This window comes from Daucus carota, chromosome 9, assembly GCF_001625215.2.
Source record: "Daucus carota subsp. sativus chromosome 9, DH1 v3.0, whole genome shotgun sequence".
NCBI lineage: Eukaryota > Viridiplantae > Streptophyta > Magnoliopsida > Apiales > Apiaceae > Daucus > Daucus carota.
In genome coordinates this window covers 9,681,263-9,745,629 of record NC_030389.2, presented here as the reverse complement: position 1 = coordinate 9,745,629, position 64,367 = coordinate 9,681,263, and the positions used below count along the sequence as shown (strand labels likewise).

General features: G+C 30.8%; 3 protein-coding genes and 1 long non-coding RNA gene across 4 annotated transcripts; 2 read left to right on the top strand and 2 right to left on the bottom strand.

The window, feature by feature from the left end:
• Nucleotides 1-18,841: 18,841 nt before the first annotated feature.
• On the top strand, nucleotides 18,842-22,499 carry LOC108201226 (2-oxoglutarate-dependent dioxygenase 19). Its single transcript, XM_064085121.1, has 5 exons — nucleotides 18,842-19,096; nucleotides 19,474-19,606; nucleotides 20,263-20,314; nucleotides 21,270-21,597; nucleotides 22,257-22,499. Exons 1-5 carry the CDS (start codon nucleotides 18,842-18,844, stop codon nucleotides 22,497-22,499), a joined length of 1,011 nt encoding a protein of 336 aa, XP_063941191.1.
• Nucleotides 22,500-26,409: 3,910 nt separating this feature from the next.
• LOC108202282 (uncharacterized) lies at nucleotides 26,410-26,853 on the bottom strand. Its single transcript, XM_017370670.2, has one exon. It carries the CDS (start codon nucleotides 26,851-26,853, stop codon nucleotides 26,410-26,412), a length of 444 nt encoding a protein of 147 aa, XP_017226159.1.
• Nucleotides 26,854-35,317: 8,464 nt separating this feature from the next.
• On the top strand, nucleotides 35,318-39,584 carry LOC108203186 (uncharacterized). The gene is made up of 4 exons (XM_017371967.2): nucleotides 35,318-36,015; nucleotides 36,803-37,456; nucleotides 37,544-37,635; nucleotides 38,594-39,584. Exons 1-4 carry the CDS (start codon nucleotides 35,470-35,472, stop codon nucleotides 39,360-39,362), a joined length of 2,061 nt encoding a protein of 686 aa, XP_017227456.1. The 5' UTR covers nucleotides 35,318-35,469; the 3' UTR covers nucleotides 39,363-39,584.
• A 10,004-nt stretch (nucleotides 39,585-49,588) lies between these two features.
• On the bottom strand, nucleotides 49,589-50,526 carry LOC108202181 (uncharacterized). The gene is made up of 3 exons (XR_001803017.2): nucleotides 50,342-50,526; nucleotides 49,966-50,026; nucleotides 49,589-49,829 (listed from the first exon to the last, which is right to left on the bottom strand). It is a non-coding gene; the product is annotated as an uncharacterized LOC108202181 (long non-coding RNA).
• Nucleotides 50,527-64,367: the final 13,841 nt, after the last annotated feature.

The window sequence follows — 64,367 nt, the reverse complement described above, 5'->3', positions numbered from 1 at the left end:
ATGTTGTTTCATTTTGTTGAATTTTTTCAGGATACGCGAGTGGAAGGAAGAATAATAGCGGAACCTGTTATGGGTGTTTTCTTATTGAACATTAAAGCTTTATTGTCTAAGTGTCTCTAGTCATCTTTGCATGTCCGAGAGTTAGATGGTAAAATTTCTTGAACGAAAGGAACTCCTGGCAGCGGCTTTTGTATTCTTATACAATTCGTTATACGAGAAAGTATCTTGTGACAAAAAAAAAGGTCTCATATTAAAACTCTCAGTCTTCCAAACTTACGCCTTCTTCATGGTAAACACATCATGTGGGTGTATGTATCAAATTCTATATTACTTTTATTATTTGAATCAATACCCATAGCTATTAACTTCATACTCAGCATTAAAAAAATTATTGCCGGTCCATATTTTTTGATATTTGCACAACTTACATAAAATTTAATTTCACTTAGAATCCTCTCCAATAGGACATCTTTATTTAATTGATTCCGTCAAAAGTCAAATGGTCAAACCAGCTCAAAAAAAATTTCCAAAATTATATTTATATTATATAAATATAAATAATAATCCTTTTTTTGCAAAAAGATTTTCAATATTTTTCCAAGGAGTATTCAAAGTTTTTACACCGCAATTTATCAGACGAGAAATATCGATTAATGGTATCTTCTTGTTTTACAATTGCAAAAGCAAAAAGCAAAAGAAGCTTGAACAAGAAATATACATCCATTATATTCTTTAGAACACTCTTTTGACATTTATTTGAAAAGACAAAATTTTACTATTCAAGTCTTTTATTTATAAAGTAATTTATTCCCAATTATTCAATTTATTATTTTACGGAATAAATTATTTTAAACTCTCAAAATATTTCCTTCAAAATTCAAAATATTTTATATTCAAGGAAATATATTTCAAAGTGTTTACTCAAGTCAAAATATTAGCCAAAGTTCTGTTCAAACTCGCAAATGGCTAATCGTATTTTATTCAAACTCAGAGACTGACTTCTAACGTTTTAAATCCAAACAAAATACTTCTACTTGCTAGAATGACTTGAAACTTGAGATGGATCATTTGAATAATGTTTTTGGTGCATATTAAAATTTTCGTAATTTTCTGAGAAGTTTGGTCCGGACGCTATTTTTAGGGGCTGACTGGGATCTTTGACTGAACGTTTGACCAAGTCAACATTGACCAAAATTGACCAAAATTTCAAAATCACCATTTTCCAATATTCTATGATTTATCATATTTTTGGTGTAATTTATTAGAGGTTTCGAAAAATCATTGCATTTAATAACGATACAAAGTTACGTTATTAATCAAATTCTCGGGAAGCGTGTTTGTTTTTTAGTGACACAACTCAGCTGAAATTTCTCCCATAAAGTTGTTTGTCTTCTTGTGCAAGTGGCCAACAAACACAACAAAACCACAATTCACACATTTTCAATCTTCACCCTTTATTTTTCTTTCATCTCAACCATTCACTCCACCCACTTCTCTCTATAAATACCCACCTCTCACACACCAAATACTCCCAAGCTAAGAGCCAAGAAAGTGCTGAGATTTTTAGAAGTGTTCAAGATTTTCAAGTTTATACTCTCTCTCTCTTTAATACTTCATCTCCAAAACCTTCTCTTTCTTAAATATATATTCATATATACAAGGTTTTGATTCTCAAGCTCTAACCCACCAAGTTAGCTCACCCACAACCACTTCCAAGCCTCCGTAAGGGCTGTCCAAGTTCGTTCAAGTGCCCAAAATCCGGCCGAACCTCCAGCGAATTTTTCCGGCCAACTTTTCCTGTCATCTCCCGTAAGTGGTTATTTCTTAGCTTTTTATTTGTGTCTTAACCGACCAATTTCTTTCAGGACTTTGTACTTAAACTCTCTTCATCTTACAAGTTCTTCAGCAAGATTCTCTAAAAGAGACCAAAAGATCCGGATTTGTTCAAGATATAAAAGATATATATATCTCTCTCTTTTTAAAGAGAACGAAGAAAGAACATATGAGGAAGTACTCGATCTCTTCAAAGAGACAAAAGATTTGAACATAGTTTCAAAAGTACTTAATCTCTACAAGAGATTTGTGATAAAAGCACCGTCGTCCTTCCATCTATCACCTTAGTGTTGTGTGGAAGAAAGATTTACGACAAAAGAGCTTTTAATCACTATAGCTTCAAAAGCAAAGTTTAGCAACTTATTTGTTGTTATTATCTTGGCTAAACTTTGAGAAGCTAAAGAAAGCATATTCGATCCCGCACTAACTTAACTTTATTATCTCGGGAAAATATCGAATATTCCTAACTATTGTTCGAGGAAGCTTTCTACATCCTAAACTTCAAAGAGCACAACTCAAAGAGGCTAGCCACCCACATATTATTTATCTTGGCTTTATCAAGTTGTGCAAGAAGTTAAAGAAAGGATATTTTACAATCTCCGAGATCTCTCATTATATCTCAAACGGAGTTTTGTAAACCAAGTATTCTTTGATCAACATTTTGGATCAAAAGAAAAGAATACTTGTATAGCCTTAAGCATATTTTGCTTAACTAAAAAGGCTTGATTAATTACTCCCAACTTGACTATACTTGGAGTAATTAAACGTATACTTGATCTTACATTATAGATCCAAAGAAAGTATACTATATTTGACAATAATATTTATAGCTTGAATATTATTGTCATCTCCGAACTAGTACAGTAACATACTAGTTCAAAACTCATCTTTTATAACTTGTTTGTTTCGTAGATATTGTGTTCAAACTTTTGCAGTGAGGTGAAGTGAAGTGAGGTGATTCTTGTTTTAAGACCCAAATCCTAGACGCACTAACGGGGAGTTAGTCGTCTTCGCACCGTGAAGAAAAGAAAAGGCCTAAGATCCAAGACCCGCAAAAGCTTAGGAATACAAAGACTACACCAAGGTTCTACACCGACTTTGAAGTAGTAACGGGGAGTTACGTTCTAAGATAAGTCACGTAGAGGTTTTACATTTATTGTGAGGTTGTAACGGGTAGTTACGAACCAAGATAAATATTTGTAAGTTTAGATTGTAAAGGCTTCTCCGCCGGCTATAAGGAGTACATCTTTCTTATAGTGAAAAATCTCGAGTCCGGAGAGGAGCTCGGGGACTGGACTAGGGGTGAGAGAATCTATTAGAGGTTGCTCCATCGCGAACCAGGATAAAATCGACCTTGTGATATTTGCTTTTTACTTCCGCACATATAATTGCTAAACAACACGGTAAAAATATTTAAAATTGGGAAAATATGTTTAAAAGGCAATTATAATTTTTAAATTGGACATTAAGCTATTCAACCCCCCTTCTAGCTTAATTTACGCCTTATTCAGGACCTAACAGTCTCACTTTAGATGGTGTAAGAGCATCTCCAACCATCGAAAACCCTTGGTTAAAAGGTGAGTTGACATACTTAAAATAAAAAAAAATTAGCCAACAACTCGAGAAACTCAACTCCAACCATACTCAGTTGTTGTCTATAAATTTAGCCAACCTCCTATGGATGGCTAAATTTGTCGAACCTCTATAGATCTGTAAGAAATTTGTAGGAAGATTGCAAATCATTTATTACCATATTGAACTGATATATTCTATTTTAATAATTAAAAATATTAATAACATACTATTTTTAAATTATAACCAATCAATATAGTCAATATCATTGAAGGAAAATGTCTCACAGGTTCATCAAATTTTACATAATATTTTACAGCTCACATTTAGCCAACGATTATAATTAACACCGTTGGAGATGCTCTAAGTGTGTAACATATTGCTACCCTAACAAAGAAATGTCACACCAGATTACACAAGTTTCCTAACAAGTGCAATTAAAATTTCGATAATCATAAGGTCACAACTATTCCAATGTTGCACATTGACTACTGGCACGGAGATGTTGGTTTTAAAATTTTCTCTGATAATTATTAATAAAATATAAGAAGATCGACACACATAGCAACATGTTCGCAAAAAACCATTTACAGTCAAATAATCACGTTTAGGTTCATTTTTCACCAAACCCATCAATAATTAATATCCTTTTCTTTTTTACACTTCTCACATAATAAGCGTGAGAAGTATGTTATTATCAATATTTATCACAGACCGTAAAAAATATATACCGTCTAATCTGTCCACAGCCATCGATGACTGTGGATGGCGACCCATTGTATAATGAGGGAAAGGTGAGGTGTAATAAACAGGATAAGGTTTAACAACCTGTGTCCTGTAAATATAGGGCCTGTTTGGGAGGAAGAAGCAGAAGCTGCTTTTGGCTTCTGCTTTTCTTGACCCGTTTGTGTAAAAAAGTAGAAGCACTTTTAAGAAGCTGAGAATGCTAACTTCTCTTTCACAGATTCTGCTTCTTTTCCAAATACTTTATTAACTTATTTACTTCTCACTTCTACTCCACTTCTTTAATATAAGCAAGAAGTCACTACTTTTAAGTTAACCCAAACGGCCCCATAGTTCAGAACTAAACTTCCTGATCTTCTGTAACAACATGGTCTTTTGTAAATCCATTTAGTTTGTACTCCCTCCGTCCCTCCCATTTCTTTACACTTTCCTTTTTGGGATGTCCCATCCAATTCTTTACATTTCAAAACTTACCCAAAATAGTTAATGGGTCCCACCACTTCTTCACTTTTCTTTCCTTTTCACACTACTTTTACTCCACTATCTTCTTTTTATACATTAAAAATCAATGGGTCCCACCACTTCACCCACTTTTCTTTCTCTTTTCCACTACTTTATACATATTTCTTAACCTCCGTGCCCAACCCAAACGATAAGAATTGGGAGGGACGGAGGGAGTAATAGTTATCTTGACTTCATGTACATTTCTATACAACGCCATCTCCAATAGTGAAATCAGTTTTTGGCCTAAATCTTGGTCCAAATTTAGATCGAACTATCTTTCCATTCCAACAGTTTGGCCTAAATATTGGTCCAAATTCGTATATCAATATTTTATTCTTCTAACAATTTTTATATTATTATTCTAATCTTTTTAACAATAATATAAAATTTCATATTAATATTAATTAACTAGAATAGAATTTACAAAACTTCAATACTACTCCGAATTAATATATTGTTCCCACAAATGCTCAATTAATGCACCTCGAAGTGCAATATGAGCTTTTTTATTTTTTTATTTTTCAATGTCGTCCAAAAAATTGTTGAAATCAAGCATTTTAATGTGTTGCTAATTTGAATTATTTTAAGAGTATTTAATTTTATTATATTTCATAAATAATATATATGATTATTTAAGTAAAATATATTAAATATAATTTATAAATATTCAATAATTATATTAACATAAAATCATTTAATTAACTAAATATACAAAAGATAAAATTTTTTTATTATATTATTAAAAAGATTTAGGCCGGTGAATAGTGCCGGCCTAAATTTAGGCCAATACTGTTTATTGGCCTAAATTTAGACCAAAATTTAGGCTACTGTTGGGAGGATTTGGACCGACACCGGTTCAAATTTGGATCTTTATACCACGGTTGGATTTGCCATAAAAGATTGTAATCTTGACTTCATGTACTCTCTGTACAAGAACTCGAGATTTCTTTTAAGGAGAACCGGGGCAGGTGATCACATTTCTATTTGAGCAAGGTAGAATTATTGGCTTCATTTGAATTGTAATTAAAATCTCTCGTACTAGTTTAGTTGAGGAACTGAGTGGCCGAATTCTCTGTGCTAGACCATCTGCAAGTAATTAAATTTGCCGGTTGTTGAATAAAGTAATGGGGCTGGGGATACATAATGATCCTGTTTGGAAATTAGAAATTTGGGAGAAAATTAGAGGTTTGAGGTGTTTTAGAGATTTGACCACTAAAATAAGCTGATATTAGTGTTTGGTAGTTAGTGGATTGAAATAGAGGTTTGGATTCAAAAAGTTAATTTTGAAAAAGCTACTTTGAGGAGATTTTTGGATTAGCGGTTTTAGTTTGTGTCAGAAAAAACTAATCAATCAGCTATTTACCAAACAGTTTTATGAGAAACAGCTAATTCAATCCGTTAGTCAAAACATCTAATTCAATTAGTTAGTCAAAACAGCTAATTCGATCCGTTAATAGCTAACCGCTAACCGCTAATTTTCAAACAAGACCAATATCTACTTGTCTGGACTATATAGGTAAGGCAAAAAAAATGTGCTATAATCTTTTTCAGGACTTTCTGGAATCTAAACAAGAGGGCCCAGTACAACTGAGACCTTAGAACTCATGTTTTTAGTTTTTAACTGAACTATGTGTACATACAGGTTAAAATGTACATGCACCATATCCGATGTACTTTTGTTATTATATCACCAGATTTCTTGGACGGCTCCTTCACTTTTCTAATTATCCGAACAAACTTTTTACAAATCTAATTACCTCAATTTTCAAGACCACCCTAAATCAAGACCCCTTGGACGGACACAGCTACGAAACAAAAACTTCCAAACACCCCATGCAAGGGCGGACACATGCTGGTTGTAACTTTGTGAACGCCACACACTTGGGCGGACACACTACTTGTTAAGTAATGTGTCCGCCCCTGGCAGGGGCGGTTCGGGGGTGGGCCCTTTTCTTTTATTTTCGACGTTACACAGCATTCCAATGTGAGGTGCCAACCAAAGTTGCTAAACATGCTTATTCATCAAAAATATCAATATTTTATTTTCTCTTTCTTTTAAGTTGCTTTTGGCACCCCTCTTATCAATATTCACTCCAATGGTTGGCAACTAAAGTTGTCAAAAATACTATAATTTTGTTTATCTAAAACTAGATAGGATATTATAGGCTTTTATGACAATAAATGAATTTTTCCCATTTTGGGAGGGTGCCAAAGGGTGCCAAAAATTGGCAACTTTGCTTGGCACCCCTATCACTCCAATGGGTAGCCAAAAAGATTGTTATGCCATGTCATGCCACATGGCATTTTGGCACCTCTCTTGGCACCCCCATTGGAGATGCTCTTACAGCAGGCAGCACCCAGCAGCAGTACAGCAGAAGGAACCTATTTCTCCATTGGACCACTCGAGTATATCTACTTGCAGAGATACACCGGCTCCCTTACATTTCTAACCAGTTTGAACGTAAAATTTTCAAAACTAACCAGTTTACGTTCAACTTTTCTAAACTAACCAGTCTAATTCAATTCAACTGGGGCGACCCAAACTAAAGTTTGGCCAAAGCATGGGTCGTCCTAGCCATGGACGACCCCTGTGTGTATTTTTTTCAGCATGGGTCGCCCGTGTATAGGGCAACCTCAGTGCTGGTTTTACAAAGGGGCACAGGCAATGTACAGGTTCAAGCTGTTACTTTTTTTGATTATTTTTTTTGTAATATTTGAATGAATTTAAGAATACTCACATATTTATAAAATAATACTAATAATATTATAGCAATATTATTTATAAATATTATAACCATAATATTTGTAAATTCCGATATAACAATATCATTTTACGAATATTTTTTTAAAAAATATTTTCTTTTTTTTATTTCATTTATTATATTAACCGTATTTGTAAATATAATTCGAATAGTTAACATTTTTTAAATATTAAATAATAATATTTGTAAAAAAAGAATTCGAATATCTGTAAATTCCGATTATTACAATAATATTTGAAAATTCTGATCATAACAATAATATTTGTAAATTCTGATTATAACAATATTATTTTACAAAAAATTTCTTTTTTTACAAATGTTTTCCTCTTTTTTTCGATTTCGTTTGTAAATATAATTCGAATATTTAATATTTGTAAATATTAAACAATAATATTTGTAAAAATATTGAATTCAAATATTTGTAAATTCCGATTATAACAATAATATTTGCAAATTTTGATTATAACAATATTATTTTACAAATATTTTCTTTTTTTACAAATGTTTTATTCTTTTTTTTTCGATTTCGTTTATTATGTTTACGCTATTTGTAAATATAATTCGAATAGTTAATATTTGTAAATATTAAACAATAATATTAGTAAAAATATTATTGTTATATTTGTAAATTCCGATTATAACAATAATATTTGAAAATACAGATTATAACAATAATATTTGTAAATTCTGATTATAACAATATTATTTTACAAATATTTTCTTTTTTGAAAATATTTTCCTCTTTTTTTCGATTTTGTTTATTATGTTTACCCTATTTGTAAATATAATTCAAATATTTAATATTTGTAAATATTAAAGAAATAAATTTTGTAAAAAAATTCAAATATTTGTAAATTCCGATTATAACAATAAAATTTGAAAATTCAGATTATAACAATAATATTTATAAATTCTGATTATAACAATATTATTTTATAAATATTATTCTAAAAATATTATTCGAATTCTTTTTTTACAAATATTATTATTTAATATTTAAAAATATTAACTATTCGGATTATATTTACAAATATGGTTAACATAATAAACAAAATCGGAAATAAAAAGAAAATATTTTTATAAAAAAAATATTCGTTAGATGATATTATTATAATTGGAATTTACAAATAATATTATTATTATATTTATAAATAATATTATTATAATATTATTGTTATTATTTTACAAATATGTGGTTATTCTCAGGTCCATTCAAAGATTACATAAAAAAAAATCAAAAACATAACATGCATGCCTGCTTTACCATTCCATGTGCCTCCCTTTTGTAAAACCAGAACCAGCACTGACATCGCCCTATACACGGGCGACCTATACTGAAAAAAAAGACATACACGGGTTGCCCATGGCTGGGGCGACCATGCTTTGGCCAAAATTTAGTTTGGGTCGTCCCAGTTGAATTGAATTAGACTGGTTAGTTTTGAAAAGTTGAACGTAGGCTGCTTAGTTTTGAAAATTTTACGTTCAAGCTGGTTAGAAATGTAAAGAGCCGAGATACACCAGTATCTACTGGAGTTGTTTGGACTTTTTGCGTTTTGAAAAAAACGTATTTTCATAAGTTTTCAAATTTTGGTTCTGAACAAAAATATGTGCATTTATTTATATTCATAAATATATTTAGAAAAAAATGTGAGAGCATCGTTTTCTTACATCTCAAATTACATACAAAAATCAAAATAAAAATTATTTATAGAATATATATTATATTAATTATTGTGAACACGATAATTCAAAAAGATAATATTAATTCAAACAATTGATGTACTATAACACGTAACTTTCCAAAATATATAAATTAATATAAATATTAGATATTATGCAAAATAGTGATATATTTAAAATATTAAACAATTTCTTCTTATATTAGAGAAAAGTTAGAAATATCACATGCCAATCACATTTATGTTGATGATGCTAGCTACTTAATTGATCTTAGAGCATATGCACCCATTAACTCCATCAATTTACCAATTCATGGATTGAGTTGATGGAATTAATTACTATTCATCAAGAATCAAATTTTTTTGTTATTTTTTATGCACCCATTCAACTCCATCAATTCATCGGAAACTATTCATCAAATAAATAATTACAATTTTATCATAAAGTTAAATTCTCCTCTATTATTTAATGGATCCACAAATAATATATTATAAAGAAATTATATTATTAAATTCAAAATATTAGAAGTTCTGATCGGTTATCAATGTAGGGTTTTTTAATACTAGATATCATAATTATTTAATAATTTAAATTAACATATATTATAAATATAGTTATTAGAACATGGTTCGTGATCCCTAACATATGTATGCCGTCACTTTTTATATAAAATACAGTTACGTGGTCGTTAATTGAATATGTAACAAATTTATCCGGTCAATTCATCTAAAAATCAGGATTATAACATTTTTTAACACGTTCAAAACTTTTTAACTGCTTGACGAGTAAAATGATTATTTGTCAGTTAAGCGATTTTTTTTGGCTAGACGGCTTTCTATCCGTCCAGCAGTTAAAAAGCGTTGCATGTAAAAAAAATATTTATAATAATGACTATCGGATATTCATCTAATGATAAGAAAACTGTATGTTATAGAAAAGGTTCCAAACATACAAGTTTAACTATTAAAAATATAATTAATATGTCTAATAAAAATATTTATATAATATACCGAATAAAAATATATTAATCTAACCGTGTTTGTTATTATATCTAAAATTTTAGTCTAATATAAATATATTATCAAAATAAAATTAAATATCAAAACACATGTATAACTCATGCATCGCACGAGTTTATGAGATGGCACTTATTTAGACATTGAGATTGTGTTATATATAAAGTCATAGTTGTTTGAAGTTTGATCGCTTAAACTTCTCTCTATTCACTTTTATAAATATAGGTATATGTGTGTATTTTATTTTAATCATATTTATCTCATTCTTATTTTAATTAATAATTTGTTTAATTCCTGATCAGTTTTCTAAAAGTCGGAGATTAATCAGGATTAATCGCCGATTAATCGTTGGTCGGACGAAAAACCTCTCGATTAATAGTTAATCGGACAAAAAATTGTTTTTAAAAAAATCGCTGAAATCGGTCAAAAGTCGGCAAAATCTGTCAAAAATCGGCCAAGCACAAAAAAAATTAAATTATTTATTTTTATTAAAATTTATCAATTTTAATTATACAAAAAATTAAAAAAATAATTAAAATTAAAAATATCAATACTATTCAATTAAAATTTTATCAATTATGAGACATCATATATACTTTAAAATAAAATTATGTATGATATATAATTTTTTATTATACTGTGTCATGTAATTATGCAAAATATTTAAAATTATATTTTTTTTGGTATGTGCTAATCTATATACATGTGTGTGGTTTTTTATTTGTGATATATAAATATTTTCTAAATTTGATTATATAAATTTATAAATTTGTAATATATATCTATAATAATATTATATTGATTTCGATTAATGATCCGGTTAATCTCTGATTATTCGATTAATCCTGGATAGTGCTTCCACGACTATGTCCGATTGCTGCTTTTAATAACACTGCTCCTGACACGAAACTAATGCTTTTCGACTTCTTAAGAAGTACTCCCTCCATTCCAAAATAATAGTCGCTTTGACTTTTTGCACGTATTTTGAGGTGCATAAAAAACATATTTCTAAATATTATTTTTCAAATTTTCTTTTTTTGAATAAAAATAGGGATGTTAAACTTTTATTCAGAAAAAGAAAAATTCAAAAATAATGTATAGAAGCATGTTTTTTTTACACCTTAAACTACGTGCACAAAGTCAAAACGACTATTATTTTGGAATGGAGGGAGTAACTTGTTAGGATAAGAATTTTTAATTTGGTATTGATGTTTTGCTTAAAATCATGTTAAAATTGTTAGATAAATTGAAAAATAAATTTTCTGACTCGGAATCTTTTTTTAGGAAGATCTCTTTTGGTGCAGCAGATGTACATCAAGAATAAGTGGGTAATACTCCCTCCGTCCCAATAGATTATATACATTTGATGTAGAAGTGAAAACCAAATAAAAAATGAAAAAAATAAGTAAAATTAGATGAAAAAGTGGATAAAGTGGCCGGACCTATTTGTATTTAATTATACTCTTTCTGTCCCATTCATTTGTATCCAGTTTCTTTTTTGTACATTTCACTAATTGTATACATTTAAAAATAGTAAATTTTAGTAATATAAAACACTAGTACATTTACACCAACTACTCTCTTTCAATATCTCATTTCAATAATAATATAAACACTATTAAACCCACTACATTCCTCCGCTATCTCAAATATATTATTAAATATAAATGAGTTCCACCACTATACCTATTTTCATCTAATTTTACTCATTTTTTACACATTTTCTTGGTCTCCGTGTCCCAACCATTTGTATACAAATGGCTGGGACTGAGGGAGTATATTTGTGATAGTGGAGGAAAGTAGTGGGTGTAATATTGTTTATATTATTATAAAATGAAGATAGAGGAAGAAAGTAGTCGATGGGATAGTGTTTTATATCTTTAAAAGTTACTATTTTAGGAATGTATAGAATTGATGAGACATTCAAAAAAGAAATTGTATAGAAATGACGGGGACGGGAGAGGAAATATATTAGATTAACGATATAGAAATGACGGGGACGGGAGAGGAAATATATTAGATTAACGATTTAAAATTACTAGCCTTTAACCCGTGCGAAGCACGGGCGGGTATATAGTTCGTAATTTATTATTTATAATTTAAATTTTAACATCATTTTATTAGTATTTTAGTATTAATGGATTGAATTTTAATTAAATTATATTATTCAACTAACTATATTTTCTCCCGATTACTCATTTAATCCGAATTTAGTACACGTAGAATTAAAAAAAAAATCAGAAAATTCTAATCTTTTCCAAACATAGCCGATCGTGTAATACCTTTGAAAGATTCAGTAATTTTATGATAATGTGATTTTAATATTAGATTTAGAAAGGATTATGTAATGGTTATATTGAAATAGAACACGTTAAAGTTAAAAAGAGTTATACGAAAGTTCTTGTTAAAAAAAGATATTCAAAATTGTATACTTATAATTTTATTTATAACATCATTATAATTTTTTAAAAGAAATATTATATGATATTGTATTGTTATGAATGTTTTTAGTATTTGAAACTGTTTATAATACTAATAGACTCCACATTTGTAGACATGTAGTACCAAAAGAAGAGTACCAAACCAAAAAATATAACTAAAAACTTGGACTACAAATTATACCCATGTTGGCTTATTATAGTACAGTATAGATGATACGGAGGCACATGGACGCCACAGTATGTTAATGCAGATGTAACTTAATGCGTACGTACAAAAATAGTGTTTGCATTCAATAATGTAGGGTTATTACTTATTAGATCTGATCTCCCTTTTTTTCTTTTTCTTTTTTTATTTATTTATTATTAATAAGCAAAAATGCAAAATGCATTAGATAATAGAAAGATAGTACAAGGATCATCCAACAGCGAAGGCCTACTAACAACTGAAAATTATGTCATGCATATATTAGATCTGATCTCATCATCTCAAATTAGATTGTGACTGACATGTACTATTATAATATATATATAAGAATCATATAAAATTATTTAATATTAATATTAACTATAATTTTAGTCAGTCTTCTAAGAATATCTCCAACGGTACAAGTGTTAACTAAAAATCAACATGATATCTCAAAGATAAAATTATAAATAATATCAATATATTTCATCATTATACTATAATACCAAATTCAATCTATATTTTAGCCAACCCTGATGTTGATTATGGGATGTTTGGTAGTGCCGTTAAAAATTGATCTGCAATTAGAAAAAATGCTATTGTAGAAATCAGTAATTAACTGTTCGATAATTTTTTTTGATATTTATATATTTTGAGTTGTAATATAAGAAACTAGAATACAAGCCCGTGCGAGGCAGGGGCCTCTAGTTTGTTGTGTTTTAAATAAATTATTCATGTGTCATCATATATTATTTCGAGCATAATTATTACGTTTTATTCTTTGCAAAAAATATGTAAATATGAAAATGTAATATTTGCAACCTGATAGCATTAATAGTAATAATAAGTATTATATACTTAAATAATTTATGGATCAAAAACTACATTTTAACCGATTTTTCTATATTCAAATTCATTAGGATATAGAGGCAACTACCATATTATCTACATGCTCTAAATTATATTCAAAATTAATATTGAAATTTTTATATTTTTAATATATTATTCCTCATTAAAGTATCTATAATTTATTACTGAAAATTATTAAATTATTTCATCTAATATAATATGATTTTGATGAAATCTTGTTCTTGATATGTGAATTACGATATCCTAAATCATGAATAGATGAAGATGTGTGGCCCACGTTGTTTTACATTTATTTCTTTTTTTTGAGTATAGGTTTGCGTAATAGTTAAGTGAAACATGATGGGGCAGATCATTAACGCATTTTTTAGATATTTTGATACTCGTATTTCCTAGAGGTGAGCAATGTAACATATCATGTTCAATTATTAGAGATCAAATCAAATATTCGATGTTCTAGTCCCGTTTAGTCAGATATTTATTTTCACCATATCACGTCGGATTATCCAGTTCAGAATTAATTATATTTTATTAGTTTAATTTGTAAATCATTATTTAATTTAATTATAGTTTGAATCATTTTATTTAACTGGTATGTTATATATTGATTGATGGCATATTAAAATTATAGTTTTAAGACTTTAATATATATATAACTTATTTCTCTGTGTTATTTTATTTAACTAAGTAAAATTTATAACTCAATTCTTTTTAACTTTAGGAGGTCTCATAAATGTTTTCTTATTTTTGAGTTGACTTTAGATTAACAATTAAAAAAATTCCCTAAATTCACCTTTATATCACACAAGTCGTAATATTTGAAATTTATCTATCATCAAAATTACATCATTTAGATATATTTTCTGACACCAAATTTGATGTCTCTGTCACTATTATTATATTTATAATTTTCTTAAAAAAATAATAACATAGTCCATGTTGAAAGCCCATCAATTTTTCCTTTCAAAAGATGCTCACTTAAATCTCATTTTTATTCGAATAAAAATTATATCTATTTTTAGAAATCCGAATCATGGTTCGAGCCCGATTATTCAGAATCATTTTCAATTTTAAATTTATTTACGTAAATAATTAATTTATAGATATTAATCTATCATGTAAGCAAAATATGCGACTTAATTAGCTGAAGTAATAACTTATTTCAAATAAATGAGACATTGAAAAAATATATACAACATTTTTAATGTATGTGGTTAATGCTTTTGAATATCTAATTAATTGTTTGTGTAGCTCAAGTTGTTTGAGTGGTGCATTTGTATTGGAGAGGTGGGTTTAAGTCCTAAGAATGACATTTTACATGTGGCTGTTGGAAATTTATGATAAGTTTGTGCAAAAGCTAAAAATGAACTTTTTTGCAAAGACATGGGAAGATCTGCTTTTACTAAAAGCAACTTTTAGACTAAAGATTGTTGTTCAAAAAAATTACCTTTAAGTTTATTAAACAATTTTTCACCTGCTTTTCAGCAAAAAAACTGTTGTTGTTGTCTGCAACACCAATACCGTATCTGATCAACCTCCAAAACATGCAAAAGACATTTAGTAAGATTCCATATTATCTACTATCATATTGAATAATATATTTTATATGTAACAATTTAGAATAATAATGATATATCATTTTTATATTATAACCAATCAATATAACATTGGTTTATCTAAAAAAAAATCAATATAACATTACCATCAAAGCAAAATGTGTCACAAGTTGAGCAAATTTTACACAATATTTTCCGGTGTTCAATTTAATTAGCCAACCATTACCGTTAGAAATACTCTAATGTTTGTTACATTTGGTCAACAAATAATAATAACATACCATATTCAAAATATAATCGATCAATATAGTCAATACTTTCGAAACAAAATATCTTAGAGCATCTCCCACCCTACAAAGTCCTTAACTAGTCTATATGACATCCCAAAAAAAAGTTAATAGATAAATTTAAATTTCGCTACTCCAATACAAAGCTCTTATTTATAATCATAGTCAACATTAGGCCTGGCAATTTGACACGTAACACGCTAACACGAAACGAAACAACACGAAAAAGATGGATATGAGTTTTGATTTTTGATACACGAAACACGAAAGTACACGAACATGAAATTACACGAAAGATTTCGTGTCGGATATGGATTTTCATTTTGGGTACACGAAATACACGAAAATACACGAAATATTTGTACATTATTTTTATTATATATATGTTATAATATATTATATATATATTTGTGTAATATATATATATATATATATATATATATATATATATATATATATATTTATGTACATGTAAATATATATTAGAGATACATTAACAAATTTGTAGAGAATTGTATGCAAGTATATATATATCATTCATATTCAGTAAAATTATTCTGGAAAATATATATTAAAACTATTTTTTGATTAAAATTATATTAATATTTTTATATATAATATACACGAAAAGTACACGAAAAATACACGAAACGATTCGGATCGGATACGGGTTTTAAATTAGGTACACTAAATCAATAACGGGCGGATACGGGTTTCACCTTCGAATATACGAAACACGAAAATACACGAAACGAAAGTATACGAAACGAAACGATCGCCACCTCTAGTCAACATCCTACTATTGATTACTCCCTTTGTCCCATTTAATTCTATACGTTTCTTTTTAACTGTTCGACACGCATTTCAATGCTCTTATAAAATATAGTTCCGTAACTTATTTTTGAGATTTTCTTTTTCTGTATAAAAATATAACATCTAAACTTTAATTCAGAAAAGAAAAATTTTAAAAATAAATTGCACAACTACAATTTGCAGCAGCATTAAAGTCCGTGCCGCGTCCCCGTCCCCCAATATATACAACTCAGGGGGACGGAGGGAGTATATTTTATGCAAATGTAGTAAGATTCTATATTATCTATTATTATGTTAAGCTAATGTATTTTGTTTATAATAACCTAAAATAATAATAACATACTAGCTATTTTTAAAATATAATCAAATATTATAACTCGTGCATTGGAACAAAATAAATGTGTTAAACGTCCAACAAATTTCACACGATATCTTATAAGACTAATTTAGCCAACAATATTAACCAATATATCATTTGTAAATGCTTTCACAAATTTAGCAAATTTTTATATTACCAAATTTTAAATGCCGTCACAAATTCAGTAAATTTTGTATAACCTGATGATTTAACTAATCATTTTTAACTAACCTTACTAATCCTCTAACAATAATTGTTAGCTAGGTACAGCATGCGTTGCTTTTTGTTTCGGCATGCATTTGGTGTTAAATCGTTTTCGACGAAAAAAGTTATAAAGACTTTAAAACCAAATACAATAGTTAGTGATGTGATCCTTCCTGACTATCTTTTTCTACATAATTAAATGCAAAATGTGTACCTAAAATATGCATGTTATGCATTTTGTGTACCTTAACTACTGATTGAACAAATTGTGTACTTTAAGTATACAAATATATGCGATGGGTGTATTTCTGTTAGGTTTTACTAACGTCCCTGAGTTTTCTTTACTTTCACTTTTCATCTCTTTATTCAATACTCCCAGACCCAATTTCACTCCACATAAGGCATTTTGTCAATGAACACATCGGCTGGTCACAAAAAAATTTAACCACAAAACAAATCAATTAATGGCCTTCATAAAGTTTAAGACTTTATATCAAAATTTATTTTGTTTTATATTTCTTTGATGATAACAAATAATATTAACTAATTAATTTTTTTAATTTATTTAATATTTTAAAATAATCAAAACTGAAAAATAATTTAATAATTCTTTTACACATAATTTAAAATTCTCTTGAACAATATTAAAATAATTTTATAATTCTTTTACAATATTCTGTTGAAAATCTAAAGTATTGAAATAATTATTTTCTCGAACCGCAAAAATATTTTCCTTGTATTGACTGTAAAAAATATTTTACATCATCTATTATCATATTAAAAGTTATATTCCATTAATAACAATTTAAAAGATATTTACTCCATTCTAAAATTATATTCACTTACACCTTCTACACATAACTTGAAGTGTAAAGAAGATACTTCTATACATTATTTGTTTAGAAAAAAATTCTAAAAAAAGATTTAACATCTATAATTTATTTTGATAAAGAAAAATTATGTATAGAGTTGCATTTTTTTACACCTTAAATTCCGCGTAAAAACTCAAACCACTATTATTTTAAAATAAAAGTAATAATAAAATATAGTCAGTCTCATCGACATAAAAGTCATACAAATTCTAAAAAAAAAATTGTTTTAACCAACCATTTAAGCACCGAAGGTGGTTAACAAATTCTACATAATTAATATTTTTTATGTGTCTCCTTAATTTATTAAAAAAATTTAGTAAGTCTTTAATTATAATTAAAATATATTTAAACACCTATAAAAAATATATTTAAACATTTTCATTAAGATAATATCTTAAAGTAGATTGTTAAATTAGTATTTTGACGGACTTAAATATTAAATAATTGCTCAATATGTCAAAAAAATATTTAGCACATTCACTAAAAATGTATTAATTCAAACACATTTGTTAATTATTTAAAAATCTATTTAATTAATAAATAATATTATTCAAATATAGTTTATATTCACAATAGAATTATAAATTAAAATATATGATGAACAATTAATATTAGTAGTTTAAACTATTGTTGTAATCTAGTTTAATATAATGGATAATATATTTTAGAAAAAGTTAAAATTTGGATATATAGAAATTTGAAGGAAAGTGTAAAAAAAATATTTTAACAATAAATTCAATAATTAGTTAAAAATTATAAATTAGCTCATGACAATAACCCAGAGTTAAAACTTCTTTTCGAAAACGCATTTTTTTTTCTTTTAGATATTTTGTTATTTTTTCTTACATTTAGAGTGAAAGATAAGTGCGCTCAAGTGGGAGAAGTAAAAGAAAAACAAAGCAATGTATACAGGAAACAATGTAAGCAGTTAACAGAGGTCTGTCAACTTAAAATTAACGGAGTACATGAATTGCTCACACTTAAATACTTGAGATACACAATGTGTTCAATTAAAAATTTAGGTACACAAACTGCATATGATGCATAGTTTAAATACACACTATGCATTTAACTCTTTTCTATATATATATATGGCCCATATTTTCTCGTTTCTCCCCACAATCCGTGGGAGTCTCCATTTGCTGAATATGGCCTCACCACTACAAAGTTTGGACCAAAACATCTTCTCTTCCGTCCAAAATTTGGTTACATGTGGTAACAAGGTTCCTAATTCCATCCCCTCTCAGTATGCTTATTTCCAAAACCCTACTGATTCTACTGCACTGCCCGGTGATAACATCCCCGTTATCGATTACTCTCTCCTGATCTCTGAGGACCATGATCAGCAAACCAAAGTTGTGTGTGAGCTCGGTAAAGCATGTAGGGATTGGGGTTTCTTCATGGTATGAATGTTATGCACCAGCAACTATATATTTAGTCATAAATCATTATGCATGCATGGCTCATATCTATATTTAGTCATAAATCATCCTCACGTATGCATGGCTCATATTTATGCATGGCTCATATTTATTTTTAGTTACAGGGTCTTGCTCTCTGGAAAACACGTTTTAATGTGAGAACACTGAGAACATCATTGTTTTGCGGCAGAACAATACAACATTAAAAAAGTAACATAAGTGCATAATAGTTGTTCTGCACTTTAACTGTTCTCACTTTTGAATCACTGCATTTAGCCATATATTATGTCGCTTTTGTTAGTTTTTATAGGGTTTTCTTGAGTTTCTAAGATTACTAGTTGAGGTTGATTAATTGACAGGTGAAAAATCATGGCATACCAGAGGAACTATATGAAGCTATGTTTCAGAAGTGTGAAGAGTTTAACTTAATGTCGGAGGATGAAAAACAAGAGTTTAAAATGAAGAAGGATGTCATGGACCGGATTAAGTTCGGTAGTAGCAATAATTTATCCTCTACACGAGTACGGTTCTGGAGAGATTATTTAAAACTCTTTTTACATCCTGATTTCAACTCTCCTCATAAACCCCAAGGTTTTAGGTATGTACCTTCTTCGACATCTTGCTTGCTTTTGACTTAAACTACAAGCAAGAATGTATATTCTTAGAGTAATATTGCTACGTCCTACCCTACGTCCCCAAAATAGTTAGTCGCAATAAATGTACATGTACTTGTTCCTGTACCTGTTAATCAGGTTCTGTCACTATGGTCATATTTAAACACTTTTAACGTAGTTTCAGGTACACATTTTTTTGAGATTTAGTTATATTTTCTTTTTTATAATATTTATACTCTTCTAAGGTAGTACTTATTAGCTGTCATTTTTGTGAACACTGATCAATCTTATAGTGCATTTTGTTTATATGTATTTTAAACGGGACATCACTTATAATATCGTACTTTAAGAGCCATCACATATAATACCATAGTTCAAAACCCGTCATAGATTATGTTAATCTTCCGTCAAATCTCTGTAACGCCATTAATAAAAGATAGATTCATCATGTTACCCCAATAACAACTCTATTAAATAGGCAAAAGAGTCGTTACTTAGGTAAAATGACGAATTTACCCTCATTTTTGTTAACAGCGTTACAGAGATTTGATGGAAGAACACAATCTATGATGGGTTTTGAACTATGGTATTGCATGTGATGGTTTTTAAAATACAGTATGACAAGTGGAGACATCGCCTACTAAACCGACGCTAAAAGCCTATACTTATAGTATATCCTACATTTAATACGCCACTTAACCGATATTTTGGGAGTTTTTTTATCGACGCTGAAAGTCTAGTTTGTATAAGTGAGGCGTACTCTATCTAAATTTATTAATATAGGTCTTATATGTCAATAATCTTTTATGACCACGTTGCTAATTATGAAATGAATTCGATAATAAAAGCAAGTACAAATAAGTATTTTAAAAAAGTAGAAATACAATAAAAGAAATCTAAATCTTAAAATTTTGTACCGTGAAACTATATTAAAAAGGTTAAAATACAACCTAATTAGTTTATGGAGACACTGTGAGAATTTTGAGTTAAAAGTAATTGTACTATAACTAGAAAAAGTGCTTGTAAAAAAATGTTGTTTTAGAAAGCTAGCTGTTTGGTAATTTTTTAGGTATTTTTATGTTATGAGTTATAGACTTATAGTATAAAAAAATAACATTTTTTTGAGGTTTGATAGTGAAATTTATGATAATTTCCCCTAAAAGTTAAAAGCATTTTTTTTCAAAAGCATGAGAGGAAATATTTTTTCTAAAAAACAATTGTTGAGCTAAAAACGGTACAGGACATGCTTTTCCTAATAAGCAATTTTGAGCTAAAAACGGTTGTTCTATTTTTTAATTTATCAAACAGTTTTTCGCATACATTTTAGCAAAACTATGTCGTCAATGCCAAACAGTACCTAATTTTGTTGGCGTAGGAATACTTATATTTTTATACTCGTTTTGAACAACGTATGTTGTAGTACGAGAACATTCTTACAAAATCAATTGCATATATTTGTCTAGTTTTTATGTATTAAACTCTGAGGAGCTTAATTATAAAATAATACAGTACTGATATCACTTATATGATGCACATGACAGTGAGACATTGCTGGAAGTTAGTACGAAACAAAGAGAAGTGATGAAGAACTTGCTAAGAGGAGTTTCAAAGAGCTTAGAAGTTGAAGAATCGTATTTATATAACCTTGCAGATATGGATATGGGGATGGACTTCTTTGCGATGAACATATACCCACCATGTCCACAACCTGAACTTGCTGTAGGTTTATCTCCGCATACTGATTTCGGGCTCTTGATTATACTCGCTTCAAATGAAGTCGCTGGCCTTCAGATACAGCAGAATGGGGTGTGGTTTAATGTTGATGTTCATCCAAACTACTTGATGGTTAACCTTGGAGATCATATGGAAGTACGTTTCCTAGACTTAACATATTTTTTTTTTTATGTATAGCATCGATCATGCGTAAAATTAAACATAAAATCACTAAAACTTTCACTTTTTATTGTATACAAAGTCAGCTGTTCCATAAAAGGCTAATGTTAGTAGCATATATCGAACACAAAAAAACCTCTAAATAACAAAAACTCGATTTAAATTTTGAGTTTTTCGTTATTTAAATCGTGTTTCTTCTGGAGCACCCATACATATACAACAAAAATTTAGAGTTAAACTATTCACCGATTTCTTTCTTCGTTTATAGTATGCCCTAACAATTGTATGTAGTACCGGACCTATATACAAACGGTTTTTCTATGGTGTGCCCAAGAGCACACGATAAGCATAAAATTTGATAAATTTCTCCTATTCTGATTTGCTTACATTCTTTAATAATGATGTATCCCGTCCGTGCATTTACAACCGCACCAATCAAAAGTATCCAGATTCATAGATTTTTAGTGATTAGTATATGTTCATGGGTACACACTAGACAAACCATATACAAATACCTATTCAGTAACCTTTTCATCACCATTTACATCAAACGAAATTTGAGTGTTGGTGAAGATTTCAGGTTTCAGCCATCCAAATACGTGCTAATTTTTTGCATTGCATATTGTTATTAATAGATATTGACAAATGGGAAGTACAAGAGTGCTGTACACAGGGCAACGGTGAACAGCAAGACTACCAGAATATCAATGGTTACTTTATATGGAGCAGAGGTGAATAAGCTTGTGGTTCCGGCACCAGAGTTTGTGGACGATAATAATCCACCAGCTTATCGGGGAATGAAATACGGAGATTATTTCATTGCCGACCAAACTAGCACTACAAAGGGAGTAACAAGTTTGGATTTGGTTAGGATCTGAAGACTTTGTTGTTGATTTACTTAATTTGGCCACGAATAAATTAAGCGGCCTGTATGTACTGTAAGTCTGTAAGACTATGTTTGTGATATGATTGATATAATGTTGGAAAAATCTATGCCATGAGTAGGGCTGAGCATTCGGTCGGTTCGGTTCAGAACCGAACCGAACCAAAGAAAAAACTGAAAACCGAATTTGACTTTTTTTTGAAATCGAACAGAACCGAATTACCATTCCAAACCGAACCGAACCAACCAAATTATTTCGGTTTCGGTTTTAAGAAACCGAATTTTTTTTAAAAAATCCTATTTAATTTGTAATTTACAATTTGAAATCAAAAACATCAATTAAAGTGTTCGAATAACACTTTGATTCATGCACCACCTGAAATAACAAATTAAAGTCGGAAAGTTTTAAGTTTAAGCTAAAACAAACAGAAGTACATCATGAGGAGTAACAGGACCAGGAGTCAGCTATCTAAAAGTAATCCAAGCTAATTAAAAGCGAAGACAAACCTGGGCACGGGAGAGAACTCAAAGAAGAGTTGCTGATGTGGAGTAGAGTAAATGAATCGGTGGAATCGTGGTCGTGGTATTTAGCTCACCGCGGCTTCAGTATTTGGGTTAGGATTAGGTGGGGTGGGGGTTTGGGATCAGAAACTTAGGCTACTGACTTACTGGTCTGGACATATCACATATGTAATAATATATATAAAACATATTTTTTTTTATTTAATAAAATTCCGGTTATTTCGGTTTAAACCGAAATATTAAATCCGAAACCGAACCAAACCGAACTTTATTTCGGTTCAAACCGAAAAATCGAATTAACCGAAATTCTGGAAAAGGGGAAACCAAACCGAACCGAAATTGTACGGTTCGGTTCGGTTTTTCGGTTTCGGTTCAATTTTGCTCACCCCTAGCCATGAGAAAAAGTTCCTGTTTGAAACCGCAACTTAAGAGCATCTCCAGCAGAGTCCTAACAGATTTCCTAAATATATAGTAAAATATGCAATATTTAAGAGATTACTACATTTTATTGAATGGGAACTACAATAGCATTTTCTATTTAGATTTCCTTATTATTATTATTATTATAACATTATATTCAACTTGTAATAAGTGAGAGAAAGGAGGAAAAGAGTGAGAAAAAGGAGAGAAGTGAATATTTTATTCTTCAAAATAGTATGAGGAATGGTTACATGATCCTTAAAAATGAGAAATGAAGTTGGCATCGTAAATTTTTAAGGAATTGCTAGGACTCTGTTGAAGTTGTGTTTTATGTCATATTCCCTATTATAATAGCTTAGAGCAACTCCAACAGCATCTCAACACATTCCTTAAATATAATATAAAATATTGGATTCCAGTGACTTAAGATAATAATAGTTATTCTTGCCTCCAACAATATTTCTTATATTCATTCTTTAGAGCAAGTCCAAGAGTGTCCTAATTCAATAGGTGAAGAGAGAGGACATGTTTGTTTTCAAAATTTATTACTAAAATAAGATTTAGGGGAGGAGAGAAGTTAGCTAAAGATAAGACATGGCTAATGGATGTTAGTGATTTAGGAATCACTAGGATACTGTTGGAGTGGATTATTTTCTCATATTTCTCATATTTTGGTTTAAGACTCCAAATAGCTAAGCTATTGGAGTTGCTCTTAGAACACCATATATGTAAGGAGTCATTTGTTAAATCTGGATCATATTTTCTGGATGAATGAAAATTCTGAATGAGTAAATATCTGGATGATTGTATTTTTGAATCATTTGTTAAATTAAATCTGAATGACTTAAAATTATATATTAAATTTATTTAATAATTATTTTTATTAGAAAACAAGATTTATAATTGATAATTCATTAAATTAACATGAAAAAAATTTACAATACAAATTTCTTATCAATTATCTCTATATAATAATAAATGCATTTCTTTTAAAATAATAATCGATGTGTTAATATATAAGCCACTATTTTATAAGATTCAAATATTGTTAATTAAAATTAACTATTTATTTTATTAATTTTATAATCATAAATATATTATAATATAAGATGTTATTATATAAAGCAAATATATGTTAAATTAGCACACATATTCATCAACACACTTACACAAGCAAGGTATATGAACCATCCAGCGAAGTTATGTAGCCTCTTTCGTCCAGCGAATTTTCCAGTCGTTCAGTTGATTTACGACAGCAACAAACAATCTGAATAGCTAACCTTTTTCTCGTCCAGCTATATCTGTCTCGTTCACTCGTTAACAAATGAGGCCTAAGCTGCTGGAAATGCTCTAAGCACCTCATTGCGATGTTTCCGAACCTTGGTCCATTCATCTTCTATGGTGATTTTTTTTATTGAGTTCTCACGGTTGGATGAATTTAAAATAATAATTTAGGCATTTCATTGTTGTTGCAGAGAATAATAATAGTTTTTTTCTCAAAAGCATGTGAAAATTATTTAATAAATTTGAAAGCAGTTTTTTCGAAACACGGCTTTCAGCTCAAAAATTATTTTTAAGAAAAACATGTATTCCCGTGTTTTTGGAAAAACCTGTTTTTCACATTTTGCATTAAATTATCATACTTCATTTCATTATCAAACCTCATCAAAAATATTATTTTTATATATTATAACTCAAAATATGCAAATATCAAAAAAAATATGATATCTACAACATCACCCAAGATGAAGTTTGGGTGAAACTAAGTGGAGGTCCGATCCGACTGAACTGTGGTTAGGCGTGAATTGCCGTCACTTTTTTACGATTACTTTTTCTAACAGCACAACAGTTTTTACGGGCACTCCCATGAATACCCCTTAACATGATAAGTGATCACCTTAAATTTTGTGTTGGATAATTTTATATTATGCGTTATTTAAAATATAATAATAATAAGTAAATTCGATATTTTAATTATTTTAGTGTTGAAATTGATCTTTGTTAAAAAACAAAAATTAAAATACTTAAGTTGATCAAATAATATATCCTACCGACTTCTATCCTCATGTCAATTCAAGTCTATTTTTCAATTTTTTTTTTGAAATAAAAGATGTATTCCATTAAATACTTCGAAATATCCGCCAACAACGTCTCAAACAAAAGACAAGACATAATAATTTTGAAGTTGTTTAAAGCACAAGGTAATTTAGCCCAAGCCAACTTATGGGCTGCCTTGTTTACTTCTTCCTAGCTTCATCAACTAAAACATTTCTGTACTCTCAAGATACACTCGACAACGTTCAATAATGTTATCGAACTCATGAATTACTCTGCATTTCACTGCAGTCGCACAGAGCATTGAATCGCTTTCTACAAGATTGTTATGGTATTTCCTTGGTCCCGTGTAGTGCTTCCAGCACCTCCACCGCTTCTGCTTTTAAAACTGAAACAGACCCTTCAACTCGCATGCTCTTTCATTGGGTAAATTGCCCCGGTGGCCTCTTAGAACCATTCCTATATAAGAAGTTGTCACTGGCAAAAACAGATGCATCAACGTTCATCATGGAATTTTTCTAAGATTCTGATTTAAAGCCTCTTATTCTAGTGCCAATTTTTTGATGTAGGAATTTGATAAAAAAAAAAAAGAGGTTCGTTGTCAGAATGATGGTCAGAATTAAGTAGAGCTTGGCATTGATGAACTGTGTTTACAATTACATTTCACAAAACAGTTTATTAATGTATAAGTTCACTCGTACTTGATCAAAAATGTTTATATGTCAACCTGTATAGTACTATTTGCACAACAAAGCCAGGGGATCTGCATATCATTCCCCGCAATATAAGCTAATTGATATGAAACCTTTTAGAATGTGTAGCAAGACGTTTGATAAACCAATCACGCAACGACGAATACATATTAATGCATCAAAATTTAATGATAAGTAAGCAAGTGACCATACTGATCACTGGATAGCCATTATTTTGGTTGATCCTGAATGTGAGCCCCTCTTATTTCTCATCAAACGCCTCAGAATTTTGGTGCACTGAGTGGCCATTTTCTTGAGCTTCACTCTGTTAGACCCTCCAGGGCTTTTCACCACTATTTGTAGCTGCTTTTCCTGCAAACCATTTTCATTTTGTTTCACGACAATCTTAGGCTGCTTCAGTTCCTCAGTAAAATGCTGGCCAAGAGTATGCCTGCCTTTTATTAGTTGCTTCAAGCTCCTGTGATCACAGTTTTCATCTTCCGCTTCCTCACCACCCGCGTTTTGCAAATTTTCTTTTTCTGATAAACATGAACTCAGACTAGATTGATCCGATTCCTGCTCGCAGTTCAGTGGCTTTCGGGTTCTCTTAGACATGGTGAGATCATACCGAAATTTCCCCGGATTACATTGGCTTCCCATTGGCTCAAAATGTTTTAAGTGTGTTTTTGGATGTCTAAGAAAATGGGTGGAGTTATAAGAATCAAAATGACTTGAAATGGATGAATCTGTGGTTATCAAGGTTTGCTTAGTGGTCAATTATAAAAAGGGTTGTTGAGTTTAAGAGCTTAAGAAATAATTAAAGGTGAAATGTCTCGGTTTAGATGGTGTAACATATTGCTACCCTAACAAAGAAATGTCACACCAGATTACACAAGTTTCCTAACAAGTGCAACCAAAATTTCGATAGCCATAAGGTCACAACGGTTCCAATGTTGCATATTGACTACTGGCAAGGAGCTGTTGGTATCAAATTTTCTCTAATTTTCATTAAGATATAAGAAGATCCACACACATGACACATGTTCACAACAAACCATAACTCTTATTTACAGTCAAATAATCACGTTTAGGTTCATTTTTCACTACCCAATTTTTTTACACTTCTTGGCATAATAAGCGCGAAAAATATGTTAGTATCAACATATATCACACTTCTTGACATAATAAGCGCGAAAAGTATGTTACTGTCAACATTTATCACACATCGTAAAAATACTGATATTTCAGAATTCACCACTCGATATCGTTCATATATTCAAATAAATAAAATTGTCAATTTTTTTTAAGAGGGTGATTGTAGAACGAGGGAAAGGGAAGGAGAACCTGGGAAGGTGATCACATTTCTTTTTTAGCAAGGTAGAATTATTAGTTTCATTTCAATTGTAGTTAAAATCTCTCTTACTAGTTTAGTTGAGGAACTGGTGGCCCAATTCTCTGGGCTGGACCATCTGCAAGTAATTAAATTTGCCGGTTGTTGAATAAAGTAATGGGGGATCTACATAGTAATATCTACTGGTCTGGACTAGGTAAGGCAAAAAAATGTGCTACAATCTTTTTCAAGACTTTCTGGATACTAAACAAGAAGGCCCACTACAACCGAGACCTTAAACTCACATTTTTAGTTTTGAACTGAACTATGCATACACAACAAGTTAAAATGTACATGCACCATATCCGATGTACTTTTGTTGTTATGTCACTAGATTTCTTCGACGTTACACAGCATTACAGCAGCAGTACAGCAGGAGGAACCTATTTCTCCATTGGACCACTCGAGTATATCTACTTGCAGAGATACACTAGTATCTTTTGCTGGAAAAATGGTGCTTTGGTAGTCATGCTGCAATAGTGTGATATCCGAGTTTGCGGAAAGCTGTTTGGACTTTTTGCGCTTCGTAGAAAACGTATTTTTCATAGATATTTTTCGAAATTTAGATCGGAACAGAAATATAGAAATTAAATTTATGTTCAGAGAAAATATTAGAAAGGAATAGTATGGTTAAACTTAAAATAAGTGATTCTTTCTTAAAGTAAAAAAATGAAATAGAAGTTAGAAGCAAATTAAGACTTATAAGTGATTAAGTGTTTGAGAAAGAAGTAATGGTCAGGAAACTACACTCTACAGTGTAATGCATCTGAATGCAAGATGTGGGGGGTGTTTGTTTCCGACTTAAAAGTTGAGCTTCTGGTTTTATTAGTTGAAAGCACTTATTCGTACCGTTTGTATAAAAAGTCAGGAAGCGCTTATAAAAAGCTATGAATGCTAGCTTTTTATCGGGGCTTCTACTTATTTACCAAACATTTTAATCACTTATAAGTCTTAACTTGCTTCTAACTTCTATTCCACTTTTTAATTTTAAGCAAGAAGCATTTATTTTAAACTCACCCAAACGGCCCTAAATCTAGATTTCTCAACTTCTTATAAGCGATTCTTCATTTTTTACACAAACAGTACAAATAAGTGTTTCTAATTTATGAATCCAAAAGTCATGCTTATAAGCCCCTCCCAAACACCCACAAAGTATGATTTATGTTTCTTCCTGTTTTCGGTTCGATTTCGATTTCAAATCGATTTTTTCTCAATCCTAGACACAGCCATATAATGAATGTATAATATACTCCTAAATCATATGATGTCCATTTATTTCAAGTTATTCTGATCCTTAAAACAAATTATACTTTATTTTTTACTTAGGTTTGAACATATCAATAAACTTTTTTTAATATCTATGATTGCTTCAGTTTACTTGATTTTCTGATTATATATGTACCTGTTTTTCAATATGTCAATTCATGTACCAAACTTGGTTATTATTTCTTGTCTTGTTACAATATTAAGGTATCATTGTTACAATCTACGTTACATTATGTCTTACATGCAAATATTAAAAAAAATTCTCCCTCCGTCCCTCGTATACGTTTGGAATGGATATGGAGACAAAGAAAAGTGAATAAAGTTGTGTAAAGTAATGAGAAAAAGAAAGAAAAGCAGGTAAAATGATGAGACCTTAACTATGCTACTTGAATTTATAATAAAAATGATTTATTCGATAAATAAACTAATACATAACTTATTCGCAAATCAAAATTCATTGATCACAATTTTATGTCAAGAACAATTACAAACTCTAAAAAAATTATCAAACTCATCCGTTGTTCCGGGACATCCGAATTCGACTCTGTCTTTGTCATCCTCAAACAAATCAAGACAAGTTATCGAAAGTAGTAAAATTCACATACGAGTCCACAGGAGTAACGCATTCATCACTAAAAAATTCGATCTCCCAACATTATTTTGTTGAAATAATTAAAAAATGGTGGGTACAGCTATGTAATGAGTGTAAAATATACTGTAAATCATATGATGTCCATTTTCTTCATTTCATTCTCTTGTCCTTGTTCCATAACTCATGAGCTATCTATCTATCCAGAGAGGTATAAATATATTTTATTGAGTTGAATCTTGTCGGTATTAGCTTGTAGCCTTCCCTTGTACTTAGCTTCTCTCTGCAGATTGCATGTGAGAATATTTATTGGCTTATACTCCCTCCGTCCCACCCAATTGTTTACATTGGGTTTGGGCACGGAGGTTAAGAAATATGTATAAAATAGTGAAAAAGAGGAAGAAAAGTGGGTGAAGTGGTGGGACCCATCGATTTTTAATATATAAAACAGAGATAGTGGAGTAAAAGTAGTGTGAAAAGGAAGGAAAAGTGATAAAGTGGTGGGACCCATTAACTATTTTGAGAAAGTTTTGTAATGTAAAGAAATGGATGGGACGTCCAAAAGACGTAACGGTAAAGAACTGATGGGACGGAGGGAGTACCATATTTTAGTTATAATACTAAAATAAAATAATATTATCCCCATTCCTCTTTTCTGTCTTTAATATTTGTCTCTTTAAGACTTTTTCCAGGATTATGATTAAAAATATCTGTAAAACAGGGCTAGATCTAGGGTGAATAATTCAGGATTTAGTAACGACAATATCCCGTTGTTGAAACGATGAAATACAGATGAGCTTCCAGTAACAGGATTTTGAATCGGATTTTCCCAGGTTCCAACATTTTTTAATAATTTTTTGACATTCCATCTAATTTTTTATTGTTTCAAAATTTATTACAATAATAAATTTTTATAATATAAAAACCAACAACATGCTATTTTATTAAAATATATTAATATTTTAATATTAGGACATAAGATAATGCATGTTGTTGGAGAAGATGTATGTTTATCGTGTTCTAGTATATTATATTTTATTATATATTTAACACTTTTCGTAGGACATTAGGGCTTTAAAATGATCCACTTAATATCAGGTACCCCTCTCATTAAGTATCGAATCATTTATTTTTAGTTTGTCCAGATTTGGGTCCGGAATCATTTTATTCGGATAGGGTTAATTATCTAGTTGGTCACTGAAGAGGGCTTAATGTATCAAATTGGTCACTGAAGTGTCAAGATGGTCACTAAAGTTACTATAAATATCAAACAAGTACCCCGAAATATGAGTTCAAACAGTAAAAATATTATTTACAGAGTTTTACACATTATTCTTGAATGTTACCATAATCAAGTGAAAGGTTATGACTTCTAGTAATTATGATAATATATTTAGATTTTATCAAGTTTATTTATTATTTATTTGTAATTAAAACAAAGAAAATAACTATATAATAATAAATAAATAATAAATAAACTTTATAAAATCTAAATATATTATCATAAATACTTGAAATCATAACCGTTTAGTTGGTTGTGGTAACATTTAAAAATGATGTGTAAAATTTTATAAATAATATTTTTATTGTTTGAACTCATATTTTAAGGTAATTGTTTGATATTTATGGTGATTTTAATGACCATTTTGATACCGTTTTCACTTCAGTGACCAACTTGATACATTAAGCCCACTTCAGTGAACAACCAGATAATTAACCCTATTCGGATATAAATTAATCCTGGGTATTTCAGATCCGGATCTGAACCGAGTATGATCCAGTATCGTATTTTCTATATTTTAACCAGGTAGTTTATGATCCATCGAATATGAGGCAGATATGATCTACTAACATTATATATCATTATTATTTTAATAATTATCATTTAGTCTAGGTAAACATACTATTATAAAGTATAATAATTTTAAATTAAAATTTATAATTATATGTTGGTATATTAAATATATATACGAAGATATAAGTATTGTCACATTATATCAATCATATTTTATAAAGATATAAACTTACATAAGATATAAAAATTTAATAAAATGATGACTGTTTAATTACATTACAAATGTGATGAATTTGAAATATATTATGTATATTAGTTTGAATCGAATATCAACCATAGATCATATTCGAGTATTAAGGTAGGATCATATTATGAAAAGTTATATGAGACCGAATCTGAGTGGGTATAGGTGTGCTCATATCCGGGATCATATATTATACGGGCTTAATTTTTCTGTCAGAATTAGATCATTTTTAAAACGAATATAAGATATGTATCATATTTTCGAGCCGGATATAAGCCGAAACATCAGATAGTCTCCGTATCTATTTTCAACCCTATGTATATATAATCTTTTGTTAAAGCAATAAACCTAGTGGTGTGTATATAATCTTTTGTTCGAGCAATAAAACTAGTGGTTCCGTGCTAGATTGGATTTTGAGGCTCACTCTAATTACATATCCGAATTCACATCATCAAATAATCCAAATTTGGGGTGAGAATCAAATCCTATTCCAATTATATGATCTAAATATAGATCCAAATTCATTTATCTTTATTATATTCACATACATTGATTTCAGATATTTTAAAAAAAGATTAATTATTTCATTATTAATTATAATAATAAAATTAACAACTAGACATAAATAAAATGTTACAAAATAATCTGAAAAAGATAGAACAACACATAAAAATAAATTAGAAGTATTAAAATATTACATAAAATTATTACGTTCTCAGAATTAGTATATTCCTCTCGCAAATGCTCAATTAGTGAATTTCAAAATTCAAGAACAAAGGTCCACATCCCAAACTCGAACATCTCAACAAGAAACTCAAGGATCTCAAAATACCAATTATGTGTATGTTGATTATCTCGGAGTAACAATAAATGATTTAGTCGATGACTAAATCGGTTTAATTTTTATTTAAAGTTATATTATCATTTAATCATCTATGTTGTATTATTTTGTTTCATATTTTTAATTTTCACGTATTTCAAAATTTTATATATTTGAGATTCTAATTTATAATTAATCATCATTTTAATTATATTCTAATCTCAATTAATCTATCTTTAATAACATTAACAAAATTATCAAATAATAATATTTTAATGTTTAAAAGATTTGGATAATGAATAGCAGTGATCCAAATTTGGACCAGTACTATTTACTCATCTAAATTTGGATCACTTTATAGTACACATTTTAAAATGATTTGGGACAAAACTATCTCAAATTTGAATATTTGAATCACGATTAGAAATGTCCGGAGCACATGAATTATACTCCTCGGTAGACTCCTTTGTAATTTTATTTTTTTTAACATGAAGTATTTTAGAATAAATCTCAGTAAGAAATGTACGAGGGATCCGATTTCTGATCACAAATTTCTCAATAATGTCTGTAATTAATAGGCCATATTTGTTACTTGACATATATTCAAAAGTTTGTTTTAGTTTTATAACTTATTCTTTTTGAAACGAAGGTGTTAATCTAATAATAAAAAGTCATACGGCATCTACACCAATGATCGAGTCGAACAAACATTAAGTTGCAATCAGTCAAACGATATTTTAAAGAAAATGTATGTACAAATACAGATACCCGCTTCATGCATTTCTCGTTGAATAAGTTTTATAACTTATTCTTAAAATTTTTGTTTGTGAAAATTTAAACTAAATTCTTATTTAGTTAAATGAATTTCAAAATAATATATTAAATTATATTATATAAAAGTCTTAAAATACGTTAGGAAGTTTTTGTCCAAAACATATATTATTCGTTGGGACAGAGGGAATAAAATTTTAAAATAATAAATCCAGAATCATGTAATACCGAATTTAATTATTATAAAGAAATATATTTTCTGTTGAGATGGAAAATTTTATGTTATTTTAACGAAATTATGATTTTACCATATATTGTTTAATCGAGATTGAACTATAGTATAGGTATATTATTCTAAGTACATGCATGTTATAAATAAATAGATAAAAGTGCGAATCAGTGGATGACTTCACTCCAAAATTAATTAGATAATTAAAACATAATAAAACTTACTCACTAAAAATAATTTTACCAAAAAATTAATTCTTGTCTTGATTGTTATTTAATATGCACCTTCAATTGATTAATTATTAATCGTGGAATTTTTGAACAATACATAAAATCTCTCTGATAATTATGTGTTGAAAAAATTGTAAATTATTGACTGCATTCATGACATTCTTTAACAGTTTTAATTAAAAACTTAAAACAAGTCGAACGGTTTTGATAATGAGATTGTAATTATTTGTAAACTCAAATGAAAGTGACATGAATTGGGTTCTTACAAATAATTTTTTTTGATAAATTTCTTTTGACAAACAAATTCTTTTATTGAAACCAAACGCTTAACAAGACAAATGTTGAAATTTAGTCGGGACAAACTACCGACTGTCAAAATAAAGAACAAGCCAAACAAATAATCATTTGGTTTTTCAGATATCTTAACACATTGAATATCCACATTCTTTAACACACAAGGATAACAAAATATAACACACTGACATCGCAAAAGGATGGAACACTAATATTCCAAAAAAATGGGCACGACTAACAATTTTGATAGCAAGATACTCAACACAATCTAATCCGAACAGATTAGATCTCAATTTTATTGAAAAATTGAATAAAAGAGGAGACGAGATAGCGAAAGGACTAATTGACAAGGATGATTAAGATTCCTAAAATAGAGAAGTGATGACTGAATCCCTAACTACAGGAGTCAACTCTCAAAAAGAGAGAATTAGAGAAAGGGATTTGGTTAATCTATAATACATAAATTGAATCCAATATATCATATATTCACATCATTTGTCATGTTGAGGATGTCCTTCGTGTAAATTCTACGAAAGCAAGTTTAAGAATGTAATTTGTTGTTAAATAAGGGAAAGATTATACCGGGGTGGTTGGGGTAAAAACAATTTCTTGAAAATAACACATCTCTTTTAGGTTTTAACATTCATATCCAAATATTTTTTTAAAAAAATTACATTCTTTTTAAAAACTAAAGTTTTTTGGGCTTTTTTTATTCATAACTAAGTTTTCAATCTTATTTTCAAAAATACTACATTCTCTAAAATATTTTCAAAAATACTGTGGTTGCATATGCAACCATATATGCAACTGAATTCCTGATTTCAAGTTCAACCTCATATGCAACTAAATGCAACTGAAAACTGTAAGTTACAACTGATGTATGGGTGTCCTTGACGGGGCCATTAGATTGCAATAGAATCAACTGAATGCAACCTCATATGCAACTAAATGCAACTGAAAACTGTAAGTTACAACTGATGTATGGGTGCCCCTGGCGGGGCCATTAGATTGTAATAGAATCAACTGAATGCAACCTCATATGCAACTGAATGCAACCTCATATGCAACTGAAAACTGTCAGTTACAACAGATGTATGGTGTGCCCCTGGCGTGGCCATTAGATTACAATAGAATTAACTGAATGCAACCATATGCAAATTCAATATAATCATATGCAACTATATCAGGAATTGTAGTTGCATATATGGTTGCACATGCAACCACTGTATTTTTGGAAAATATTTTCAAAAAATAGTATTTTTGAAAATATTTTAGAGAAAATAGTATTTTTAAAAATATAATTAAAAAAAAAATACTTTTGAAAATAAAATTAAAAAAATAGTATAGAAGATAATTCTCCCCAAAGTTTTTTTCTCTTGCCAAACACGCTGTAGTATCAGTTGAACGGAGCAGTCTAGTTTTATGTTAAACATATACGTACAGTTCAGACTTGAGAGCTGTATAGTCCCAATCAAAGAAGTGAGTTCCCACACACACATCCACATGTCCCATCTCCGTTCCTCTCTCCAACACAATCTTAAATTATTCAGATTCCACACACCTATACTTACACCATTCCCCAAACCCCCTCTCTCTCCACAATGTTAAACTCATCTCTCTCCCATCTCTCCCATCTCTCTCCCGTTCAATGGCATCCTTAACTCCAGGCACTCTCTCCTCTCTCCTCTCTCCCACCCCTTCAAAACCCACCTCCCACCACCGCTCATCTCTCCTCCAAATCATCGCCATCGTCCCCTCCTTCAACAACACCGACACCATCTTCCCCAACAAGGGCTTCTTCATCCGGGTCTCCGACTCGCTCCACTCGGCCTACGTGTCGGTGTCCGAAAAAGACGCGGAGCTGATTTTAGGGGACAAGATTCAGCTGGGTCAGTTCGTGTACGTGGAGGGGCTGGATGGGGGAGCGCCGGTGCCGGTGGTGAGGGGGCTGAAAGTGGTGCCGAAGAGGAGGGAGTGTGTGGGGAGCCCGGTGGATTTGATTGGGAGTGAGGTGCTGGTGGGGAAGAAGGAGAAGAAGGGGGGGAGGAGAGTGAGTTTGGGGGGTGGGAAGAGTGATGGGGGGGTGGAGATGAGGAGGTTGAGTCTGGATTCGAGTAGGAAAGGGTGGGATAGGAATCTTCTTGGGAAGTATGGGGGTGCTGGGAGGCCTGGATCTTCTCATTCTTCTGCTTCTGTAAGTTTCTTGATCATCCTTAGTGCCTGTTTGGCTGCATAATTTAAGTGCTTTTTTATTCCGAGAATCCAACTTCTGTTTTTCTTAACCCGTTTGTCTAAAAAAAAGTTCGAAGCAAGCTGAGAATGCTTGGCTTTTAGTACTTATTTTCTAAATACTTCTAGAACTTATAAGTGTTTACTTACTTCTCACTTCTGCCAAACTTCTTTATTTTAAGTAAGAGCCACTTTTTTTAAGCTTACCTAAACAGCCCCTTAATGAGTTCATGTTCTTGTATGTGTAATGTGTGTGTGTGTGTGTTCTTTTCAAAGACTGTTCATAAGTTGTTTTATATGTGTAGATGTGTGTGTGTGTGGGTGGGTAAATGTGTTTGTCGAGTTGGAATATTGTTTTTTGTTTCATTGATTTTACCTGCATTGGAGATTTGGAGTCGAGTTTTGTTTTATTTAATTTTGTGTATGTGATTTATGTTGGGAATACTGGGTGAAATGCATAGGATTGCAGTCTATTTGAGGAAATTGATCAGCTTTCAGTTTGTTTAATTTATTCACTGCTGTTGTTTGTTTTTCTTATTCTGATTATATTTTGATTAGCTCGTGTTTCCCTGTTTATAACAGCTTATTTAGTTTGTTATTTAGGTTAGATTTAGTATCAGGGTGCAATAAGTACTTTTGCTCTCTTTGAGAATTTAAGTATCAACTGATTGATTGCGGAAATTTTAATAAATTAGTATCCATACCAGTACTAGATTTAGAAGCACACATTAGTGATTTTTGTTTTTGTGCAGATTCTTGCAAGTAAAACAGCTTCCTATGAAAAGAATTCAACACTCATGCAACGAAGTTTCTCACCACTTAAGCAAGCTCTTTCTCATAGAAAATCGTTTTCGGAGAAAGATTTAATTGGAAAGGCTCCAAGTCCAAGAATTTCGCCTCTTAAGCAAGTTATCCCACATAGAAAATCTGTGTCGGAGAGAGATTTAACAGTAAAGCCTCCTAGTCCTAGAATTTCACCTCTTAAACAAGTTCTCCCAAATAGAAAATCCTTGTCGGATAAAAATACATTTAGGCCTCCAAGTCCTAGGAATTCGCCTCGTCAACATGGTCTTACCAACAAAAATGGTGCTTCAGAGAGGGATTCAGCTTCTAAGCATTCAAGTTCAAACCTTTCTCAATCTAAACATGTTCCCCCAAGCACAAACCAGTTGTCTGAAAAGAAATCAACACATAAGCCTCTAAACATCGGTGTTTCACCTCTACAAAACAAGAACGTGAATGATTCGCCAAGTCCTGTCAGCAAGCCTATTAGAAAAGACATAAAGCAGTCAACAGATGGCACAAATTTGGGTCATCTCTTCAAGGTTCCCCTCAGTCTCAAAACTTTGTCTGACGCAAAGATATTGTGGGGTTCTCTTCCATCTACAATCCATGATCTAGGAAAGGTAATAACAATTGCACTCCTTGAACTATAAGAGCTTATCATTTCATTTATAATGTATTACATCCACTTGAGCCTTAATGCTTGGCAGGAAGTTGTGTCTCGTAGAAATTCTCAGTTTGTGGCTGCTGTATATGCATTACAAGAGACGTCAGCCACAGAGAATGTCCTTCAATGTATGAGGTATGTAATTCGAATCCTCATATATCCCTTTTGTTTTAGCTAAACAAATTATCATATGTCTTACTATATTCTTAATGCGCAATGTAATTGATTGAAAAAAATTATTATCCGTCATTTATTCGAGTTGTATCTTAGAGCTAAATCTTACTTCAGAACATGATGTAGGACTTCAAATTTAACCATGTTATTTGGACATGTTATATGGACCATATCTTATTTGTTTAGTTTTTATTTTTTTTCATATATCCTTGTATCATTTTTACTTGGAAGTTAATGTAGATTTGTTTCAAAGCCTTCTGTCTACTTCATACAAAGATTATAAAATAATACTTTTGCTTCACTTTTAAAAAACACCAGTTTCTTAGGCTCCTACAAATTAATCAAACAAACCTCTTGATGATAATAGTCCTAATGGTAGCTTCCGGACATAGTCTTTAGATTTCTAGAAGTACCTTTTGAAATAATTGGCACAGAATAGATGGGAGGGGAAGGAGGATCCTTATTTGATTGGAATGATAAATGATGAAACCATTATTAAAGAGGGTCCTAGTTATGCCTTGTTTCGGATCATTGTACGTGACTTTGTTCTGGGCTGTCAAGCTTCTGCTGAAAGAGGTTAACATATGTATTCTGAAGGGATAATGTTTATGCAAGTGATTAATTGACTTAAAAAGAATGTGGTATTATAAAAGTTAAAGGCAGTGGTTATCTGGCCATGTTGCTAAAGTGTGTTATCTTCATTTTCATCATCTGCACTCTCTCCTCACATGTGGTTGGTCAATTATTATTTGCTAGATCAATTAATAATTAATAGCTTCCAGTATGCTGGACATGATGTATTCCTGTAATTATTACTAAAATTTGGAATTAGCCTTTTAACTGAATTCCTCCAGTATATCAAGAATGTCTTTTAAGCATCTTGCTAGAATAGTTTTACTTATCTCTTTATATGTTTCAGAATGTTTGCAGAACTATGCGAGTCATCTGAAAAAGAATCTTCATTACCTCTTGTTGAAGAATTTTTGGACCTCCACCAGAATATGCATAGAGTAGCTACTGTTATTAATGGCTTGAGATTCCCTGAAGAGAGTAGCTTGCAGTGTGCACTCCCAGAAGCATATAAAAATTTCGCAGACCAGAATGCTTTACATTGGGTTCAAGCTGCTGTCCAGAGCAATCTTTCCAAATTTAATTTGTATACCAAGGAAGATAAGAGGGGTGACATCAATGCTGAGAAATGCCATTTTGTTATTTTAGAAAATACTACGACAAAAGTCGACGTAGAAAATCATTCACCTGATAAGAAGCAAAGTCCAAGAAACCAAAGAGCTGTTGTCTCCGGTTCAAGTTCGAAGACATCTTCACCATATAATTCAAAACCACGTCTCTCAACAACTAGAAAAGCAACCAACGAAAGCGAAGTGTGGTCAAAAGGTAATGGATTGCAGGTGGCAGCCAGTCTAGCGGAAAAATTGATCTCAGCATCACAAGCATGGTTTTTAGACTATTTAGATGCTTCACTTCAGAAAGAATTTGGATTACAAAAAGGAGAAATGGACGCAGAGATTGCATGTCTTCTGGGGCAGCTCAAAAGGGTTAATCAGTGGTTGGAAGACTCGTTGACGAATGGGAGTGGGACTAATGAGAGGATAGAAGGCTTAAAGAAAAAAATATACGGGTTCCTGCTGAACAATGTTGATGCAGCTGTTGTGCAAACTGGTAGTTAGCTAAGCGCGGCGTACAAATTACTGACAAATGATTGATGATTAAAAAACCTTCATGCCTAAATCTAACTGTAGCATCTTTGAAATCTCGTTTTTCTCGTTTTCTAGGTTCACTCTGTTGAAATCTTGAGAAAAGCTAACTGTTAGAGAAACAGAATTAGTTTTTGGCCACCATATTTCAAGAAGTGTACAGGTGAAATGTTCTACTTACTCTTTTATTCTTCACCGAGTTGCAAGGATGGAATGTAGTTTTCTCGCTGTCAATAGTTCGAAGCCTGATCCATTCCTCCTATATTGAAAACCCAAGTTTTGTTTTGTTTTGTAATGCGATTATGGTTGCTGTAAACGTAGCATTTGAGTATGGTCGTTACCTGGTTGACATGTTTAACATATTGGACACAAGCCACTACACATAGGTTTGTACGATTTGTCTAAATTTACGAGTGCGAAATGAATTTCCTTCTGTTCATCAGTTGGAATGTAATGGCAAAAAAATGTTGATTGTGCATTAAACTCTAAAGTCTAAAACATAAATTCAGTTATCGCATAAAATACGGCATGGCTAAATATAATTGAATGGTAAGAGATGCTCTTTCCACTTTTAATTTAAAACGGTTTTCTTTTTTATTTCTGAGATGTGACTCCGAAAATCTTACATTTGACGTGTTATGTCCTGAAATCTTTCTTATCTCTGAAAATATATATGCGAATGGCTAAAAATAAAGAATCCAAAACAACAGTTTACACATTCATTCTTCAAACAAAGGGAGTTGATTCTCTCTTTTTCACTAAAATATCTCCACAAAGTTTGGAGAAAGCTGTCGGTTAAGGAAAGAAAGTTAGGCATTGAGAAGCATCTCCACAATTTTCATTTATTAATATGTAAGCTTTTGACAAGAAACTGCGTTTTTATATCTATGAAAATTTGAACAAATTCATATGAATCCTTCAGGCTTTGTGCCGTTGTAACCTCTTCTCTTGATGTGGATTTTTATATGCAGTGCTACAATTAATATAAGCAAATAATTCACCCGTAGAGTGTTGCTTTCAGTAATTTTCTTCTCTTACTTTTGGTTTATTTTTGGTTATGATCAACTACACTAATTTAAATACTCGCACACTATTCGCCGCTGAGGTTTAAATCCTCGATCTCTTGTTCTTGAGGGAAGAGGGATATCCTTGATGGTGACTTTTACATACTTGCTTTGGGAATGTGCTCTGACTGTTTCTTTGACTTAAATAATGATACCCCCAAACGTGCCCTCCTGTTTTCTTAAGAAAAGCTATCGAACTTAGTTTTACTGGCCAAGGATCATAAATAAATTTAGTCAGAATGAAATAGTACTAGACTACTTTTGATACAATTTCTGTTTTAGCGCAGAAATAAGTACAGAAGATTTCACATTTATCTCAGAGTTAATTGCAATTGGCACTCTTTTATTTTCTGCAAAATGCACATTGCACCTAATAGTTTTAGAAAATACACTTTGCAACCCCAGACTTTTAACCCATAGACACTTTGCACCCTTTGCGTTAATTTTTGCCCTTACCGTTAACTTTTGTAGGGGCATTTTGAGAAATTTAATTATATTTAATTAAAATCAGACCTTTATTTAAATTTTCAGACCATCTAAACGATATCTTTCGGAAAAACTTAAAGAACGAAAATTGTAGAAAATAAAAAGATCTTTTTAGAACAATAAGGTTCAAAATTTAAATAATTATTTAAAAATGATTGTTCATTTTTACAAGATTGCTAATTTTTGAATTTTTTTAGAATAATTATAAAAACAATTACGAAAATTTTGAACCTTATAATTCTAAGAAGATCTTTTTATTCTCTACAACTTTCGTTTTTTAAGTTTTTCTGAAAAATATCATTTAGATGGTCAGAATATTTAAATAAACGTCTGATTTTAATTAAATATAATTAAATTTCCCAAAATGCCCCTGCAAAAGTTAACGGTAACGGCAGAAATTAACGGAAAGAGTGCAAAGTGTCTACGGGTTAAAAATCTGGGGTTACAAAGTGTATTTTTCATAACTATTAGATGCAATGTGCATTATGCTGAAAATAAAAGGGTACCAATTGCAATTAAGTCTTTATCTCATTAGAAACACTAAGTGGTTATCACTTTCTCAATTTTTTTTAGACATATCGCACCCCTTAAGTATCGTTCAAAAACGATAAAGTACCTATACTTTAAAAACTCAACTCGCACCCCTTATCTTTACTTCTCAAAACCGAGATGCACCCCCTTCCGTTAACTCAGTGCACTCCGTTAAGTCACTATATATTGTACCCGTACTTTTGGAAACCCAAATCGCACCACCTATCTTTACATTTCAAGAATGATACGCACTCCCTCTGTTGAATTCCGTTATCTTCCGTTAAAATACTCCTCCGTCTCAATTTACATGTCCCTTTTGCTTTTTGTGAAGTCCGATTGACTAATTTTTGACCAACTATTAAAAAAATATTTATTTATTATTTTAGGAAATAGAAAGTTACATATTAAAATATACTAAATTTTGTTTAAAAAAAATATCATCAAAAAATAAATCTAGCCTATTTTAATAGAGGTAAATAATAGGGGGTTCGAATTGCAGTTACCTCTATTATTTGCGAAATTCGAACCCTCTATTATTTGCGAAAACAAATAGACTAGATTTACTTTTTGATGATATTTTTTTAAATTTTTTGTTTAATTAAATTATGCCCAAGTCAAAATGATTTTACATATTGAATGATTTTAAATTTTTAGTGACATATGTATTAGGTACTTAAAATATACACTATTTTAAATATAAAAAATAAATATTATGTGATATTTATTATAAATAATACATTTATTTATCTATTGATTAAAATATATAAATTTTAATTATTTTGTTTGGAAAAATTGATCAATTTTTTTTTTTAAAAATATCATCAAAAATTAAATCTAGTCTATTTTAATAAATACATATTTTCAAATAGTTGATCAAAAATTAGTTAATTTAACTCCTCAAAAAGCAAAAGGGACATGTTTTTCGAGACGGAGGAGTATTTTAACGGAAGTTAACGGAATTCAACGGAGGGTGTGCGTATCGTTCCTGAGATGTAAAAATAGGTGGTGCGATTCGAGTTTTCTAAAATATGAGTATATATCGTTTTTGAACGTAAGTTAGGGGGTCCGAATTGCAATTATATATACAGTGACTTAACGGAGTGTACTGAGTTAACGGAAGTTAACGGCAGGGGGTGCATCTCGGTTTTGAGAAGTAAAGATAAGGGGTGAGAGTTGAGTTTCTTAAAGTATGGGTACTCTATCGTTTTTGAACGATACTTAGGGGGTGCGATATGCAATTACCTCTTTTTTTTATTACAAGGTATTTGAATAGTCAGCTCTGTGGTTGTTCATAATGCAGGTTAGGTACACATGTTGCTTCAATAGCAGCCGGAGGATATGTTAGCAGTGCCAAGGTTAACAGGCTTGCAAATGGAACAGCACGGGGTGGGGTTCCATCAGCAAGAATTGTTGTGTACAAAGTTTGTTGGGCTGATGGATGCAATGAATGATGTAGATATTCTTGCAGCTTCTGATGAAGCAATTGCTGATGGAGTTGATATTATTTCTGTTGGAGGAGCTGCTATTGATTATTTTCAAGATTCAATTGCTATTGGATCGTTCCATGCCATGAAAAATCGGATATTGTCTTCTGCATCAGCTGGTAATAGTGGCAATGAACCTGGCAGAGTCATAATGTTTCGTCATGGATTCTTTCAATTGCTGCTAGCACGTACGATAGGAAGTTCTTGACAAAGGTGCAACTTGGAAATGGCATGAATTATGAGGTACATTTAGCTGTTTATTACAGCTTTGTATTTTCACATAACTTTATCTAATATGTATAAAAAACTCATACTAATTAAATTGAGTTGTTTTCTGTAGGGAGTGTCTGTGAAAACATTTACTAGCAAAAAAGGGAAGTATGCTCTGTTATATGGTGGAGATGTGCCAAATGCTATGGCTGGTTTTTCAAAGTACGATTCCAGGTGATTATTAAGCTATATTATGAATAAAGAAATAGCTTTAGAAAGTTGGTTTCAATACAAAAGACTCAAATATGGTTGTGAATATGCAGGTATTGTAGAAAAAATTAGTTAGATTCAAAGTTAGTAAAGGGTAAAATTGTACTGTGTGATGAATTAGTTAGATAAGTTTCTCCCAAAGCGGAAGGAACGTGATTCAAGGGTTCTACTTTTTTTCACAGGTAAACCCCTTAGACATTTATTTGTAATCAAATATAGTGACATATGTTGATTTAGAATCTCAGAATGCTGCAAGTGACGAGTAATATCATGAAAATGGATGCAAATTTTTGACTGCTACTTAGTATCGGCAATAGGTGTATCGGCAATAGGCTTGAGAAAGTATATAAAAATATCCAATATAGATATTTGTGCCCTGTCGAAGTAAGGAACCATGGTATATATGTTTGGAATAGAATCCATGTTGAGAGAGTTGAAAAGGCACCATCTCGTTGAAAGGTTCTATACATCGCCTTTTCTCAACGTATCTCCTTAGAAGAAATAATGAAAAGAAGACATCAACACGCAATACTGCAAACCTACTCTTTAGAGTTGACATTGCAGGGTCTGGTCCTAGAAATAAAAGAGAAGGTGAAGTCTATGAGAGGACGACGAAGTTTGGGCATTTAAATAGGGGTAATTTAGTAAGAGAAATCCAAGCTTAATATTTACCCGGTTTTTAGCTTTCTCTTGGCAAAACTTTAACTTTGAGGGTCAGAGACAAAGTGATAAGATGATCAATTATAAGTTGTCCAGTTTGGTTTGTACAATGAAGAGAAACAACTAGATGTTCATTAGTTATGATACGAGACCAGTATACATGTATACATAGTCTGTATAACTTACTTTTTGATCTTGTGCTTTTATATAGGTACAGATCTTGATAATTCAGCGGAAGCAAAGTAAGTAAATGTTACTATGGTCTTAAGTGCATTCCAGACACTAAGGCTACTGTAAAATGATACTGTAAAATGATGGACGACACTCTAAGATATGGCCAAAACATTGCTAGAACATGCCCGTGAGGCACGGGCTATAAAGCTAGTTTTAAACGAATCCAAGAATCCAAGAGCTTATAAATTCATCAGTTATTTTACGTATATGCCTAGTAACTCCAGAAACTATCGACCCTTGTACAATTTAGCCCTCTCCAAATTCTCACAACAATTATACACTCTCCAAATTCTCACAAAAAGTAATGATTTGAAAAAAATTATTTCCATGTATTCGAGTCAAGTTGAATTTGTAATAATAAAAGACAATATTCATACATAGTTTATGCACAGGACTTGAATTTTTTATTGCTAGCTCGCTCATATATAGTTTGTGCACAAGGCCATGTGATATTTGTTGTTAGACCATTCTCTTAATTACATTACATTACATCTATGTGCACAGAGTTCTGAAAGATATATAATGTGCCGTGTTGAAAAACCTATCCTAAAATACATGAGGATGCAACTATGCAAGTCCATCAGCAGGCAATACCAAATAGGTGGACGAAACAGCGTAATAAAGACCTGAGGCTATGAAAAATAAATCAATAATAACTATCTCGTTTTTTCTTTTTAAATTTGATTTATCGTACATTGTAGTTACAAACTTCCCTTGTTTGACTAAAATGTAAAAACACGTCAAAATTTAGCATATCTGCGTTTGTAGACTTGTAGCACAGCTGATACTAATATTCTTCGAGCTTTGTTCCTACAATAGTTAGATGATTCAGAAGTACGCAGTACTATAAATTTATTACGCGCTACTCCATAGTTTGATGATTCAGAAGTATTCAGAAATGGACGCAGAGATTGCATGTCTTCTGGGGCAGCTCAAAAGGGTTAATCAGTGGTTAGAGGACTCGTTGACAAATGGAATGGGAGTACAGGTGAAATGTAGTTTTATTCTCGCTGTCAATAGTTCGAAGCCTGATCCATTCCTTTTATATTGAAAATCCAAGTTTGAGCCTGATGGCTGATGCTGTGGACAATGTCATTGTTCTTGTATATGTACCAGGTTTTGTTTTCTAATGCGATTGTGGTCGCTGTAAACGTAGCATTTGAGTATGGTCGTGTTGGGTAAAAACTGATGGTGCATTAAACTCTAAAACATAAATTCAGTTATTGCATAAAATCCGGCATGGCTAAATATATAAGAATTTTAAGAGATGCACCATCCACTTTCAATATTTTAAAACGGTTTTCTTTTTATTTCTGAGATGTGGCTCGGAAAATATACCCAGGAGTCTCTGTTAACTCCAAAAATATATATGCGAATAGTTAAAAATAAAAAACCTAAGACAGTAGTTTATCTCATTTCAAAGAAAGTCCGAAATTACCTGTTAAATTTTAAATGAATCCAAAAACCAACAAATTAACCAATAATTTTCTATAAATGCCACTTAAATATCAGAGTGATTTAGATATTGATTCTTGTGCGGTATCTGGGAACTGTCGGCCGTTGTACAATTTAGCACTCTCCAAATTCTCACAACAATTTAAGACTTCCACAAAGGGTAATGATTTCAAAAAAATTATTTCCATGTATTCGAGTCAAGTTGAATTTGTAATAATAAAAGACAATATTCATACATACTTTATGCACGGAACTTGATTTTTATTGCTAGCACGGTCATATATAGTTTATGCACTAAGGGCATGTGATATTTGTTGTTACAGTCCATTCTCTTGGTTAGATTAGAGCAGGTCCAATAGGTTATCTATCTCATTATCAATTAATAGATTTAATTATCAAAAAAACTATTAAACTTATGTAATTTTTTCATATTAATCATAAAACTGTTTTTGTTGCAGAATAATGCAACTAAGTATACAAAATCAATTTGACATAACCCAATTTTAATGAATCTCTAACCATGGTTATTTCATAACTGACATGAATGCCGCATACAGCACAACACATCAATTTTTTAAATTTAATTTTAAAATTTTACATAATTTATTATACATACATAAAAAGTCAGCTATATTTACATTTTCTTTTTGTGCATAAATATTCAAGTGATAAATTTTTATTTAGAAAAAATAATAAAATAATTTATGAAACTAATTTTTTTAGAAGTATTATAATGCATGTCAAACTCTTGTCATCAGATCACCAAAATATTGCAAACTACCACAATATTTTAATAATGCTAAAAAGAATAATATAGTGTTAATAATCAAATCCGAATCTAACATAAGTGACAAGAAAAATCCGAACCAAACATCAGTGACAAAAAAATCATAGTTTAGTGCTAAATTTCTAAATACACAATAAGTTTGGTGGCGAAAAAATCTATTTTTTCTTAAATAAAATTATCAATTCAATATAAATATATAAATCGCATGATAAATAATCGATATACAGTACCTGATAGATGGTGGTTTCAAAAAATCAAACTAACATCGTCGCCTTCGAACATAAATTTTAATACACTCTTTGTTTGTGTAGATTGTGAATTAGGATTTTGATCCTTAATGAGATAGTAAAAGTATTAATAAAACCCATGCGCTAAATAATTTAATTAGTAACTTGATAATATATGTGGCACCCATCTTAATTTTAACTTAATCATGGTTATGAATTAATGAGATTGGGTTTTTTGTAACAACCGCGAAATTTCAAGTACGTAAAGAATTTAATTATTTTATACGGTTAAGGTTATTATTGGAATAATTATGAATTTATTGTCAATAAAATATTGGTACGTAAAATAATTAAGGATACTACGAGTCTAGATTATATTGGCTAGCATTTTAAATTCCGGTTATGTAAATTAGTTGGTGGACGTATAGTTTTGTTGAGACCCAGAGATTATAAATATTACGGGTTAGCTAGAATAAACATTTTGTTATAATTATTAAAATTCAAGATATTTAGAGAAATATTAGAATAATTATTTAATTAATTATTCTAGTATTTTTAATCTCGAATAATATTTTAATAAGGGATTGTTAAATGAGCCGGGACTGAAATATTTGTAAAATAAAACGAAACAATTTAAACCGTAGCGATACGTTGGTTTGCGCGCAGGTAATTAAATAATTAATAATATATATTTATATTAAACGTGGTGCCCAAGTTTTCTTGGGGACCAAGTAAAAATTTATTTTAATAAATGATAATTAGGAGCTAATCAAGTAGTATTAGTAGATAATTGGGATTAAAATTTACTATAAAAGCAGGAGAGGTTTGGTAGTTTCATTTTTAGAAAAAACCAAAAAAAAAAAAAAAGTGAAGTGAAGCAGGAGTTTTACCGAGTACTTGAAAGGCAGCTATATAAACTCACTAATTAAGGTACTTCTTTCTCCTTCCTTTAGTAATAGTAACTGTGGACCTATTTCTATATTTATTCTTAATATAACTACACTGCTCGGAGATAAAAGTCAGTATAAGTTATTAGTTATTCTGTGAAACTTGTAAGGTCATGGCCAGGACTCTTATATGCCAAAAATTTGGGGTTTTGTTTAATTATTGGTTTGATTGATTTATGGTTGTTGATTTAATGGTGATAATAGGATTGAATAGGAGTGATTCGGCTGGAGTTTTGAGGGAGGTCAGAAAGGAAAGAAGGGGGTGGTGCTGGGTTTAGAGTAATAATATTTAGTGAAAAGTTGTGAGTGGGATTTAAAAATATAAAAGCTAAAATTTTTTTGATAAGTGTTGAAGACTAAAGAATTGATTTAGTTAAAAATAATCGAGTTGAGTGAGATATTTAAATGAGATTAAAATTATGAGATAATTTAATAATTTGGGTTATTGTTTAAATAAATTGGTGAATATCATTAGCCGATTAATAAGTGGACAAAATTAGAGAAAACCTGATCTTATATCAAAGTGGACAAATATTTATTTGGATAGTTGTCGGGGATAAAATATAGAAGTAGTGACTTGTAATGTTAATTTAAGTAAGATTAGAATGATAAATGAGGAGAATGAGATTAATGTTGAAAATAGTGAATTATATAGAAATAAATTTTAATATAAAGTTGATAAATTTCGGGATTTAATTGATAAATTCGAGAATTAAATTTAGCTAATAATGGTTGATTTAATAAATGATTAAATTAGAGAAAGAGAGATTTGAGTGATTAAACATTATATAGCATGGGATGGGTTAATAGAGTTTATGACTTAATTTGACAATAACAGATTTTGGTGGAATATTAAATCATAAAAAGAGAGATGAATAATTATTTAACTTAAGTTGGGTAGAATATTTATAACAGTCATTTTCTAAAGTATTCAAGTACAGGTGATAAAAGAGACTATTCAAGAAGCTAAAAGGTTTTACCTCATTAATATGGAGAGATATCAAAGAAAGAATGTAATAGATATTAGTGAGATCTTAATAAATTACTCGAGAATATTATTTTAAAATATATATTACTAAATATTATCATTTTGTGGCATAGAATGTTTTCTATCTGGAAAAGGGCGAAGCTCAATTATCTAATTTAAATTCACAGTTATTTTGCGAAGGAAGTCAGGCAAGTTCACTATCCCCTCTCTTTGACGTGAAGTTTTCGTGTATATTTAATTTTGTGGAAAGTGTTGATTGGGAATATATTAAATTTCGTACCATTGTGAATAGAGAAGATATCTAAGTTTCATTTGAAGGCTTTAAAGCTATTACTTTCTATAATTCGAGCACTACAAGAAATTTAGCTTTTACCTACCAATTCTAAATGTAGGTAAAACTCAATCTTTAGTAGATAAAAGCCATTTACATACAAATACAAAATTGGTAGCATTTGGTAGGTAAAGGTTGGTGGAGAAAGAGTCTTTAGCTACATATATTTATATTGGTAGATATATATTATATGGGCCCCGATGAGAAATGAGTCACCAAATGACATGTACTTATCTGATGTAGCCACATGGCATCTGATCATTAGTCCAAATGTCATCACACAATTTGTCCACATGGCATTTCATCATTAGTCCATATGTCACCACACTATTTGTCCACATGGCATATTATTATTGGTCCACATGCCACCACACTATTCATCCAATTACATCGATACAAGTGGTCCAAGTGTCAATCCAAATATGGTCCATGTGGCACTTCTCGGCAATCCATTTACATTTATTATGACAAATAAAATTTAATAATTTAATTTTTTCACATAATTCAAAAATCCAAAAAAAAAAATAACAAATAATCAAAATCATATATTAAAGATTAAATACAAATGAGTTTTTACTATATAAAAGAATTATTACAGCACAAGATTCTGATCCATAACCGGAGAATTATACATGAAAAAATACATCAATCAATAATTATATTCTACATGTGCCCTTGATGACTTGGATAGTCCCAGCATTGCAATCGTCAAACCTTCAGAAATTGACTATCCATCAACAAAGCAAACAGGCAAGAAACATTTTTCCTGGCAAAAACAAAATAAAAAATTAATCAGCACATAAAGCTAGAAAAAACATCTGGAACTCTAGGGAACCAAGCTATATTCAAGTTTTTCACTAGAGGTTGCGGAGCACATGACAAAAAGTTGCAGCAGCACATACATTTGTCGCGGAAACTTTGAAACAGCACTAGCCAGTTAAGAGCGCATCTTTCATAACTTCTCTGCACAAAGGACAGTAAATAAATTGCGTCAGTTTCACTCTACTATATTACTTCTTGGTCTCCTGGATCATCAATGACTAATAATCATGATTAAAGTTTTCTTCTCAAAATAATTTCATAGGAAATTTAAAAACAAATTGGTTGTCTTTGATTCAGTAATATAATCAAACAACTTGTATGTGTGTGTTTCGATATACCTTAGCAAAACAACATAATCTCTACGAAACTAGCATCAACTATAAGTAAAGAGAATAGTTCATCTCAATGGAAATCCATATAATTATATCTATACATAGAAAGAGAGGAAGATGATACCATTAGACAAGAGAGCTCAAAGAAACCGAGAGAAATGAGTACGCCAAATCTGAGCCTCCGTAAGATTGGAATCGGTTAATTTAATTAAATACAAGGATTCAGAATAGTTCGCTGGATAATAATGTGGAGGGATGAGCTTCAGAAAGTTGGAGTTTAGATGATATGGGTTAATGAAACTCTCAGCCCAACCGTCAAATCTAGTTTTAAGGGACTAAAAACGTCCCATTACCTTTATCAAATTACTTAGCGGCAACTTAAAAATATTTAAAATATTTGACCGGGAATTTCTAAAAATTATAGCGGCAAATTCCGAAGGATTTAGTTTAGTTCTACGAAGCCAACATAAAATGTTTAAATAAGTGTAATATTTCGTTAAATTTACATCCCGTGTCCATAAATAAAGCAAAATTTTAACACAAATATTGACCATCAAAAATTAATTAAAAACAATAAAAAACAAAAGATATATAATAATAAATATTTGTTATTCAAACTTATAATAATTATAATATACGAATATAGTGTCATCATGATAATTTAAAATAATGTGGACATGAATACATTTTTTACTCCTACTATTTCATCAAGCTGTATAGGTCACTGTTTGCACGTATTTTAAAGATCCTATAAAATATAGTTTTATAATATTTTTTAATTATTTTTTTAAAATAAAATTTAAACGTCAAATTTTTATTCATGTAAAAAGTTAAAAAAATATTGTAAAACTATATTTTATAAAAATCTAAAATTTTTATCCAAAAAATTTGAATTTTGGAAAGCTCTATTATTCTCTACGTCATGTTGGATTGTTAACATTATTTTTTGATATGTTTATTTATGTCTTCTTTAAAATATAGTTTTACGATATATTTTTATACTTTTTTGAATAAAAATTTGATATTTAAATTTTTTTCACAAAAAAATAGATTAAAAAATTATTACAGAACTATACTTCACAAGAGGCTTTAAAAAATTGTGATTATGCCTTTGGATCAGAACCTATCGCTTAAGTGCGATTTATCGGTTCACATAGTTTGCAGGCTATTATGTGGGTTGCGGGTTTCTACTGTTAAAAAAAAAACCCTTAAAAAATAGTGAACATTATCAAACTCATGAGACGGACGAAGTAGCTGTCACTGTTAACGATAACATATTAAATTAGTTATTTTAATTGACTGATTTAAATTAATTATTTTGACCAACACCATGAATCAGATTTTTTTTGTATGAAAATTTGGTAGTATACGGTTTAAATTAGCTTTTTGTATCTATCATTTTTTTATGCATTTTGACAGTTTGCTAGATATTAATTTTTCTATATTAATTAAAAATATTAAGATAAACAATCTTACAAAAATTTAAATATACTCTACAATATCAGAAAACAAAAAGATAAAGATAAAAATTTAAATTCAGTTTACCAAATACAAACGGAATTTGAAATGCGTAAAATATCATTCTTTTTTTTTTTCCGTAAAATATCCTATCAAAATTAACTTTGCGAAAGAAACGAGCATAGCTCCAATTTTGGATAGAGATAGGCCACGGACCGAGTGTTTGAGCTGGTCAAACGCTGTGTAAGCTGTTCATTGCCGTTACGCGTAAAAAAACAAATCTTAGAATCTAAAATACTTGTAAGGGGTCGTTTGGTTCAGCTGATTCCGGTCGTTTGGTTCAGCTGATTCCGGTATCAGGTATGGGTTTTGTTCATTCCAAACTCATACCTAGTGTTTGGTTGTCTATTTTTATAATCTGATACTCATACCTCAAACCCACCTGGAATCAGATTTGATACCTTAGAGGGGAGGTGGGTATGAGGTATCAATGAAAATTTTTTTAATTCATTTTTATTTATAAAGTTAAATACAATCTCAAAACACATAAATTAAATATGATATTTTTTTAATCTGAAATAAGTTATACTTATTTTTATTTACTATTAATTAGTAATATTAGTTATTACTAATTATTTATTTTCATTCCAGTACATAAATTATTTATTTTCATTCCAGTACTAAACCAAACACAAGATATCAAAAATGATTCCTCAACCCCATACCAGCTTAACCCGATTCCTGATTCCAAACCCATACCGTCTCCTGAACCAAACGACCCCTAAATGTGTGATTTTGAGGTTAGGATTTCAAAAATTTACGGTTTATATCCATTTAGAATTAATAATTTATTATATATATAATTTAATATTTATTTTTTATTTAGTTGTGTATCAAAAGTGTTTGCATTTAAATAGAATGTGCCTTTTAGATAGATTATTGTTTACGTAATTAAACATTTTAATAAATCTGAATAAATTATTTTAATATTATGTTTGTATTTAATTTTTTTATTAAGTTCACTAAAATAATTTTTAATTACTAAATATGTTTACATAGAGTAAGATATAGATAAGTTCTACTTCAATTCTGTCGTTTTACTGTATTTATATTCGAATAAATTTGTTAAAATCTGTTTAAAGATAAAAAATGTTTAATTTGTTCAAAAAAAATGTTTAATATTTTTATTTAATAATATAATATCAGTACGTCTTCATTGATCGATCTCTAATAGTAAATATTGGCGAACTTTTCTGATTTTAAAAATAAAAATTAAATAAAATACAAAATTCGTTAATATTTTGTAAATAAATTAAAATTTTGAAGTTCTCCATATACAACAAATTTGTGTACGTTAAAATATTTTTTTTGAATCAAATGTGAAAATATTTTAAATGAATATTTTAATTTGTTTTAAAAATATATAATTTTCAAATTGTTACAAAAATTTTTTAATACATTAATGACAATGATATAATGGTTTGCCATAACTGTAAAATCATTTTATTTTATAATTAAGTAATTATAGTTCCTGTATAACATAATTTGTTAGACCAAGTTACGTGGCAATTAACTGGGATAAGTGATTGCTTTTGCTGGTGATCAACATAAAAAGGTTTTGACACGTAAGCGGGTATTTAAAAGGATAAAATATAGAAACTTCCCACTCCATAAATAACTGAAATTACTTGCACGTAAGCATCATTGTAAGCGAGGATTGTAATTTTTAATAAAATAAAAATTTTAACTACCAATAATTATCTACCAATAGTTATTAGTAGTTAAAAAGTGTTTTTACCTACTAATACAGGATAGTAGCTAAACTATTGGTAGGTAAATGCGAGATTTCTTGTAGTGGAGCTCTCCCATTGTTCGGGAATGAGTCGATCCTAATAACTATAATATTTTGAATCTTCAAAATTTGACGTGAATACATTGCAGCGATGATCTCAATTTACTCCTTTTGGAGATCATCTTATCCTTTGGAATCTAGTTCTTTTAATTATCTTTCACTTCGAACTTCAGGCAATCTTTGTTATGAAAAAAGGGTGCATTGTTCGCACTTCTTTGACAGAGATGAGTAGTGATGATTGAAAAGTGTTTGTTTGGAAAATTTTCTTGTATTCGGAGGAATCTGTTCAAGCTGGTCAACACGAATTTATTAAATTCGTGGTGGAGTTGAAATTTACTATCTGGTAAGGCAGATAGTGGGGTTCCAGTGTTAAACCCTGATGCTAGCAAAGAGAGTGTTGGTGTGTCTTCAGTGGTTACGATCAGACCACTAGGACTACACAGGAGAACGGTATTCACGAAATGGTATTGATCGAGCCATGTAGTGTTACCGAGAGGTGGAAGACCAGCGTTTTCTTTACTTAAAATTTGTGTTTTCATTTGATGGTAACTGTTTTGTTACTTTGACTTGAATTATCTTCTATGCTTTATTCGCATATCTTGTTAATTGTTGGTTTGTGCTATGTGGACTTGCTGAGCAATTAGTTGCTCATTCTTGCATCTACTTTATTCCTTTTGAGCAGTAAAGAGTGAGTATGGCACAACTCAAGAGAACCGCCCGGAAACGGGTTTTGGGAAGGAAAAAGAGAAGGCACATCACATGAGCTGAAGCTGCTAGGCAACGCTGTTTGGTGATGCCAACTATAGTTATTATAATAGTCTGTGATCAGACTTGCTATTATGTAATAAAGTTAGACTTGGTAGTAGTGTTGTAAACGATTGACCCTGGACTTGTGGGGCAAGAGTTGGTTTGTATAATATTAAAATGTAATGCAAGTGTTGTTTTGAGCCAGATATTTAGTGACGGACCAGATTTGCGGGATGCGGATCTGGGGGCGTCACAAGTTTGGTATCAGAGCTGTAGTTATATCCTTAGGATTTGAAAAACCCTAGGAATATAACGAGCGAGAACGACACAAAGTTTAAGATAGGTACCCCTTTTGAACCTATCTCCGTGTGTTAGAGCACATATGTGTCATGTAAACCTTTTGACAAAGGGTTAGTAGACCCTATGAAGTATATACATTTATGATTACGAGCAATCGTAGTAGTAACTATTAGTAATGATGTGTGTTGTATGTCAGGTTACGAGGCTATTTTGATCCATCAATGGAGATCAAGATGATAAATAGTAAGTATGAGAATTCTTCTATACAGATAATATAGCCACCAACACCTGAGATCATTAATTTAGTATTTGAGGAGATCGAGGATAGAGAATCTTCTGAGTTCAATAAGAGTAATGGGATGGACATTTTTCCATCTTTACCCAAGTTGACTTGTGTTCCTACTTTGACCACTTCCTTTTCTATTACCATTGGTACCGTTCCTCCACTTATTTATGAGAATGGAGACCTTTCCATTCTGGACTTGTTTCAGCATTTCGAGCCTACACCTCTTTCTTATAGACCTATTACCACACATACTTTTAATAGTTATTATTTTGAGACTGATGTGTCATCTTTGATTAGAGATGCTCCTATACCACCTTTGAGTAGTCACACCCCTGTTTACACCATGTCTGAGCCTTGAGTTCGAGTTCCACCCATTGCTACCACTTCATCTGAGACTTTGTATCACTTACAGCCTTATCCACTATTCTAGTTTTCTGCACCTCAGATTACTCCTTTTCAGATTAGTGGATCTTCTTTTGTACCAGTTTCTTTACCTCCGAGTGGTGATTTTGTACCACTTTCATAATACATGTCTTTGGTTCACTAGTACCAGTAATTAAGAGAGCTTACTTATGACTCTAGATTTGGGATTCCAGGATATTATGATCCTATGTCTGCGGGTTCAAAATTTCTGACCCGAGCGTTTCGTATGGAGATTGTGTATAAGATTTCTATTTCTGTATTTGAGGGACTTCGTACTAATATTTGTGGGATGCCCTCCACCAGCTCATGACATGTAAATGTTAAACTTGTTACAATACTGATAAATAGAGCCTTTTCTGAGTTCCAGCATAGGATCTCAGAGATATCCGGTTGATATATTCGTTGTTTTATGTATAATTTGACTTTTAGGAAATAACGCGCGTAGTCTGTGTGTAACTCACTTATGGTATATTATGCATCCGGGGGATATGTAGACACTTTTGTATAGTATCGGAATAGAGAATTGTTCACTTCCTTTTATTTAGATGCAAATGCTATAGTTTCGATCAGTAGATCATTCTGGAAGTAGAGAGGTGTATAGACGATCTTTTGTATAGTGATGTCTAGATTAGATTTGATGTGGTAGGATGATCACCAGATCAGATGTACTTTCTATATCGTGACTCGTAAAAACTTCAGGATATTATGACCACTTTGGGAGGGATGATAAATCTTTATGTCATGTTATTGTCTCTTTCTTTGTTTATACTTTCCCTATGCTTCTTGCAGTCGTCAACTACTTTTGACCTGCTTCATTTCTTTCAACTATCTTGTATTTTCTACATCAATAATTCAATGTGAAATTTTTTTCGGAAAAAAAAAAATATGTGTGTTCAACCTTTAAAGTTTTTAGAGGTTTTTCAAAAAAAAGAAATGTTCAAGTTGCTAAAGTTTTAGAGTTTTCAAAAGGAAAGGTGCAACCTTTAACGTTTCTAAAATTTTTCCAAAAATATGCAGCTTTGGTACAACTTGTCTTTTCAACCAAATTATGCAACCTGTTTTCAAAATTTTGTACTGAGTATTTTATAAAATTTCACCTTGTTGTACCTTTAGATAAACCTTGCATTTTGCATAGTGAGACCTATTAACCTGTTTTGTCTACTCTTATAGATTAAGATGGATTCAAACCTGAATGACAACCATGTTGATGAATCAATACTAGATGCTTCACCCGGATTTCAATCCAGACCCAATCATGTTCAATTACTTGACAACATACCGAGAATTTTCAAAAGAATCTTGAAAAGAACTTTTTCGAGTCAACTTACCCAACCCCCCTATCCATTCAAATCTTTCAAATTTTTGCAACCCTTGGAGTTGAAAGGGACTGTAGATCCCGTCGAGGCCACGATATGGCTAAGAGAAATAGAGAAGACTTTTGGAATAGTTGGTGTGGAAGAAGATAAGAAAAACTATTTTTGATGCTTATATGCTTAATGGAGAGACTAATTATTGGTGGGAAGCTAAACAAGTTCTAGAAGATTTTAGTGTGATATCATGGACTAGGTTTACAAAGTTATTCCTAGAAAAGTAGTTTTCCTGAACATCTACAAAATTACATGGAGCTCAAATTTCTAGAGTTCAAGCAAGAGAATATGTCAGTAGCTAAATACGAAGCTAAGTTATTTATTCCGCATCAAGTAGATACAGACGAAAAGAAAACTAGACATTTTTCAGCCGGGCTTAAAGCTCTGGATTCAGAATAGAGTTGCTGTTCTCGAGATTGCTACGTATGCGACATTAGTACACAAAGCTTGTATCGTTGAGTCGGGTAGTGCATTTTTTTTAATAAAGAGAATGTCAATAAGAAGAGGAAAGCCTCGCAAAATAATCAAAATTTTGGAAAGAAACCTTGGAATCATAGTGTGAAGAAACCTTTTGTGAAGAAAGAAATGCTGCAAGTTGAGAATGGAGGGGAAAAAAAAATATAGAAGGAGATCAAAGGTTTAAGACTTCGCAGACCGCAACATGTTACAAGGGAGACCCCGTTGCTTGAGTAGAAGATCTGTAGAATACGCTATTTATGAATAATATTACGTTTCACACTGTTTTGGCTCAAGTTGACATCAAATCTCACTTTGAGAACTGAGAAGTTTATAGGGTATCTTGAGTCCTTCCTTTGTTCGGAAGTGACTGTTTCTAATAATCAATATTTCTTTTATATTACAAAATCTTTCGTGATGCATAATACTCGAGAATTGGAATAAATATATATACCACAATGATGATCCCAACCTAATAATCCTAAGAGATCAACCCATATTTGATCCTATTTATGATTATATTTACTGAAAATCCTTGATTTGTGATTAAAGAATGCATTGCTCGCATTCCTTGGAAGAAGTGTGTTGAGAAATAATTATGGTAGATCAAAGTTGTCCAAGTTGTGAAATAACGATTCAAAAGCAAATCTTTGAGATAAATCTTCTTTGATATTTCTTCAATCTGATTGGGATGAACAACCCTAATTATAGGGGACACAAGGTATACCTATCTGTGTGATAGGAGTTGGATGGGACGCCATCACTTGTGTGTGTTGTAATTACAAGAAGGTTAACAACCTTTAGTAGTGTCTTAATTTGGACACGCAACACTTAGTTCATTTGATCGTATTGGGCTCCCAATCATCCTTTTATTTCAAATGAAAGCTACTCTGAACACTCATTAATCGGTGATTACCATTGTGAAAGAATTCCATATGTCCAAGAAAGTTTTAAAATTCTGATTTCCTTTAAATTCTTTTCCAAATGCTCAGGTTTCAAATTCTTTGGTTTTGTTCTTTTCAGAAATACAGTTTTTCCAAAAGTGTTTTTAAGAAGGTGTTGTATGGAGACGTCAAATCCAGACCATCGGATTTGAGAGATGCCACATCGATGATCGAGAGTAAATAAGATGACTATTAAGAATTAGTATCCTCCACCTAAGATGGATGGTTTGTTTGATCAATTGAAGGAAGCATCTTATTTTTTTAAGATAAACTTGAGATCTGGATACCATCAGTTAAAGAATCAGGTTTGAGAATGTACCTAAGACATCCTTTAGAACCCAATATGGACATTATGAGTTCTTGGTGATGCCTTTTTGGAGTGACTAATGCACCTGCAACATTTATGGATTTTATGAATAGAGTATTTAAGAAATATTTGAATAAGTTCATTATCAATGATATTTTGATTTATTCTCAGACGAAAGAATAACATGATAAGTATCTTAGGATACCATGGAAATTCTGAGGAAAGAATAGCTATATGCGAAATTTTCAAAATTTGAAATTTTGATAGAGCAAGTACAATTTTTAAGGGCATATATTTTCCAAGGAAGGAATAATGATAGACCCGAGAAGATTGAGGCAATATCAAATTGGGAAAGACTAAGAAGCCCAACCAAAGTGAGAAGTTTTCTTGGTTTAGCAGGATATTATAGAATATTGTAAAAGATTTCTCTAAGATTGCGATTCTTTTGACCAAGTTGACTAGAAAAGAAGAGAATTTTGAATGGACCCCTAAGTGCGGGGAGAGTTTTCCGGAATAAAAGAAGCGACTAACAACGGCTCCTATGCCGACCCTACCTAACGAGATATGAAATTTTGTGATCTATAGTGACACGTCTGGACAACATGAAAAAGTGATAACATGTGCTTCTAGGCAACTTAAGGACATCAAATTGAGATATCCTACCCATGACCTAGAATTAGCTGCTATAGTGTTTGCTTTAAAGATTTGATGACAAATTACTTGTATGGTGAGAAATGTGAGATAATCACGGATCGTAAGAGTCTAAAATACTTATTTACCAAAAAGGAGATGAATATGAGATAAAGGAGATGGTTAGAATTAATGAATGACTATGATTGTACAATTAGTTTTCACCCAGAAAAAAAAATGTAGTTGCTGATGCGTTAAGTTGGAAAGAAAAAAAGTCAATGTGATACTTTTATTAGGGGAATAGATTAAGAAGATGGAAAAGCTAGTATTTGAAATTAAGAATTCAGAGCATAAGGAGGGAAGGTTTTATGAGATGTTAGTACCACCAGAGTTACTAGAAAGAATCAAAAAAAAAAAGTCAAGAACTAATGACTAAAGAGAGACATTCGGAAGTGACAAGCGATGAATACTTGAGTGTTAAAGATGAAAAAGGAGTTAGGAGATTTGCTAATAGAATTTGGATTCCCAACATGATAGATCTTAAACGAGATATTGTGAGTAAAGCTCATGAATCAGGGTAATCTATAAACCCAGGAAGCACTAAGATGTACCAAGATTTGAAGAGAAATTATTGATGGCCTAATATGTAAAGAGAGATCGTTGAGTAAATGTTTGACTTTCCAAAAAAAAAAAAAAAAGTTAAAGCTGAACACCAAAGACTTAGTAGATTATTGCAACCATTAGAAATCCCATAATGGAAATGGGTACACGTCTCAATGAACTTCATAGTAGGCCTACCGAGAACCCAAGCCAATCATAATGCTATTTGTGTAAGTGTAGATAGATTGACAGAATTTGCACATTTTATTCCTATTAATGAGAAATATACCCTTGAGATATTAGTAAAGATACATATGGATGAAGTTGTTTCTAAGCGTGAAGTGTTAGTGTCAATTGTTTCATACAGATATGCGAGATTCACATCGAAATTTTGGCAAGCGTTTCAGGAATATTTTGGAACTAAACTTAACCTGAGTACTGAGTATCACCTTTAGACTGATGGATAGAGTGAAAGAATGATTCAAGCCATCGAAAATATGTTAAGAGCTTATTCTTTGAATTTTAAAGGAAGTTGGGATGATCATCTACCCTTAGTTGAGTTTGCTCATAAATCATTCTAGTATTGGAACGGCACTTTATAAGGCATTATAGGGTAGGAAGTGTAGATCACCTCTTTGTTGGGATGAAGTGGGAGAGAAAAAGATTATAGGATTAGAGTTAGTTCAACATGGTTCAACATATCAAACAATCAATTAAAAAGATACGAAAGAGATTAGTTGCAGCTCCAGATAGACAAAAGAAGTATGCAGATTTACAACGAAAAGAGAATGCGTTTGATGTAGGAGAGAAAGTACTTTTGAAAGTATCACCTTGAAAAGGAATAGTCAGGTTCGGAAAGAGAAACAATTTGAATCATAGATATATCGGACCATTTGAGATTTTAAGAAAAGTTGGAGCAGTGTCCTATCAACTAGTTGTACCTCCATATCTACAACATATTCATGATGCATTTCATGTATCTCTTTTGAAAGCTTACAAGACCAATGATCGGCATGTTCTAAATTATGAGCCAATAAACCTCTAGTCTGATTTAACATATGAAGGGAAGCCAGTAAAGGTTGTGGATTCAAAATTACAAGAATTAAGAAATAAGTAAGTGAAATTGGTAAAAGTAATTTGGCGAAATCAAGCTGTAGAAGAAGTCACGTGGGAACTGGAAGAAGCAATGAAAGAGAAGTATCCAGAGTTGTTTCAGCATCAAATCTGATTCCGAGGTCGGAATCCTTTAAAGGGGGGAAGGATGTAACAACCGCGAAATTTCAAGTACGTAAAGAATTTAATTATTTTATACGGTTAAGGTTATTATTGGAATAATTATGAATTTATTGTCAATAAAATATTGGTACGTAAAATAATTAAGGATACTACGAGTCTAGATTATATTGGCTAGCATTTTAAATTCCGGTTATGTAAATTAGTTGGTGGACGTATAGTTTTGTTGAGACCCAGAGATTATAAATATTACGGGTTAGCTAGAATAAACATTTTGTTATAATTATTAAAATTCAAGATATTTAGAGAAATATTAGAATAATTATTTAATTAATTATTCTAGTATTTTTAATCTCGAATAATATTTTAATAAGGGATTGTTAAATGAGCCGGGACTGAAATATTTGTAAAATAAAACGAAACAATTTAAACCGTAGCGATACGTTGGTTTGCGCGCAGGTAATTAAATAATTAATAATATATATTTATATTAAACGTGGTGCCCAAGTTTTCTTGGGGACCAAGTAAAAATTTATTTTAATAAATGATAATTAGGAGCTAATCAAGTAGTATTAGTAGATAATTGGGATTAAAATTTACTATAAAAGCAGGAGAGGTTTGGTAGTTTCATTTTTAGAAAAAACCAAAAAAAAAAAAAAGTGAAGTGAAGCAGGAGTTTTACCGAGTACTTGAAAGGCAGCCATATAAACTCACTAATTAAGGTACTTCTTTCTCCTTCCTTTAGTAATAGTAACTGTGGACCTATTTCTATATTTATTCTTAATATAACTACACTGCTCGGAGATAAAAGTCAGTATAAGTTATTAGTTATTCTGTGAAACTTGTAAGGTCATGGCCAGGACTCTTATATGCCAAAAATTTGGGGTTTTGTTTAATTATTGGTTTGATTGATTTATGGTTGTTGATTTAATGGTGATAATAGGATTGAATAGGAGTGATTCGGCTGGAGTTTTGAGGGAGGTCAGAAAGGAAAGAAGGGGGTGGTGCTGGGTTTAGAGTAATAATATTTAGTGAAAAGTTGTGAGTGGGATTTAAAAATATAAAAGCTAAAAATTATTTGATAAGTGTTGAAGACTAAAGAATTGATTTAGTTAAAAATAATCGAGTTGAGTGAGATATTTAAATGAGATTAAAATTATGAGATAATTTAATAATTTGGGTTATTGTTTAAATAAATTGGTGAATATCATTAGCCGATTAATAAGTGGACAAAATTAGAGAAAACCTGATCTTATATCAAAGTGGACAAATATTTATTTGGATAGTTGTCGGGGATAAAATATAGAAGTAGTGACTTGTAATGTTAATTTAAGTAAGATTAGAATGATAAATGAGGAGAATGAGATTAATGTTGAAAATAGTGAATTATATAGAAATAAATTTTAATATAAAGTTGATAAATTTCGGGATTTAATTGATAAATTCGAGAATTAAATTTAGCTAATAATGGTTGATTTAATAAATGATTAAATTAGAGAAAGAGAGATTTGAGTGATTAAACATTATATAGCATGGGATGGGTTAATAGAGTTTATGACTTAATTTGACAATAACAGATTTTGGTGGAATATTAAATCATAAAAAGAGAGATGAATAATTATTTAACTTAAGTTGGGTAGAATATTTATAACAGTCATTTTCTAAAGTATTCAAGTACAGGTGATAAAAGAGACTATTCAAGAAGCTAAAAGGTTTTACCTCATTAATATGGAGAGATATCAAAGAAAGAATGTAATAGATATTAGTGAGATCTTAATAAATTACTCGAGAATATTATTTTAAAATATATATTACTAAATATTATCATTTTGTGGCATAGAATGTTTTCTATCTGGAAAAGGGCGAAGCTCAATTATCTGATTTAAATTCACAGTTATTTTGCGAAGGAAGTCAGGCAAGTTCACTATCCCCTCTCTTTGACGTGAAGTTTTCGTGTATATTTAATTTTGTGGAAAGTGTTGATTGGGAATATATTAAATTTCGTACCATTGTGAATAGAGAAGATATCTAAGTTTCATTTGAAGGCTTTAAAGCTATTACTTTCTATAATTCGAGCTCTCCCATTGTTCGGGAATGAGTCGATCCTAATAACTATAATATTTTGAATCTTCAAAATTTGACGTGAATACATTGCAGCGATGATCTCAATTTACTCCTTTTGGAGATCATCTTATCCTTTGGAATCTAGTTCTTTTAATTATCTTTCACTTCGACCTTCAGGCAATCTTTGTTATGAAAAAAGGGTGCATTGTTCGCACTTCTTTGACAGAGATGAGTAGTGATGATTGAAAAGTGTTTGTTTGGAAAATTTTCTTGTATTCGGAGGAATCTGTTCAAGCTGGTCAACACGAATTTATTAAATTCGTGGTGGAGTTGAAATTTACTATCTGGTAAGGCAGATAGTGGGGTTCCAGTGTTAAACCCTGATGCTAGCAAAGAGAGTGTTGGTGTGTCTTCAGTGGTTACGATCAGACCACTAGGACTACACAGGAGAACGGTATTCACGAAATGGTATTGATCGAGCCATGTAGTGTTACCGAGAGGTGGAAGACCAGCGTTTTCTTTACTTAAAATTTGTGTTTTCATTTGATGGTAACTGTTTTGTTACTTTGACTTGAATTATCTTCTATGCTTTATTCGCATATCTTGTTAATTGTTGGTTTGTGCTATGTGGACTTGCTGAGCAATTAGTTGCTCATTCTTGCATCTACTTTATTCCTTTTGAGCAGTAAAGAGTGAGTATGGCACAACTCAAGAGAACCGCCCGGAAACGGGTTTTGGGAAGGAAAAAGAGAAGGCACATCACATGAGCTGAAGCTGCTAGGCAACGCTGTTTGGTGATGCCAACTATAGTTATTATAATAGTCTGTGATCAGACTTGCTATTATGTAATAAAGTTAGACTTGGTAGTAGTGTTGTAAACGATTGACCCTGGACTTGTGGGGCAAGAGTTGGTTTGTATAATATTAAAATGTAATGCAAGTGTTGTTTTGAGCCAGATATTTAGTGACGGACCAGATTTGCGGGATGCGGATCTGGGGGCGTCACATTTTTAAAATAAAATTTTTTAAAGTTACTTGCATTATTCTGCAACAAATATACTATTGTGGTTAAACTGAAAAAAACATGATAGTTATATAGTTTTTTTTGGTAATTAAGTCCAATTAATAATATAAAATAATAGATCTTAGTGAGTTTTGGTGATTTAGGTAATCTATTTTTAGTGTCAACTCCAATAATAATTCCTATATTTGTTCCCCTATTATTATTTTAATTTTAATAATAAATTTGAGAGAGAAGGGGAAAAAGAGTGAAAAGACAAAGAAAAAAAAGAGGGAGATGAATTTTATATTCACAAATATTAAATACGTAATGGCTAGTGGTTATCTAAAAATAGGTAATAACTACTCCCTCCGTCCCACCAGGTTCTTTACGTTACTTTTTGGCACGCATTTTAAGGCTCCTATAAAGTATACTTACATTTTATATATAATTTTTAAAAAAATATTGAAAAAAAGTTTGATGT

Coding starts and splice junctions, on each gene's coding strand:
- LOC108201226 (XM_064085121.1), top strand. CDS start 18,842: ATGGCCTCACCACTACAAAGTTTGGACCAAAACATCTTCTCTTCCGTC. Junction 19,607..20,262: donor CATGGACCGGATTAAGTTCG/GTAGTAGCAATA, acceptor TTTTGTTAACAG/CGTTACAGAGATTTGATGGA. Junction 21,598..22,256: donor ACCTTGGAGATCATATGGAA/GTACGTTTCCTA, acceptor TGTTATTAATAG/ATATTGACAAATGGGAAGTA.
- LOC108202282 (XM_017370670.2), bottom strand. CDS start 26,853: ATGGGAAGCCAATGTAATCCGGGGAAATTTCGGTATGATCTCACCATG.
- LOC108203186 (XM_017371967.2), top strand. CDS start 35,470: ATGGCATCCTTAACTCCAGGCACTCTCTCCTCTCTCCTCTCTCCCACC. Junction 36,016..36,802: donor CTTCTCATTCTTCTGCTTCT/GTAAGTTTCTTG, acceptor GTTTTTGTGCAG/ATTCTTGCAAGTAAAACAGC. Junction 37,457..37,543: donor CAATCCATGATCTAGGAAAG/GTAATAACAATT, acceptor AATGCTTGGCAG/GAAGTTGTGTCTCGTAGAAA.